General features: G+C 34.2%; 2 protein-coding genes across 2 annotated transcripts; both read left to right on the forward strand.

Moving 5' to 3' along the window:
* The first annotated feature begins 27,622 nt into the window (after positions 1-27,622).
* LOC143231469 (uncharacterized) lies at positions 27,623-36,201 on the forward strand. The gene is made up of 4 exons (XM_076466006.1): positions 27,623-28,599; positions 31,597-31,835; positions 33,175-33,357; positions 35,809-36,201. The coding sequence occupies exons 1-4, from the start codon at positions 27,629-27,631 to the stop codon at positions 36,021-36,023; spliced, it is 1,608 nt and encodes a 535-aa protein (XP_076322121.1). The 5' UTR covers positions 27,623-27,628; the 3' UTR covers positions 36,024-36,201.
* A 7,736-nt stretch (positions 36,202-43,937) lies between these two features.
* LOC143231349 (zinc finger MYM-type protein 1-like) lies at positions 43,938-45,341 on the forward strand. The gene is made up of 3 exons (XM_076465891.1): positions 43,938-44,145; positions 44,551-44,840; positions 44,985-45,341. The coding sequence occupies exons 1-3, from the start codon at positions 43,938-43,940 to the stop codon at positions 45,339-45,341; spliced, it is 855 nt and encodes a 284-aa protein (XP_076322006.1).
* The last annotated feature ends 7,901 nt before the right edge of the window (positions 45,342-53,242 follow it).

Below are 53,242 nucleotides of genomic sequence, written 5' to 3' on the forward strand. Positions count from 1 at the left end.
TTCTAAATAAAGTACATTTTGTTTTATGACGTCAGTCCGCGTATTTTTTCAACAGACCTCGTAAATAAGGTAAAATTTAGTTTTCATGTTTGTGACTTGGAAGATAATTTCCTTTAAATGAATTCACCCAACTCATGTTAAAACACCATTTTCCAGGTTAAATCGCTCTGATCAGTTTAATATTTCCAAAATATTCCCACTTTGTCTATCGAAAGCTTGAAGTTTTAATAAAATCTCAGCTTTCACGATTATAACTTTTTTACTTAACTTTATAATACTATTTTTGTCATTATTTTACAATAGAGTAACATTTTACGATTGAAAATTCTAGTTTTATTTGTTTTGTCAGTAAGAAAACCAGTAATATAAAGATTTTATTATCCAAATAAAATCGAGACGGTTTAGTCTGCTATGTAATCACCAGATGAATCAAGTGATATGTCCAGTTTTATTCCTATCTTGTTTGGTTCATTTTTTTTAGTACAGTAGTCAGTCATACATAGCTTTTTTTTATTTTACGATACTTATTTTTCTCATTCTTGTTTGTCTAACTATAAAAAGTTTTTTTGTTTTGTTTTTTAATTTCGTGCAAAGCTACGCGAGAGCTATCTGCGCTAGCTGTACCTAATTTAGCAGTGTAAGACTAGAGGAAAGATAACTAGTCATCGCCACCCACCACCAACCCTTGGGCTACTCTTTTACCAACGAACAGTTGGAGTGGCCGTCACATTATAACGCCCGCACGGCTGAAAGGGCGAACATGTGTGGTGCGACGGGGACTCGAACCCGCGACCCTCAGATTACGAGTCATCTTTTTATAAGATGGCGTGTGTGAATTACCAGAGAAAACACAGTATTCTAAATATTTGTAAATTTTGTATTGAGTAATAATAAACTAAATAATCAAACGTCGTGAAGATCGTTTTGCTCTATCAGATGAAGGTAAAGTTATAGTTACTGGTAGAATAAGGTAGACGCAGAAAGATTATAATAATCGAAAATAAAAAATTTTGGTTTTGGCTATTCGACTTTGGGACGCTCTGGATAGCTGAAAAGTGGTGTATACATTGGAGATAAAACGAATATGCCAGGTAGCTCTTCATATCTAGATTATGATGGCATATAGAGAAAAAAATCCAAATGATTTTTCTATTGCTTTAATACAAGTGTCCACGATATTATTACATAGAGAATGCTAGCACGCTTTCTGTTTATTTGACTATCAAATGTAAAATGAGTCAGCATAAATTCACAAAATTTAAGTTGTATGTATAATTCAAGGAAGTATGAGAAAGGCCCGGCATGCCCAAGTGGTTAGAACGCTGAGCTCGCAATCTGAGGGTCGTGGGTCCCTCTTTTCGTTGGTAAAAGAGTATCCCAGCATTCAGCGGTGTCTAGTGATGACTAGTTACCTTCCTTCTACTCATTCATTTTTAAATTAGGATCGGCTGGCGCAGAAAGCCCTCACGTAGTTTTGCGCAAAATTTAAACTCAGGAACTAAAAATTGAAGTCGTTCATTTCCAGCTTAGAAATAGAACGTGGTTTAAAAACGTGCTAAGCCTTAAGCAGCTCCTTGCAACATTTCACAATTACAATATAAACAGACCTCAACTTTTCGTTGAAATAAAATAAGGTACGTTAGAAACGTTAAATAAGATTATATAATGAGTTACAAAACGATACAATCAATTTTTAATCATTTTCAATTTTATCTACTCCGACAAATACAAACAAAAAATACGTAAAATATTGAAACTTATTACACTGCTAAGCTACTGGAAGACCAGTTAAAAAGTTTCTTAATACAAGTTTCAAAACTAACATCAGTATTGCCTTTAATAACTTGTCGTGGTCACAAGAAAACACATATGAACTGTTTGTTACGAGTTCATTCAACTTGGGAAAACTTGACAAACTTTCTCGACAGAGTGCGAATAATAATAAATTATTATACGGTATCCAACTGCATCAGGAAAAATAAAATCACTTTGTCTGAAGCAACCTTCATTTGTTTCTGTTCCATTGTATTTGATTACTGCGACTCCTTGAAAGGCACCAGTGATATCTAATTAAAGATAATAAAAAATAAATACAATGGCACGTTTAAATATAAACATTTTTCTAGTTTATCTTCTGCGACGTATCAAGAAGACGCTCCTCATCATACAGCAAAAACTGCCTGATGAAAGACGCCTGCTAGAAACGTCGCAGAAAATAAACTATAAAAATTTGTAATTTAGACTCGGTGATGTATTATGTTTTATCAAAGTTGTTCTTTCTACGGTTTTGGGAATAAAATTCATTGAGTGATATTTGATTGTTTTCCTCGATTTTGATCTCATACAAACACTTATTGAAATTACTGTTCATGGGGTCCCCCAGTGGCTCAGCGGTTTGTCTGCGGACTTACAACGCTAAAAACCGGGTTTCGATACCCGTGGTAAGCAGAGCACAGATAGCCCATTGTGTAGCTTTGTGCTTCATTCAAAACAACAATAACTGTTCATGGGCAGTTTCGTGTTGATTTGTTCAAGTGGTGTTCATTTACAACACTAGCTAACTAACAACTTGCTTCAGTTGAGTTAAATCAGAGGTGTTTAAGAAATTGGTTGAAAGAACGTCTGATTTTATAAGCGTATTACTGGTGTTTATAGTCCGTCAAGGAGAAATACAGATGAAAGAAAAAAGTTCTGATTAAGTTTTTCATTGTAGACGAAAAGAGAAATTTTTCGTGTATTTGTTTTAAGAAATCTGTTTTCTTTAGTTGATGTTTGAAAGGATGACGTATTCGTTTTATAACAAAGCCATGGCAATCAAATCGCAGCATTTTTGCTTTGCAAGTCAGTAAACAGAATTAATTGTAGCTGTCCCACCAGGTGGACTAAACCTTAAGGAACCTGACAGTACTCGAACGGGAAAGGTATGTTTTTGTTGTTGTTGTTGTAGTTATTATTCTAAGAAATTAAAAGATCTCCGATGTAGTCAGTATTGTTTTTGTTTTAAAAAGAAGAGAAAAATGAAAATATCTTTTGACTAATTAATGAGAGGAAATGATTTCATAATTTATAAATTGATACTTTAAACTCATTTTTAAAAGATTACCCTAATAAACATTTATGTTAAAAAAGACTTACTTTTTATGCTTAGAAAATTATTTAGGTGTATAAAAATCATAATTCTTCCCAAATTTTCAGATTTTTTTTCAAATATCGCAATTTTGTATGAATTTTTTTTAAAACAATATCAATATTTTTGAAGAACCAATGAGCAGTGCACTGTTCATTGAGGTATGCTAAATATTATGATATTTTACCACTACACAATTAAGAGATGGAAAAAAATATTTCCTTATGAAATAAAATTTCAAGAACAAATGCAAAGATTACATTGCTTTATCTAAAGTAATCCGAGGATCGCGGGTTCGAATCCTCGTCACACCAAACATGCTTGCCCTTTCAGCCGTAGGGGCGTTATAAGGTTTCGGTCAATCCAACTATTCGTTGGTAAAAGAGTAGCCCAAGAGTTGGCGGTGGGTGGTGATGACTAGCTGCCTTTCCTCTAGTCTAACACTGCTAAATTAGGGACGGCTAGCGCAGATAACCCTCTTGTAGGTTTGCGCTAAATTCAAACCGAATATTAAAATATCAGCTAAAATCGTAACCCAGCTTTTCTAAATATTTAACCAATTACATGCTTAATAAAATATTTAAAACTGTCCTTTTGTGGTGTTTGACGAAATTCCTTTATAAGTAGCAAAAGGCTGAGGTATTGCGACAGTTGATTCATTTCGACCTTTCAAGTGACTTTCAGCCAGGCCTGGCATGGCCTAGCGCGTTAAGGCGTGCACTTCGTAATGTGAGGGTCGCGGGTTCGCGCCCGAGTCGCGCCAAACATGCTCGCCCTTCCAGCCGTTGGGGCGTTATAATGTGACGGTCAATCCCACTATTCGTTGGTAAAAGAGTAGCCCAAGAGTTGGCGGTGGGTGGTGATGACTAGCTGCCTTCCCTCTGGTCTTACACTGCTAAATTGGGACGGTTAGCACAGATAGCCCTCGAGTAGCTTTGTGCGAAATTACAAAACAATACAAACCAACAAACAGACTTTTAGTCCTGAAATCGAGGAATGAAAATTACCTTACACGTCGAGACAAATAAAATGTCTCCAGTACCGGGTGATTACACGTGTTTTGATAGCTATTTTCTGCTGGCAAATCTAATTTACTACACACGTTCCGGTATTTTTAGGGAAATCTGGAGATAAGGCAATAACTGCTATTACTGTAAGGAAACATATTTATTTATCAAATGTATTAGAAAATTTCAGTAATCATGCATATATATTTCGTAGAACTCAATTACTAAAAGTGCGAAAGCGTTGTCTGAATGGTGTTATCTATCCAGAGCTAATTGTTACAATAATCTAGAGGCAAGAATGATGACATAAAGTAGTTACTGTAAGTACATGAGATTAAAAGTTTTGCTCTGAGGAAAACGAAGTTCGGCAAGCTATTAAATCAGGTAGAAGATACACATGTAACGGGGAATTACACACATATGTATGCCATCATTAATCATTTTAGTTTGAATAGTAATGAAATGGGTTTATTCCCAGCGTGATATTGCAATTTTCAAGTTGCAAAATGTAATTTATCGTCGAGTGTAATCAAAGCAGAAATGCCGCTATTCTAAACACACTAATTTATACGATATTCAACGTGTCATTCTAAATAGCTCACGACTTTTAATTTGGACATTTGGACAAGAAAACAAAGAGTTTTGTATTATTTTCTATCCAGGTTTTCACCTTGTATTCTTTGATGTGTGCCATAATATTAAATGTTCGCCATAAAATTGAATCTGCCAATTACATTTATAACACCTAATTTACAGCAATTTCTATTGTTATATTTTTCTCAGTTTTTTTCCCTTTTGTTTGTTTTGAATTTCGCGCAAAGCTACTCGAGGGCTATCTGCGCTAGCCGTCCCTAATTTTGCAGTGTAAAACTAAAGGGAAGGTAGCTAGTCATCACCACCCATCGCCAACTCTTGGACTACCCTTTTACTAACGAATACTGGGATTCACTGAAACATTGTAACGCCCGCACGGCGGAAAGGGCGAGCATGTTTGGTGCGACTGGGATTTGAACCCGCGACCCTCAGATTACGAGTCGAACGCCTTAAACCACCTGGCCATGCCGGGCTTGTACCTAATTAAACTCACTGCTTAAAGGAAAGTTTGGCCTTAAACATTTCACACGGATAACTTTCAATACACATACTTACTTTGTTATACTTAAGGATAATCACTTGAAATAAAGCCGGATCTCATAGAAACATTATTATAAGATCATTGCTAAGAACCAGAGAAGGCAGATTGCCTAAAATACAGATACAGTCTTCGACACTGGTGTGTCAAACTTAATAACAATTCCCAAAGAGCATAAGTGACTATCATTCAGTAACTTTCAGTACACATACTTACCTTGTTATACTAAAGGATGGTCAATTATACTATTTGGGAATTCTTATTAAGTTTGACACACCAGTGTTGAAGACTGTATCTATTTTTCAGGTAATCTGATTTCTCTGGTTCTTAGCAATTATCTTGTAATGATGTTTTTATGAGACCCAGGTTCTTCAAATTACAGCAAGGTCAATGTTGTTCCACTTCTTTCTACAGTTTTTTTTTTTGGAAACCGATCTCTAAGCGCATCTTTAAGCAGACAAGAGGCACAAATGTCTATTGGAGTTGCATCAGATGATGAAACGGGAGATATTACTATATCTACAGTTTATTTGTGAAAACTGAATCTGATTTCCAGGTTTGGCTCTAAAATCTTCATTCACTTTAAATTGTTATTTGTTAGTATTTTGTTACTTTTAACATGATATATTCACAGCTTTATCGTAGTGGTGTCATGGGTCTCTCGTGCAACTAAAGCTTTCATTCTGCGAATGAAAAAGTTGGTCTTGATTGGTTTGGAGTTATTTTGATTAGCCGCTGTCTTTAACGCTGCACTAAGTAAGTTTTTACGTTTCCATGGAGAATATTAAAAGTTCCCTATATCGAAATGCTGTGTTTCTTGTTTTAGATCGTTCATAAGTCTTGACGTATGATTATTTGTTTCAGAAAAATGCAATCATGTACTCACTCCTTCAGCCACCTATAAAGATGGTTTTATTACATGACTGTACTTTTAAAAACATCTCAACATCAAAGAAACAATAACTGATTTTATGTATTTTCATAATTTATAAATTCCTTCCTGTTTAACAACATCTGTATAAAAACCAAGTTTACTGTGGAAGTAGTTTAGTTTTATTACGTTCTTTATTTCTTAAGTTTCCTTTAAGACATTTTCTTTTTGAAAGGAACGAATTATGTTTGATTTGTAATATAGTCTACGCAAGAAGAATCATACTCATTGCGAAAATGTGAAAACAACATTATAACTGTATAGTTTCTGGTTTCTTTCTTTGATAACAAACTATGTATTTCTCTATTGATATTAGCTCAGATAGCCCTCGTGTAGCTTTGCTCGAAATTCAAACCAAACCGAACCAAACGCTATTGATATTAACACTCCTACGAAAAGTGGGGCCTAATAGGCCCCAGAGCAACTTGAAAGGTTATTAATATTAGGCTAATAATTTTGTATTTAAATAAAATTGCCATTTAAATCCATTAATGAATGGATTAACGAGATTCCCACTGTCCCTATCTACTATCTAGCGAAACCACAGCCAGGGGAACGGGCTTGGAGAAATCAGGACTAGAAACGTCTTTTCGTAGGAGTGTTAATTTGATAGTTTATTCCAGAGTTTAAGTCACTGACGTATAGTAAAGGTGATACTTTTCCTATCATTATATACCTGAAGGTATTTGAATACTCACGGGGTCTACTCACCCTTTGTCCATAAGTCGAATGAAGATTTCGTGTTCAACCTTTTCCACAGAATACTTCTTCCACAGAAGAAAAGTTTGGACTTAAGCGTTCCAGACAAGAGACCACTTCTGCTACGTATTCGATGTATTCGTCTATATAATATAATATTAATCTTACTTAGGGCTTTCCAGCCCTAAGAATAAACATATGTTCACTGTAAGTCATCAGTAGCCATTTTGTTAATATGTTGCTTGAGAAATGATAATTTCTGCAGCTTTCAACCACACATATACGAAGTCTTTCTTAAGTAGTACTTATTGGTGTATCTGTTAAGCATTAATCTGGTTGGACTTTGAGAGCTGTTTCTGTATTTCATAATATTACAAGGACTGTATAATTACCTCTCTTTGTTTTCTGGTATATGAATTTATGACATTAAAATCTTCTATCCACTGCATTATAAAGGTTTTGTTTTGTTGATTATGCCCTCTAGTGGCACAGCAGCATGTCTACGGACTTACAATGCTAAAATATGGGTTTCGATACTCGATAACCCATTGTGTACCTTTCTGTCAAATTTCGAGTATGAAACAAACAAACTTGATCATTGATTACTTTACGATTTTAATCATGGTCTGTAGAGCTCACTTTTGACCAGCACTTGTTATTAATGTAGCACACTTTACAAAAAAAAAGCACTATTATGTTATAGTTATTTATAGTGTCCTAGATATAGTGATATTCCAAAAACTTATATAAGTTGAACTAATGGGTTTCTTTCTTTATCGAACGTTTTCTGGACAGAGATTAATGGCAGGTGTGTTTAAATCGAAAGTTTCTTACTCTAATAATTCAGGATTCTAGCTCTCTGCCGCAAAAACACGATCTATATTTAGGTGGGGTAGCGATGGATGCGTTAAAAGAGTGACAATCATACATCCAAGAGTGGCAAGAGTGGCATAAAAATTGGTGATTGGTGTTGTTGACTATCTGACTTTCTTCTATCAGTTCAAAATCAGGGACAGACAAGCGAGTGAGTCACTTTTCTTTTCGTTCCTCAAAAGAACATACAAATTCCTATAAGTACATAACGTCCCAAAATGATATTGTTTTTGTTTTTTAATATTATTATTAATAAGCAGAGTCTGGGAAAAACACTTTAATAATAAGTATTTACTTCTTATATTAATAAAATATATGATTTATTTCTCTCGCAGGTCCCACAGTGGTTCAACGGTAAGTCTGCAGACTTAAGACGCTAAAAATCGGGTTTTAATACCCATGGTGAACAGGCCACCGTTAGCCCGTTGTATAGTTTTCGCTTAAGGCCAGCAATAACAACCAACCAGTTCTATGGTAAATTTGAATTGTCAGATGGATATCTGTGGCATTCTCAAAGGATGCATAATTGTCTGTAAACACTTATAATAGAAGAGTCTCGGAAATATTAAAGACGACTAAAACTTCTTCGATAGTACGTCAAATGAAATTGCTGTCAAACACAAAACTTGTAGTAATACAACAAACTGTAAGAAACATAGCACAATAATGTTCCTGTTGTCCAATTTGAAAATAGTAGAATTACAAGAAACGTACGTAACCATTAGTAACAAGATAAAGAAGATAACATGCAAATTGCACTCCGGCCCGGCATGACAGGGTGGTTAAGGCACTCGACTCACAATCTGAGGGTCGGGGGTTCGAATCCCCGTCACGCCAAACATGCTTGCCTTTTCAGCTGTGAGGGGGTTATAATATGACGGTCAATCCCACTGTTCTTTGGTAAAAGAGTAGCCGAAAAGTTAGCTGTAGGTGGTGGTGACTAGCTGCCTTTCCTCTAGTCTTATACTACTAAATTAGGAACGGCTAGCGCAAATAGCCCTCGAGTAGCTTTGCGCGAAATTCAAAATAAAACAAACTAAATTATACTCAGTAGTGCACTAAATATTAACTCAAATTATTTAAAATTCTGTAATTTAATTGAAAGATACCACTTCCAGTCACACAGGCGAAGTATTGTGTTTGTTGGGCAAATTTGTATTTCGAATTGATCACAACAAGACTTTCAGTGAAAGTTTTCACCTGGTCGTATTTATGTTCAGGAGGTGAGATGACGCAACACATGGCACTATGACGTATTACTTGACACGAAATGTTTCTGTGGGCGGTGCAGGAATTAAACCAAATAAATCATTCCAAAATATTTCATTAAAAGCTTTCTGAGTTCACGTTAACACATTTTATATTACTTTCGTGATAGTAAATTAAAATGAAGTAAGTTTATATTTTCCACAAGTTTTATGTGTACATTACGTAGGAAGAATGTTCAAATGAAAAATTCAATTGAATTACGTTTCTGACTAAATGGTTATATAAAACATTATCTGGTCCGATATGGCCAAGTGTGTTAAGGCGTTCGACTCATAATCCGAGGGTCGCAGGTTCGAATCCCGCTCGCAACAAACATGCTCGCCCTTTCAGATGTGGGAGCGTTATAATGTGACGGTCAATCCCACTATTCGTTGGTAAAATAGTAGTTCAAGAGTTGGCGGTGAGTGGTGATGACTAGCTGCCTTCCCTCTAGTCGTACACTGCTAAATTAGGGACGGCTAGCGCATATAGCTCTCGTGCATCTTTGCGCGAAATTCAAAAACAAATTCTTACAACGAAACATTATCAAGCTTGATAGAATAGTTGTGTTTTACTTCGAGTTTTTATTAAATATACAAAACTCTTGATTAAGAAAATTATAGCTTGTACATTTGTAACATTATGGAAGGAATACTGCTACTAAATCAAAGAACTGAATCTTTAGCACAGAACACGTAAAACGATTCATTGTGCTGCTTCAAAAATAAATTAAATTAAATCTATTAAATAAAAGACGAATTAAATAGAAGTTTTATTCACTTTAAAACATTCGTTATGGTAGAAAGTTGAATATTATCGAACAGAAATTAGAAAAAAAAAGATAACAAAATAAAACTTATTTGTAAATAATTATCGTAAGGAAAATTGATTATTTATTCTGCTCTTTGAAATAATTATAAGAGTACTTTACAAAATTCAACTGTTCATTTTTGTTTCTTATTGACTCACTTAAATAACATTTGTTTAAATAACATAAAATCAAAACTCAAGTTGTAGTTTTTCACCAGTGTTTATTGTTTAACATCACTTTAAATCCATTTCATCGATTCCCTACAAATTTTTAAGATGCTGGATAATACAGCATTATTATAAAGAAAATCCCACGTTTGAAATGGGTATATCTTTGAAATAAAACTCACGGTTCTCAGCATATCTCTAGGTAAATTGTTCTTACCCTAAGACAAGTAGTTTTTAAGATACGGTCATTTTTATTATGCGATTTCTTTCATATTCATTTGATGTACATCACATGACAGGTAATTAATTTCTAAATTTCTGCTACTGGGTTTCAGAAAAAAAAATCCGACTTTTGTTTTGTATAGGTGTTGTACAAAGCTAGAAAATATTAAGTTCCTACTAATTTTCTGTCAAAAAATATGCTAGAAAACCAATGTATATGATGATGCTAAAAACATATTTTACCAACATAAGTTAGGTGTGTGTGTTTGTTTTTCTTATTTGCTATGCCACATTAGGCTATCTGCGAGCCCACTGAGTGGAATCGTACCCCTGAGTTTAGCGTTGTAAATCTATAAACATACCTCTGTACTGGCGGTGGGCCATAATTGAGGTATATATATATATGTGTGTGTGCTTGACGTAGAATGGAGAAATGTGCTGTAATTAAAAGCCACTTTGTTGTAATTTTCATCACGTGCTCTAACATTAATAAAACCAGTATTACTCGTCATAAAGCAATACTTTTTTGAGGGGAATTTATTAACGAGACAAAGGTGGACATGAATTCGAGATAAACAAAAATTGTCAACACAAGACTTTCTGCCCGTATGGCCATTGATGATTTGAAAAATGGTCTACATCCTTCGGATAACGCACCAGAAAGCTGGATATAACTGTACAATATTCAACATAGCTACAAGTTACTGGATGGCCCAATTGACTGTTGGCTATAGTTATACTTAAAGTTAGTTGTATATCTTGTAGTTTGTGCTATGATGACGGCCTGTACAAATACCATCGCATAAACGGTTACCATAGAGACTTATAGCGCTCTCTAACGACAGTTTTTGTAGCTTTGCATTTGTGTTCCCCTTAGTGTCATTGGTATATCTAACAAAAAGTATTACTCTTTAATAAATAGTATATTTATCCAAGTGATGTTTCTACACGCCACGAAACATATGATATTCTATTTCTTTTAAAAACAAAAGGCTATAATTTCTCCCAAGATTTTCTTTCTCTATCCCCCAGAATTATCTGAATTTGAAAATAAAAAACTGTACACGGGAGACTCGAGTCTGCCTACGTCAGTGAATCACGACGACATTTAACACTCTCACCTACTGCCACAAAGTATTACTGCATGGTCTCTCCCTACACCACAAAAACGATAGTTTTTACATAGCTCCAGAGACTCCACGATATCGACTTTCCTGTCTTTCACTTTCTAGAACAGGAGCAACCAACTTTTAACCCTTTGGGCCATTACCTTACACAGACTCTAGTTTGAGGGACGAACCTATATGATAGGGTAAGTACGTTCAGAATATTTGGATAGTTTATATTTTAATTCCTTCTGTGTACTACAGATCCTCGGTTAATTATACGGTTTTGAATAAAGAGACGAGTTAACACTTGAAAAAAGTTATCAGAGCCGTCAAGGGACAAGTTTGCTTAGTCACGGTTTCGTTCTGTCAGATTGACAAAATAAAATAAAAAATAAGTTGTCGGATTCACTATATCCACTGTAGTATTGCCTTTTGTTATAGACATCTGAATATATTTGAATTGGAAGTATCTTAATGGCTATTTAATTCAAAGTTGGAACAGCTTCGTTCCCTGATAATTATACACAATTCTCTATCTCAATTCAAATGAGCACTTTGCTACCGGGTCAAAACTCGGGTCCACGTATCCCCAGTGCTCTCCCTCCTCAGTTATACTGCTGTCTATATCTTTATTTGATTTGTAGAGCATTAAGTGTTCAAGTCATGCTCTCTCTAACAGTTGAATATGTATGATTAAAGCAAATTCAGTGTTAGAACTCATCAATTTTTAAAATGAGGCATTACCATTAATCGCATAATTAATTTATATATAAAACACAAAACAGCAAGTGTGCACAATCGCAAGTTAGTTGAAGTATAGTGAGCGTAGAAATCAGTTGTTATTTACACCATCTTAGACCTTTAAGCATATCAATTTACGTAAGAAATGTTGCAGCTTTACACATTGTGATAAAAATTAACCTTGTGCATTTTTTAAATTTACTTTTGTTATCCTATCAGCTAACAGTTTCACCCTTTTGGTCGTGGGGCGTTATAATGTCATAGCCAATCGCATTATTTGATTAGAATGGCCCCTGAATTGGTAGTGTTGTTTGGCTAGTTGCTTATCCTTTAACTGTCATTTCTGAATTAGGAACTATTGTAGTAGGTAGTCTAGTCTACCTGTAGCTTTGTGAGAAATTAAACAAGAATACAAGCCGTAATTCATCAGCATTACTTTTGTTTTCCATATACGAGTTTATTTATAACAATCACTCCATTTTAAAGTATTATAATGGCCGGTGGTCCAAAACTCAACAGTTTAAAGTAGCAAATTCAAGAAACCTGCTAGATCTTTTAAAACTGGTGAGTTGTTTTCCACCAAATATTAATATTAACTTTAAATTAAACTGTTTCTTCTTTTTGGACTGACCTATCACTTTGAGCTTCCTCTTTAGGCAAAGACATGACATTTTCCATCAAATAATAGTTTACGTATATGAACGTTTGGCCAAACCCTTTGTTAATTTGGTCCATGAGAGATCTCAGATAACTTATTAGACTGTCACACGAAAAATTTGTTTTCAATATGAGGTAATTTCATGATCCTGAGATTAGTCGTGAGGGCGTTATAATATGTCAGTCCCACTATTCGTTGGTAAGAGTTGAATGTGGGTGATACTGACTAGCTGCCTTTTCTATTGTCTTACACTGTTAAATTAGAGACGGCTAGCGTAAATAGCCCTCATGTAGGTTTGCGCGAAATTCAAAACAAACAAGCTTTACAATGCTATACAATGTTTCCTTTTATAACAATATCTATGTAATGACTGAGTTATAAATTCAGGGAATCCGTATAAATATCATAGCAAAATGTTCGAATGTCTTGTTATTTTACTTCTATTTTTTATTACATAATGAATCAAAAACCTAAACGAAAATTTTAACCAACTTTATTGAAGTGGTATAGCTTCAAACGGAATATCCGCTTTTATAAGTATTATTAATTGTAGTAATTCAAAAAAAATTATTATTCCAGTGTAAATGACATTATCATTACTCCTATAAGTTAGCTTTCTTGTATAAATTTGTTGTTCCTTTAAAAGGCTTCTGTACTGGGTGTAACAGAAATTGTGTGTCTTTGTGTCTCCTCATAGTAAAGCCACAACGGGCTATCTGCTGTGTTCCCAAAGAAGAATCGAACCCCCTATCAGTGATGACGAGAAACCCACTTGTTGAGAAATTTATACGCAAAAACGGCTCGTTTGGGCTGAGAAAACACTTTACATAGAAGAGCGAACAACGTTTCGACCTTCTTCGGTCATCGTCAGGTTCACATTTTACATAGAAGAGCGAACAACGTTTCGACTTCTATGTAAAGTGTTTTCTCAGCCCAAACGAGCCGTTTTTGCGTATAAATCGAACCCCCTGATTTTAGCGTTGTAAATCCGAAGACTTACCGCTGTCCCAGCGGTGGACGAAGAAGAAATTACCAGCCAATAATATATACGCAATAAGTAATATGTTTGTAACCTCATTACATTTAGAACTTAGTTGTAAGTACAATATTTACATGTCTATTGAAACACTAAATTAACAAACAAATAAACAAAATAAAAACTTTTTCAAAAATGAAGTAAATGTAGGGATGAATAACATCAATCTATTAAAAACAATTCCAACCAAAGTGTGGACTGAAAATTGTTTTAAAATCTGTCCAACTGGTATTACTTTACTTGTTTCTGTACTACTCATTGCAGCATATATTTTGTTTTGGATACTTATCACAGTAATTCTACAAATAACCAACGATACCTGCTTGGCATGGCCAAGCGTGTTAAGGAGTGCGACTCGTAATCTGAGGGTGGTGGGTTCGCATCCACGTCGCGCCAAACATGCTCGCCCTTTCAGCCGTGGAGACGTTATTATGTGACCGTCAATCCCACTATGTGTTGGTAAAAAAGTAGCCCAAGAGTTGGCGATGAGTGATGATGACTAGCTGCCTTCCCTCTAATCTTATACTGCTAAATTAGGAACGGCTAGCACAGGTAGTCCTCGAGTAGCTTCGTGCGAAATTCAAAAATAAACTTTTTTCCTATTTAGTTATTCAGGTTTTATCTGTCCATAGAATGGATACAACATCTATAAACTTTCAATATACCCATATCCCAGATATCTATAACTTTAAATAATTAAAACCATGATCACAAATTTATAAATGTGATCTATACTTTAGCCTAAAGATAAGTGATTTGGAGTTAATTCTTGTTTCATCACATTCTGTAGCAGGATCCATACTTCATTATAAAATTCACAACTTTAATACTTTTGTTTGTTCACATTTTATGCTATACCTTATACAGTATATACTTAGCCTTCAGAAACTATTGCGTGTCTATTCATCGATATGTAGCGCCATCTGTTAGTTTGAAAAGATATTTAAGTACCTGCATAATATGATTATATTATACCTGTATATATATATATAGGAATATTTACCGGAGTACCAAAAGCAGATACCCATAAACCAGTCAAGTAAGCTGGAGAAATTTTGTAGCGATAGTTCAAGCCGTCTAGGCGCTAGCCCCACTGACGTGATCGGGTGGGTAGGTATTTGATAAAAACGTTGCTATTTTAGAAACTTTTAATTATTATACAGAAAATGTTAGCGACCTTTTAGTTTATTATTAGGATATATATGCATAGTATATCATAATCAGTATTCTGAATGATCGCATTTTCGTTTAAGAATTCGATAGGGTAGTATTTCGGACCGTGAATTATTTGGAATCCTTGTAGATCCCCACAATGTATTAAATACTACCGTATTTAAAATAAGCCACATACACACATCAACCTTTAGAACGTTTTTTCTAAACTAATTCTGCTTAAACTGTTTGGGTACTTTGGTTAAAGGGTCCCTAATAAAATAATAGACATACACACAGAAATGCAGAGCTCTCTCAAACTGTCACTAGCAAACTCTGCCATTTTCCCTAGGCCCGGCATGGCCAGGTGGATTAAGGCGTTCGACTCGTATTCTGAGGGTCGCCAGTTCGAATCTCCGTCGCATCAAACATGTTCGCCCTTTCAGCCGTGGGGGCGTTATAATGTGATGGTTAATCCCGTTGCAGTGGCGGCGCCCAGGGAGGCTTGGGGTGGCTTTAGCTCCCCCAATGAGCCAATCCCCCATCAATCCCCCAATGTTGTTACCTACATATGTTCATAAAATATGGAAAACACAATCGTTGTTGTTGCTTAACAATTAACATCAAAGAGACATAGATCTGTAGAACTCAACGTATTCATTAAGACAGAAGTATGTGTCATGTGTCCCATAGCAACGTACTGAATGCACTGAAACTCATGCACTGTATTGCCGCTCCCTGTGTAATGCCATTCTCTCTTGAGCTTTGACGAAGATTAGACAACCACGTTGATTTCAAGTTACAACAGATCATCAGGGATTTTACTTGATAAATCAAAGATTTCACAGGTATTTACCCATTAATTTCATTTATCTTTTATTGAAAAGTAAAACATGGCATGCATGTATAAATGTATTGTGTAAGATGTCGTCATATCCAAGATCCAGTACATCACTTTACGGGTAGTGGAAATATAACATCTGAAGATATTTCAGTAGACTTCTAGATTTCTGGAAAAGTTTACGACGCAGTATTTTAATAATTTCCTTCACAACGTTAGCTACTAAAGAATGATAGACAAGAATCGTTTCCAGTGCATTTTGAATACATCCAAAGGAAGATAAATGAAGAAAGCAGAAAACATTTCATAGCGCTTTCATTACGTGTAACTTAAAGTACTGTTCAACACGGAAAGAAAATTATATATACAGGGTAATTAATGCAAGCTCTTGTTAAATTATAGCAATGCTGTTTTTGTCAAGGTGTTTAAAATAATAAAGGATTTTTATTGTAAATTAAAAACATAAACACAGAAAATAAACTTCAAAATTTATCATTTGCAACAAATCACTAGAATAGTAAAAAAGGAATAGAAGATAAGTGAGTAAAAAACAAACTATCATAAAATGACATCGTAAGAGATTAAGCCACGTGTTAGAATCGAACTATTGAACTGCAGAATGACACTGTGAAAACAATAAAAACTAAAGATAAATGAATAAGCCACAGAATAAACTTGTAGAACGTCCTTTATAATGAAGTTGTGTAATGAAAATGTACAAATGTGATGAAGAGAAAGATTTCTGGCGAGAATTGATTGTGACATAAGCTTGTAAAAATGTCGTACATTTGTAATAGTTTATTTCACTACCAATTCAAGCCATCTCCAAATTTCATGATGATATATAAACAAACTTACGATCTGGCATGGCCTGGTGCTTAAGGCACTCGACTCATAAACAGAGGGTCGCGGGTTCGCGTCCCCGTCGCATCAAATATGCTCGCCCTTTCAGCTGTGGAAGCGTTACAATGTGACCATCAATCGCACTATTCGTAGGTAAAAGAGTAGCCTAAAAGTTGGCGGTTAATGGTGATGACTACTTACCTTCCTTCTAGTCTTACACTGTTAAATTAAAGACGGCTAGCGCAGATAGCCCTCGTGTAGCTTTGAGCAAATTAAAAAAAAACAAAGAAAATTAAAGGGTACAGTGAATCCGTAAAATGAATCTCTGTGTTAGAGCTGTGGAATGAATTTTAGAATGATGCTGTAGAATTAACTTGTAATAAAAAATTTAGAATGAAGTTGTAGAGTGACGTAGTATAATGAAATTCCTTTCCTAACATTTGTTGTGAAACGCGTTCTACTTATGAAACTTTCTTTTGCTTATTATTTATTCTTTGGATTGAAACTAGTTTGACGGATTAATATGGAAAGTAAATCATCTTCATAACCTATACATTATTCTTATCGTATCTACTATAAAACAAGAGGGAAACCCTCAATAGCCGCGGCACTTCTTATCGGTAGTATTAAAGACTTTTTTTTTCCTCCAATTTTATTAGTTGTATTTTTGATCACCAGCAATACAAAGCGTGCAGCGCGCTTATACCCGTTTCGCTTTTATTGCTCATCAGGATCTCTACAAGTTTACTCTCAAATTGAAATTATTTTATGCAAGATTAGAGTAAATTCATCTCTGAAATTTTGGACGTGGTCAAATATATCAATGAAAATGACCGCCAGAATCCAAAATTGTAATTGTACCTCCAACCGGTCAAAATATGGCAGAGCTACGAGCCAAAAGTTTGTGCTGTAAATATAACACAAAAAAAAAATTAGAGCCGTTCTGCGCTGCTATACGGTGACCAAAAATATGAAGCTTCGCCTTTAATATAAATACCAAACAGTTATTTATTTTTTACTTTTATATAAAAGCTAATTCTGTAAAATTGATGACGTCTTAAAGCTGGTTGTAGGTAGGATAACCTTCATTTTGATTTCTTACGTTTAAGATAAAAACATATTAGATTTTTTTTATAAGAGCAATAAACAAATATATATATTTGGACAGAATATAAGCTTCAGCTGGATTTATTTCTTATGCATATGAAGTCTAATATGAAATTAATCTCTAAGTTTCAAAGGCCCGGTGTTAAAGCGTTCGACTTGTAATCCGAAGGTTGCGGGTTCGAATCGCGGTCGCACCAAACATACTCGTCCTTTCAGCCATGGGGGCGTTATAATGTGACGGTCAATCCCACTTTTCGGTGGTAAAAGAGTAGCCCAAGAGTTGGCGGTGGGTGATGATGACTAATTGCCTTCCCTCTAGTCTTACACTGCTAAATTAGGGACGGCTAGCACAGATAGCCCTCGAGTAGCTTTGTGCGAAATTTAAAAAAAAACTGTTTTTGGCAGTGTTTTTTTAAATAATCGATACGTTTCATTTTCTCTCTCTTATATATATCATTTTAGTATTAACAGAAAGTTAAAATGAGCCAGCGCGTTTTAGTAACTATGCATTCCAACAATAGTCTATACGTCATGTTGCCTAGCAATTATGATTAAATTAATATTGTTGTTAAGAAAGACGCTGAGAGTATCGAATTAAAACTTGAACTGTGAAGTTGAACTAATGTTTGCTGTTTTCTACTTCAGAGATTACGTTAATTAAAGAGGTTTGTTTTTCATTCTTTGTTTTCATTTTTTAAGTTTAAAATTGATGGACAAGTCAGATTGAAGGTAACCTTTATAAACGTATCACATTCCATGAAAGAACAAGTGTATAGATTATACTTTTATGCGTAAATGTGTTCAGTATACAGCGTCATAGTTATCAACCTAAAATCCGCGCGAAACCTACATAACAATGTATATACTGGATAGCCACGCGTTTTAGTAACTATGCATTCCAACAATAGTCTATACGTCATGTTGCCTAGCAATTATGAATAACTTAATATTGTTGTTAAGGAAGACGCTGAGAGTATAGAATTAAAACTTGATTTACGAAGTTCAACAAATGTTTGCTGTTTCGTACTACAGAGATTACGTTAATTAAAGAGGATTGTTTTTAATTCTTTGTTTTCATTTTTTAAGTTTAAAATTGATGGACAAGTCAGAGTGAAGGTAACCTTTATAAACGTATCACATCTCATGAAAGAACAAGTGTATAGATTATATTTTTATGCTAAAATGTGTTCAGTATACAGCGTCATAGTTATCAACCTAATAATCCGCGCGAAACCTTATACTAATATTAAAATATTAGGGACGGCTAGCGCAGATAGCCCTCGTGTAGCTTTAAATAAAAGGCGTTGCATTTTATTTAATATAAAATACTTTTATGTTAAAATTTGTTTAGTCTACAGCGTCATAGTTATCAACCTAATAATCCGCGCGAAGCCTAATGTGTGTGGGTTTTCGTATAGCAAAGCCACAAAGGGCCATCTGCTCAGCCCACCGAGGGGAATCGAACCGCTGATTTTACCGTTGTAAATCCGGAGACATACCGCTGTACTAGCGGGGGCGCGAAGCCTAATCCTTTCCGCTAGTAAACGTACGAGAACTTTGGCACCAAAGTGTAAAGACCAAATTTTTCTGTTGGATGTCGGTTTTTTTTCTACTCTGGTTACTGTCCACAACTATTAAATGTTGTTTTTTTTCACGTAGCATTTCACTATAAGTTTACAATGTTAGTAAATACTTCCTCTACAGTCACGCAGATAGCCTAGTTGCTCTCCGCCCTAGAATACCAAATCAATCTCTTAAGAGTCTACCAGAGAAGTAGCTGTGTTATTATAAACCATATTTACAATATATTTATCGAAACTGAATGAAAAAGTATTAGTGCCTCAATTTTGTCGTATAAAGAGAAAGAGAGTTGTTTCCTCCAATATATAAATTACAAGATCTCTCATATAAAGATGAAGTTTCCAACATTACACAAATGTATATGTTGTGTTGTGTATATATATATATAAATATAAAGAACGAAAACGAAGGTTGGAATACAGCCGATATTTTTAGTGTTAACAGAAAGTTTCTGTCTTTTTACTCTTCACACAGTGTAACACTGATTCTCTTATTATCTCTATCACTTCAATGAGGTGCATGTTAGTGGTATCTTGAACATTGTCGCTAGCAAGGTGCTACCTTATCTGTAAACTACCTGCTGCCAGTTTCAAAACGCTCAACTGAGTGCTGAAGTACACTTGATTAGCAAAATCTGGGTTTCGAGCATTGGATCCATAAACCTAGCAGATGAAATAAACAAAAACAACCTTACAAAAAACACCTATGCTTGCATCATGTTCTGTAATAACACTTTGACTTACCTGGAGATGGTACTGAGAATGTGAATCTCATCTGAAGCTTATATCTAATAGACAGCGAAAACTTTGTATCAGTTTAATAAGTGATTTAACTGACAGCTTCTCAAAAATCCCAACAACGAGAACAGTACATACAAAGACATCAAGTATATTTGGCCAAATGCTCATGTGTCAAATCTGCTGCCTTAATGTTTAAGCTGTTCAAGCTTTTGTATGCTTTCAAACTGTCAAATACACATGACATGCGAATTACCAGTTTAATGGTTGAGAAATAGTATTCACATCTCAAGTGTAGCTTTCTTTTTATCATTGTGTATTTGGGTATCAATGTCAGGATGGCAAATGATTTGGTTTAATTGATGTGTTTGAGCATTTACTTTCAAACAGGCATCTGACACTTCATTGTTTGACTAATCTCGTGCTGTCTTCCTGGAATGTTAAGAACTAGATTTTCCACACTGTCATAGTTGTTGCCATAGAAAGTGGTTGAAAAAACTGTTCATTTCATCAAATTAGGTTTTTATTTGTCTTTGACTTGGACATGCATTGGCCAAATACCCAGACAAATATATGCACTAGGGCAACTGGTGCTGTTTCCCACTTAACGGACAAGAAGTTTTCAGTTAACACCTGACCTCTTGATATCATGACGCTAAAGCCAATGCCTTTATTAGGATTATCATGTTCATATCTATATTGTAATGGTGCCTGACTTTGGTGGACGGGTCTTTTATAATGTTATTAATCATATGTTATTACAACCGGTTTCAGTTATACTTGGGTACACTTTATTTTGTAACTTCTCATCTACAGTATTTAACTTGGGCCTAGTAGGTGGCCTTGTATTCATTACAGTTCCTTGGTAGGATTAATATTTTTCTAAGTGCCATACCTGTCGAGGCCCCGCATGGCCATGTGGGTTAAGGCGTGCGACTCGTAATCTGAGGGTCGCGGGTTCGCAACCCCGTCGCGCCAAACATGCTCGCTCTTTCAATCGTGGGGGCGTTTAATGTGACCGTCAATCCCACTATTCGTTGTTAAAGAGTAGCCCAAGAGTTGGCGGTGGGTGGTGATGACTAGTTGCCTTCCCTCTAGTCTTACACTGCTAAATTATGGACGGCTAGCGCAAATAGCCCTCGAGTAGCTTTGTGCGAAATTCAAAAACAAACAATTATACCTGTCAACCTTGTGTTGCGGACTAAACGTGAGGTCGCGCTACTTATTCGTTTCTTACGTTTTTCTGTTTCATCCCATCCAACTCATCATGTCTGCTGGAAGCTGAAAAGTGTAGTGTTTCATAAAGCCAGTAAAGCCCAGCTGAGAATTGTCAATGTAAATGATCTACCTATCAATGCCATTTGACACAGCAGTGTTATCTCAATACTTTAACTGCTTTTCGCATAAAAATGGAAAGGACAGCTGTTGTTGTTTTTTTCTAACAGCTATTGGTTTTACATATATAGTTAAGCCTTGCAGAAAGTACTGCTTTGTGAAGAACACTTCATATCAATCATAGCACCAAATGTAGTACTTTTCTGTACTGAAGTTTCAACAGACTAGCTACTATAGCAGTAACTAGCGGATTAAACTGTTAGCTTACCAGTGAGTAAATGGTAATTAAAAATCAATGTATTTAATTGTCATTGAACTTAGTATTCAAGATGTAAATTTATGATAAGTGCGATTTTCTTTTACAGAAACACATAAAAAATGCCACACTTATAAAGACAAGCATGATTGTCACACTAATAATAGGCCTTTCTTGTTCCCATCTATCTCTGTCTCTAATTCTGGACAAACACATAAATTTTCGCTAGAACAAAACTATCCAAGTCTAGAGCTTAAAACTTAAAAAAAACACACAATGAAAACGAAAAGTATAAGTAAAAGTATAAGATATTAAAGAAAAACAAATTTTCTAAGTTTCACTCAACCCTTACTTCGTGCTCCTTATAAACATTCGGTCCAACAATTCTAGAATGTCACTTTATGAATACCTCTAGCCAAACTCTACCTGATTCTTTGATAGATTGTTTAGGCAGAGTATTCATGATGAAATTTTGTAGAATAGACAGCAACTGCCGTCAAAAGTACAACTGAATAGTTTGCAGTAAAGTATTAATTGACTACCCAGTTTTTATGAAGTTTTGAAATCATATAAATGACCCTATAAATATGGAAGGTTTTAAATGAAGATTTAAAATATTAATACTAAACACAAACTATTAAGGAAATTTATTACTTTTTAAGAATATTAGTGTAGCTTGTCCATGTTGTTATAGAATATTGGTATAGCTTGTCTATGTTGTTATAGAATATTGATATAGCTTGTCTGTTGTTATATAATATTGGTATATCTTGTCTATGTTGTTTTAGAATACTGGTATAGCTTGTCTATGTTATAGGATATTGGTATAGCTTGTCTATGTTATAGAATATTGGTATAGCTTGTCTATGTTGTTATAGAATATTGATATAGCTTGTCTATGTTGTAATAGAATATTGGTATAGCTTGTCTGTGTTATAGAATATTGGTATAGCTTGTCTATGTTATAGAATATTGGTATAGCTTGTCTATGTTATAGAATATTGGTATAGCTTGTCTATGTTGTTATAGAATATTGATATAGCTTGTCTATGTTGTAATAGAATATTGGTATAGCTTGTCTGTGTTATAGAATATTGGTATAGCATGTCTATGTTATAGAATATTGGTATAGCTTGTCTATGTTGTTATAGAATATTGGTATAGCTTGTCTGTTGTTATAGAATATTGGTATATCTTGTCTATGTTGTTATAGAATACTGGTATAGCTTGTCTATGTTATAGAATATTGGTATAGCTTGTCTATGTTATAGAATATTGGTATAGCTTGTCTATGTTGTTATAGAATATTGATATAGCTTGTCTATGTTGTAATAGAATATTGGTATAGCTTGTCTATGTTGTTATAGAATATTGATATAGCTTGTCTATGTTGTTATAGAATATTGATATAGCTTGTCTATGTTGTAATAGAATATTGGTATAGCTTGTCTGTGTTATAGAATATTGGTATAGCTTGTCTATGTTGTTATAGAATATTGGTATAGCTTGTTTATGTTATAGAATATTGGTATAGCTTATCTATGTTATAGAATATTGGTATAGCTTGTCTATGTTATAGAATATTGGTATAGCTTGTCTATGTTGTAATAGAATATTGGTATAGCTTGTCTATGTTATAGAATATTGGTATAGCTTGCTTATGTTATAGAATATTGGTATATCTTGTCTATGTTGTTATAGAATATTGGTATATCTTGTCTATGCTGTTATAGAATATTGGTATAGCTTGTCTATGTTGATATAGAATATTGGTATAGCTTATCTATGTTATAGAATATTGGTATAGCTTGTCTATGTTGTTATAGAATATTGGTATAGCTTGTCTATGCTGTTATAGAATATTGGTATAGCTTGTCTATGTTGTTATAGAATATTGGTATAGCTTGTCTATGTTGTAATAGAATATTGGTATAGCTTGTCTATGTTGTAATAGAATATTGGTATAGCTTGTCTATGTTGTTATAGAATATTGGTATAGCTTGTCTATGTTGTTATAGAATATTGGTATAGCTTGTCTATGTTGATATAGAATATTGGTATAGCTTGTCTATGTTGTTATAGAATATTGGTATAGCTTGTCTATGTTGTTATAGAATATTGGTATAGCTTATCTATGTTATAGAATATTGGTATAGCTTGTCTATGTTGATATAGAATATTGGTATAGCTTGTCTATGTTGTTATAGAATATTGGTATAGCTTGTCTATGTTGTTATAGAATATTGGTATAGCTTATCTATGTTATAGAATATTGGTATAGCTTGTCTATGTTGTTATAGAATATTGGTATAGCTTGTCTATGTTGTTATAGAATATTGGTATAGCTTGTCTATGTTGTTATAGAATATTGGTATAGCTTATCTATGTTATAGAATATTGGTATAGCTTGTCTATGTTATAGAATATTGGTATAGCTTGTCTATGTTGTTATAGAATATTGGTATAGCTTGTCTATGTTGTAATAGAATATTGGTATAGCTTGTCTATGTTGTTATAGAATATTGGTATAGCTTGTCTATGTTGTTATAGAATATTGGTATAGCTTGTCTATGTTGTTATAGAATATTGGTATAGCTTGTCTATGTTGTTATAGAATATTGGTATAGCTTGTCTATGTTGTAATAGAATATTGGTATAGCTTGTCTATGTTGTAATAGAATATTGGTATAGCTTGTCTATGTTGTAATAGAATATTGGTATAGCTTGTCTATGTTGAAATAGAATATTGGTATAGCTTGTCTATGTTGATATAGAATATTGGTATAGCTTGTCTATGTTGTTATAGAATATTGGTATAGCTTGTCTATGTTGTTATAGAATATTGGTATAGCTTATCTATGTTATAGAATATTGGTATAGCTTGTCTATGTTGTTATAGAATATTGGTATAGCTTGTCTATGTTGTTATAGAATATTGGTATAGCTTGTCTATGTTGTTATAGAATATAGCTTGGTATAGAATATTGGTCTTGTCTATGTTGTTATAGAATATTGGTATAGCTTGTCTATGTTGTTATAGAATTGTTGTCTATGTTGTTATAGAATATTGGTATATATTGGTATAGCTTGTCTATGTTGTTATAGAATATTGGTATAGCTTGTCTATGTTGTTATAGAATATTGGTATAGCTTGTCTATGTATGTGTTGTTATAGAATATTGGTATAGCTTGTCTATGTTGTTATAGAATATTGGTATAGCTTGTCTATGTTGTTATAGAATAGAATATTGGTATAGCTTGTCTATGTTGTTATAGAATATTGGTATATGTTGTTATAGAATATTGGTATAGCTTGTCTATGTTGTTATAGAATATTGGTATAGCTTGTCTATGTTGTTATAGAATATTGGTATAGCTTGTCTATGTTGTTATAGAATATTGGTATAGCTTGTCTATGTTGTTATAGAATATTGGTATAGCTTGTCTATGTTGTTATAGAATATTGGTATAGCTTGTCTATGTTGTAATAGAATATTGGTATAGCTTGTCTATGTTGTTATAGACTATTGGTATAGCTTGTCTATGTTGTTATAGAATATTGGTATAGCTTGTCTATGTTGTTATAGAATATTGGTATAGCTTGTCTATGTTGTTATAGAATATTGGTATAGCTTGTCTATGTTGTTATAGAATATTGGTATAGCTTGTCTATGTTGTTATAGAATATTGGTATAGCTTGTCTATGTTGTTATAGAATATTGGTATAGCTTGTCTATGTTGTTATAGAATATTGGTATAGCTTGTCTATGTTGTAATAGAATATTGGTATAGCTTGTCTATGTTGTTATAATTTGAACGCTTATTTTCACGCTCCTCAGTTGCACAGCAGTATTTTACAGCTTCGCACTGCTAAAAACGGCATTTCGATACCCGTAGTGGGCAGAGCACCTATAGTCCGCTGTGAAGCTTTGTGCGTAATTCAAACACATCATTTTAATAAAAATAAAGTCCCACTGCTCTATATCTTGGTGTTATAATAAATATAAATTATATAAATTATAATAACTCCAGTTTTGAAAATTTTTACCCACTTATGAAGATTTAAGGAGTTATTTTCTCTAATTAATTTTGCATTCCTAGATAATTATGTATATATTTTTTGTATCTTTCCGTACCCTAGTTATCAGTCACATTCAGAGCTACTTACTTCATTTTACAAAATTTGTTCACCTGAGTGAAAAAAAAATGCAGCTTTATAATGAGATAAATATGAGTTACAACACAGATGTATAAGCTTTGTATTATTCATCGTTCTAAAGGAATTTGAGAGTTCAAGTTCATATGACGAGATTATTTCGGCACCGTTACGCTGCAGCAACAAAACCACAAGCACTGTGAAGTGCCTCATTTAAGTTGCTCTGTGCTTTAATTCTGCTTTCAGTAAAAGGTATGCCTCCATTCAATTATTATTCAATGTTTATCGCCTGTGCTTTCTCTTTCAATCTGATTAATTGGTTTACAGTTTATTTGTTTTTATCTCCTCTGCATTTTCAGTGAAATATTGAATCCTAAGAAATCTGTTTAGCCTTTTTTTCTCTCTGTTAATTACAAATTACGAATTCTCCTTGTGCCTGACTTTTGTCAGTTGCTGCTCTTGATGGCTTCTGATTACAGAGATTTTTAAATAGCCTATGGAATCAGTATATGAGAAAAACCTCCCGTGAGGCTGACAGTCGCTGTCATTTTTTTTTAAAGTATCTAACAAATATATTTGAATGGAAGGAAGGATACTAACAAATACATTATTTTGTGTATTCATTATATATACATTTATAGCATTTTTCATGTTTTTTCAATTTCAGTTTTGTTTTGAACTTCGTGTAATTCATTAACTGAATAAGTTTATGTGCTAGAAGAATATTTTAAATCGACATCACAGCAAATACAGAAACAGTAAAGTACTTAGACTCGTAACTTCATAGTTAAAATATTAAACATTTATATGTACTCTGAAAGAATAGATAAGGTGTTTCATAAAATTTTGAAAACTCTTATATTTCTATAGACCTACAATTGAATTAAATTACTTGTTACATCGTATAAGTTAAGCACATTTATCAATTTTGAACTCACGACAAAGATAGATGTATAGAAAATATGTTACTCAAGTCTTTAAAAATAAATATTAACATTTGATCTTTTGTAACAAAACTGTTGATCTGTATGACCTAAGTCACAAATAAAATCGACAAAAATCAATACAGTGTAAAAACCAAATATATTTGTTACAAAATTGCTTTAGGTTTTTTTGCTTATTGATTCTCTTGGAGTGCTGCTAAAAGGTTGTCTGCAACAGCTGTCTCTGATTTTAAAGTGTATTTGCTACATCCACCGAAGTGGATCGAACTGCAGATTTTAGTGTTGTAAGTCCTAAGACTTACCGATGCTCCACCAGACGACAGTTTCTGGTTTTTTTCAAGTGATGGCTTACAAGGCGAGCAACCAGTCAACACCGTTGTATTATTTTTTACTAACGAATAATGGTATTTACTCTTAATATAATTCCACTACGGCTGGAAAAAGCGAGTATATTTGATGACAAGTTTGATTATCGACTTGAAAACTGAAACACTCTAATTAGATGTTTTTACTTATGCACAAATATTAAGTGAATATTAAATACATGCTTGTAAAGCTTGAGAGAAGGCTTAATGCAGAAAGTTAACTACGCGTGTTTTCTCCTATTTTTTGCGAAATCTTATCTAAAAACATTGCAACCTGTATTGGTATGCGTGTTTAGTATCTGGTAAGACTTAATATTTTATAAATGTTTAGTAGTATATTTCTTCATATTTATTTATTTCATTATACACTCAAGTTTTAAAGGTTCGTGTTATATTGTAAAATACAAAAAACCCTCAAACAATATTATTGTTGTATTACACTCATCATTCTACTTTTATTAAATCTTTTATTTTTATTATGAAAAGAAAGGTGATTATCATTCACTAATATTTATCTATTTGTTCACTTTATTTTCAGAATTACAAACACATGTTTTGGCTGCATATTCTTAGATTTGCTTTCCTGGTTCTGGTTGCCGCAGTAGTGGGAGGACCAAATATATCTTACAATTTTTATCTTGACAAGTTTTCTTCCATTCATAATAAATTGTTTAGTTACAATAACGACACATGGCAGTTCGGCAAAAAAATTCAGCTGCCATTTTATAAATACAACACAAAAGGTCGAGCACAACAACAACATAACTGGTGGGAAAACAGTAATCCGACATGGAATGAAAACAGTGACTTGCTAAAAACTCGTAAAAATAAAGAATTATTTAATTTCCAAACTCATAATAAACGTTACAAAAAGTTTAATAACGAAGACGCCGACAAAGAAGAATACACTAAAAACAATTTGAGTTATAATGGAACAATCCAGAAACTTTTTTCTAATAAAAACGAACCACTGAAAATACCAAATCAAGGGTACATAATACAGAACGACATCCCTGCAGTAACGCATGGAAATAAACAAATGTATCAATATTTAGGCAACTGGATAATGAATACTTTAAAACAATATCTTGATTTCTTTGGATCTGATCATATTAATCCTGAAAAGTATAACTACGATTACAGACTAGATCAGCGGCCATCCGACAGAAGTAGTTCTGAATTAAGGAAAATTGATGTACCTGTGAAATATCAGAGTATATACAAACATAATAACAACAACGAGAACAGCAACGAAACCGAAATAGAAATTGAAACACGAAGTCATTTGGTAAAACACAAAAACTGGACAACCTTAGAAAATGAAGAAAATGCTTTTGTCGTTTTGAATAGACTGAGACGTTCACTATTTTCCTTTCACTCAAGAAAGAAATCTATGAATGAAAGGTTTCATGATTTTATAAAAAGTGTAATTAATGAAATGGCTAAAGAACGAAGCATTACTAGTATCACATATACAAGAAGCACACCAACCGAGATTTCTACTACTGTTACACCTTTGAAGTAAGTATAATTTTCTGCCGGCCCGGCATAGCCAAGTGTGTTAAGGCGTTCGATTAGTAATCCGAGGGTCGCGGGTTCGAATCCCGATCGCATCAAACATGCCCTTTCAGCCGTGGGGACGTTATAATGTGACGGGCAATCCCACTATTCGTTAGTAAAAGAGTAGCCCAAGAGTTGGCGGTGGGTGGTGATGACTAGCTGCATTCCCTCTTGTCTTTCATTGCTAAATTAGGGACGGCTAGCGCAGATAGCCCTTGAGTAGCTTTGCGCGAAATTCAAACAAACAATAATTTTCTGCCCAGTGTACGTGTATGTTAAATGTTTAGCTTGCATGATAAGTTCAAAATTTTAGACAGCTACTTTGTAGACGTATGATATATACTGTGTCAATTTTTGGTCTTTAATGGAGTAATGTTAAACACATTAATAATAATTTACTCCTCGATGTATTATAATTTTTAAAAATTCAATGTTCTTTATTTAATACTAACAATATAAATCTACTTGTGAAGCCAACCATTTTGTTAGCCTCACAGTGACTGAAACCAGCCTTCCGCAGCTGCTATAGACAACAGCTGTACCAACCTTACTAGGAGTGCCTGTCGTATATTGTTAAACAGAAGGGATATGCCACGAAAGATTTACGTCTTCTTCATAAATTTTCTTCAACGCTGTATTTAGCTCATGCAAAAACAGATCACTAAGACACTGTGACTGCCAGCTATCTTCTATAATGAATATCCGTTCTTTACAACATCAAAGGTACGAAGGTCAAGACAGGCTTGGACTAGTTCATGCCACTTCGGCCACCTTAACTCTTGTCCATACTTTCCAACTGTGTTATTACCTGTCTTTCTTTTCCTCATCATTTGCCATTATTGAACTTTAGGAAGGTCTTCTTTGTCTTCCCTGAGGTGTGGTGAAGGTTTTCAGTAAGGTCGCGTCACGGTTTGTATGCGGTCCTGCACAGCGGCGACCAGTCCAACCCACCTGCAAATACTTCTCTTTATTGTCACTTCATTTTCGCTTACTCTGTCCAAACGATTTATAACAGGCACGCGCGTCATGTCTAACCCACATAATTAGTTGTGAGCACAAAGAAAATTCTCTGGTTTAGGTTTACGATTGCACGCGTGCTTCTAAAAGATGGCATGTGTGTTTGTAAGAGGATGGGGCTCAGAAGCGTGTTGAACACTGATCCTCAGTCTTCCATCTGTTTGGGGTTTTGTTCATTTATGTTAAGGGTATGAAAGAGATGCACGTGGCAACAATTTAATCCTGCTTTTCTATGCATGTTCAGTCCAGTGTTACCTTTCACAAGCGGAACAGATAGAGACGACATTCTTGCTATAACTTTATCACAGAAACGGACTTACAGAATATTGTTGAAAACTGTTGGATGGGCAGTATAACATTCTGCTTGTTGAGTTACACAACTGTGTGTCTATTCGTGTTTTCAAACTCAAAGAAAGTGAGACGTGTCCAAGCTGTCATGCTTTCTAACCTATGTAAGTCGATTCACAATTTATTGTCGTTTTAGAACTTGTACACGTGGGTTATAAATGACCAACCTATGTAACTGACAATTAGTAAATTATATATCTTTATGAATGGCCAGGTGTGTACAATCACAAATATTAATGTTATGACATTTTAAAAAAATGTTTGTAGATTATTTTATTAAAATGTAAAGAAACAAAATGTCGCAGTTTTTGCGAAGTATTCAGGCTTGACTATGCTCTTAATTAATTCGATGACCGTATCCTAGTGTTCTGTGAAGAAAGGTTTTGTTTGTTTCAAAGTTCGAGCAAAGCTACTTGAGGGCTATCTGCGCTAGTCGTTCCTAATTTTGCAGTGTAATACTAGAGGAAAGGCAGCTAGTCATCACCACCCACCGCCAACTCTTGGGATACTCTTTTACCAACGAATAGTTGGATTGACCGTTACATTATAACGCCCCCACGGTTGAAAGGGCAAGCATGTTTGGTGTGATGGGGATTCAAACCCGCGACCCCTGGATAACGATTTGAGTGCCCTAACAACCTGGCCATGCCGGGCTGTGAAGAAAGGTACCATTTAAAACTGTGGCGCCATTTTGTGCAGAATATACGCTACACACATTGTAATGAATATCAGCCAATGATCAGTAGATGTCTTAATTGGAAAATAGCTGGTATTTTATTATATTTGTTTATTTGATATATTTAGTTGTTGTATTTTGAAACTAGACTATACTGTAGTGTATATGTATGTATAAGAGAATGCAAGATGCATAAAAACTGAGTTTGATAATATCGCTATCCATTAAATCATTGTAATGAAAAAACCACTTTTAAAACAAATTTAAGACGGTTTTACTGAGTAACGGAAAAACCTTATTATAATGGACGACATATCGGCAAGATTTTGTCATCTTCAGATACATTTATAACAATGTGATTCATTACCCTGTAAGGCCGTCTCAAAACTTTGATGTCGTTATGAACAGGGAGGAAAAATCAGATGACTCGAAAGAATTGTGTAGACAAGATGTGAAAAAAAATTGGGCAGTACACAACGAGAATTTTTTAACTTTTAGTTTGACTTCAGTGGAATTAGACATATGATAGACAAATAATCTATTTATGTTGTCGGTGTACATATATATGTGTGTGTGTATAATGTGGCAAAGTATACACAAATTTACTTTCTTACCTATATGGATTAATGTGTTTTACATTATTACCTAGACGTATGTTAAGAGTATATGATCACGTGGTTTCGACAGACATTGTGTTATTTCACATCCATTTGATTTTTTAAACACTTGGGAAACTGTGGATGGCTAGTTCTGTAAAATTACGAGGATGTAACTTATACTTTTAATATAACATTTATCCATGGCGTATTTATTATTTAAAAAAAAAATGTTTTGTACGAAATAGTTTACTTGTAATTATCCTATTGTTAGTGTAAATTAAGAACGTTTAATAGTAAATCTAAGTATATTCTTCTCAGAAAAACGCCTCCGAAGATTGATGTGCATTCGATGTTTCCCTGCGACTGCGCAATCAGTTGTAGCGATACACAAACTAGTGGGTTTAATAGACAAACTGAAAACTCATTGATCTTTCCTTTGGAAGTAATAAATGAAAATGGTGTTCCGTTTCAAAATTACGACACTTTAGAAGACAGATTAGAAACACTGTTTAAAGACCTCCAAAAACCGAACGGATTTGAAATCAACATCACATCAGGTATGTGGTTGTTTATTCTGCTATAATTTTATATATAGAATGTTTCAGTAAATCTCCACATCAAATCAATTGTTACAGGATCTTTCAACAATTATAACATCATGTTTTCTTCAATAACATCAGAATAAGGTTATATCACTATTGAGTTTGAGGCTATTCTTCAGGCAGTCTGGTATAAACGTTTATTAATCCGACTATATACCTGGCAACCATATATTAATAGAGTTTAGCTAGTTGTCCGTGACAGTGTATTGATTAAGCTTTTGGCTATTTGCAGAGGAAATTCAATAATTTTAATATTTATTGTTTTCGAGTTAGTTTGAGTCTGTCGTTGATAAAAAATTGGCAAAATTCCAGTCTCGTTAAAAAGGAGACTTTCCTTATGTCATAACATCTGCTGGATAACAAAACCCATTATTTATTTGTTTTTGAATTTCGCACAAAGCTACTCGAGGACTATCAGCGTTAGCCATCCCTTGTTTAGTAGTGTAAGACTAGAGGGAAGGCAGCTAGTCATCACCGCCCACCTCCAACTTTTGGGTAAATCTTTTACCAATGAATAGTGGGATTGACAGTCACATTATAACGCCCCCATGGCTGAAAGAGCGAGCATGTTTGATGTGATGGGGACTCGAACCCGCGACCCTCAGATTACGAATGCCTTAACCACCTGGTCATGCCGGGCCAAACCCATTCATAAAAGTCAAATAAAAAACATACTTCTATATTCTAAATAGGGGAATGAAATTAATCAATGGTGGTATTTATTTTAAAATGATTTTATTTCACAAGTTAGATTACCAAACAGATTAATGTCGTAAGGACTAACTAGCTGGGCCGATATACAGATCACACGACTACCTACCGGAACTTAGTAAAAGACAGTCGAGCGAATAGTTCAACTTTCTTTTCCTAGGAGCAGTTTAAAAATATAAATAAAAAGGAGCTTATCTATTAAGTTGTTGTTTTTTTCGTTCACTGCTCTTTAATGTGTATTACATACAGATAACTATTTCATGAACTTGCTTACGGTAAAAGCGTATGTAACTTACCTTCTAGCTTCAAATGTGTAAATTATATTTTACATAATTAACAATGTACGTTTGAACGTTTTTGATTACAATGGAACAAAAATACTGAATGAAGTACGACAACGAAACATTAAGAGAAACAAACAAATAATATTTTGAATATTTTAAGATATAATGTTCTTTTGTTTTGTTTTTGTTATGTAATTAAAACTTGTTTTAGGCTTATTTTTCTAATTTGATCAAAAATTGAGTAACTATGTTTATTACCCTTCATTATAACAATTGTATTTTATTCGTTCTGACGATAGATGAATCACCAGAGAATATCGAAAGTGGAGACAGGGAATTACAGATAAGTCCTATAACTGACATGGATGTAGAATTAAATAGTTTCAAAGTGTCTGTACTCGAACCTGTTACCCGAAACACCGACAACCCGACTCGTGTGAAAGTTGGAAGTATAATATATCGGATCGATCTTTCTCCCATAGGTTAGTTTACATCCTACTACGATAAAATTCAAATCTCTAAACGTTAAAATATACAGACGTGAAACAAACGTTTTTTTAGCTGCTTCACGAAAACATCGAGACATGAGTGAACCGACTTTACTAACATTTTCAGTACAAAACGTGTTCATCATATGTAACCAAAACATGGGTTTCTTGTGTCCTAAGAAATACATGTCACTTCCAAACGGTGTGAAGTCTATAGAAATACATGTCGTGGGAATTTTAGAAACCAGTATAAGTGCAGATTGAGTACGTCATATTACAATGTGTTTAGAACCTCACCCATCGTTACATTTCCTGTTGCCACGTACAGTCACCCTCTATCTGATGTCCACACATCTATTCTCAGTAGCCAAATAGCACAACTCCTCTATGTGGGCTTTTCATAATCCTTATTGTTCACGAGAACGATAGTTTCTTTGCGCACGTTTCGACAGTGCGATCACACACAACTACACAGACACTGCATGGTCCACTTCGCCGTTTTGATTTTGTATAGAAGAGACTAAATTCGCGTTTCATTCTGCAGATGCTTGAGGTATGCAAGGTTAAATAGACATGTGGTACAAGTACCTTGTTCACACGTAACTTGTGTAGCTTTCCAGATGAGATTTTTTGATAATGTTGTGTACTGTTCTCTGGGGCAGATGGATAGCTTTTGCTCTTGGCTTTACTGTCCGTAGATTTTCATCTCTTATAAAACACCACATTTTGCTTACAACGGCTTGGATGCGATTTGTTGAAGGTTTCTTTCTAGATGGTCCTGGGCCCCAAAGTAATCCATATTTCTTTGTTTTCCAAAGTAGTTGAGGAAAATGCACACTTTTATCATGTAAATTTTAAATCATTAGTCTGAGCGTGTTTTTAAATGGAGTGTCCGAATAATTTGCTTCTTAAACGTTTGTTACATGTCCCTTTTAAAAAGTAACAACGTTTCGGAAGCACCATACTACGCACGTAAAACCAAAATGTAGTTATGACGCATACCATTTCACCGCTACCTTATATTTGCTGTTTTTGTCTCGTGATTTATTGATTTGCGTATTCAAAATAATTTTAATATAAGGTACTTAACCTTCAGTATTCCACTAACGTTTCTACAACATAATAGGAAAACATTTCCAAAAAGTGTTTGCCTCTAATATTTTAGCATGTAGTTTTCAAACTCCCAAACATAAATACTATGTTATTCAAAAAATAAAACACTTTAAAAATGTATTTTTAAAGTAAAGGTCTGCTAAAATTTGATAAAGTGTAGTGTACATGCATGAGTAGAAACGCTAAACAGTAGTATTTTTTAACTATCTACAACGCTGAACACCAGTCAAAAGCAAGAGGTAACACGATGGAAATGAACTCATTGTACACTTGAAGCAATCCAAATGTAATGAATGAGTGTTTTGCTTTTAATTTCGCACAAAGCTATATGAGGGCTATCTACACTTACTGTTCCTAATTTAGTTGTGTAAGACTAGAGGGAAGGCAGATAGTCATGACCGCCAACTCGCGGGCTGCTCTTTTAACAACGAATAGTGAGATTGAAAATCACATTAAAATGCCTCCAGGGCTGAAAGTGTGAGCATGTTTGATACGACGAAGATTTGAACCGCGACCCTCAGATTACGATTCGAGTTTCTTAACCTCCTGGCCATGCTGGGCTGGAAGGGTGGAATGATTGACTTTTCTATAGCGTATGTGTGCGAATATAAATATACTTGACTTTATAAATATTGAAACGCATGCGCTCACATATATTTTCATTATGTATACACACACACGACCTTTCTACCATTATTTAATTATTTAATATTTATCATCATTCACTTTTATATTTAATTTTTAGATTGTACGTTACTATTTATCTTTCACACTTTAGAAGCATAGCATCATTGTCTCCCAAAATTTGATGTATTTTAAAGTTTTTTCACCCCACCTTCCCCCAGCTAGTTCAGCAGTAAAGAGCTTAAAGTATAAAATCAGTTTCACTCAGTTTCTTTTTATCTGTTGTAGAAACACTCTTCTAACATTTCAGGTTTGATAATCTTGTGTTACATCAAAGTTTAATCCAGTATAATGGATTTTATTGAATTATTACGTTTATTATGGTCTAACATAATTCAATTGGAGCAAAACCTTCAATAATCAAAATACAACAATAAAACAATAAATTCATTTTTGTTTCAAAGAATCACATATTTATTTACCACAGCGCCATTATGTTTTAAATATTGTTATTGTTTCGTGTTTATAATAATTGTAATAATGATACCGGATTAGGTACATCTATAATAATCATTATTTTAGTGTATTTACCTCTTCAGTGAAAGTGTAAACAAAAATATGAAACTTAAAACCTGAAACTGTCTTTATAAGAATATACTCTTTTAATACTGCATATGACTCAAGATATAAATATATACGTTGATATAGATGACGAAGAGACTTTTACAGAGACTCCCACTGACGAAGAGAAAACTTTAACTTCTACTTTTCAGCAAGAGTCAAGATTCCTATTATTTAACAAGGGTCGAATGATCAATAGGTGCAACATTATGCAAAGGTGTAATCACTATGACATGTGCGTCATCCAATCACACACAGATAACTATTTATTCTGTGTAGACATTGTGAACAACTATATTTAGGTTATCAAAACTATATAATAACCCTTACACCAAGTTGATATTTATGTAACAAAATTGTAATTTCGTAATGTAGAACAAAAAATTTGACCGTATTTTGAAAAATGTAAATAGTTCATATATATCTTTATTGTTTGTAATAATGAACAACAGATTTGACTGTCCTTCGAAAATTGAAATTGTTTATATGTATGTTTGTTATTTCTAATAAGGAAAAACAAATTTGATTTTACTTTAAAAAATTGTATTAAATTTTAAAACTTTGAAGCATTTGTAAGGATGTAAATTTTACGATAATAAAAGCAATTATAAAATATCTGATTTTGGTTTATGTGTGTTTTTATTTCAAATTAAAATGGCCATTTTAATTTGTTGCCACTAGATGTCATACTTTATCAAATGGTCGAAATGAAATTTTAATCTGTGAGAAGTTATTTATGAATCTTCAGCTATCAAAAACAAGGATAACTTTCATTTAGAAATGTTTAATTTGTACCACCAATCAGTTTTTCTTTCTACGCACTGCTATTTCTATAGTCAGTTAATTTCTTTTATATATATTTTAAAGTTTCCATCACTGAAGCAGTTTAAGGCTTAAGAATTGCTTTTCATAACATGAAGTTTATAAAACAATACATCTAATATTCTTACGCTTGAATTTTCTTCTACTCATTTAGAGATTAGGCAGAGTATTTATCGCGAATGATATTTTTAAGGAACATGAATAATACCTAATTACATTGAATATGAGTTGCTTCTGCACAAAAAATTAATGTTTTAATATTCTGTTAGTTTTAAAATAATATGTGAATATTTGTACGGGAATAATGATTAAAATATCAATAATTTTTAAGGTCTAAGGTGATATGAAGTTACACTAAAAAATTAAAGAAAATTATAAATAACATTTACCGGTGTCTTCATTTCTAGCAGTTACATCTATTTTATTTTTTATCACGAGGCAAAATAATAAATTATAAAATGAAAAAAATAAAACCTAGAGCCCTAACATCAACATCGTGTTGATCATGATGGCAGGCTAAGAATGATAACGGATAATATAAACTTTGAAACTGTGCAACAACATTGTATTCAGAAATCTTAGCTGTGAGGATGATAAAACAATACAGTTACGTGATATTTTATATTAAGAACCTAACTCGTAGAGCATAGTAGTCCAAGAAAAAACAAAATATATCTTTTACGTCGAATTAGATATTAAACTGTTCTAGAAGCATTTTAGTTTAGCGTTGTTAATGATTTTGCAAAATCATACTCGAACTTAACATTTTATAAATTAACAAATTTAATTTTTACGTAATCTGTAAAACATCCGAAATGAATTTCCAACTTTTTTTCGACAAAGCTTCAGATATTATCTGCGATATTAACTTTCCTAATTTATATCAGTTATTTTTAATCAAGAGTGTATATGAAAGGAAAAGCCAAAAACTGTGCCTTTTAAGATTAAATGAAGATATTGCTAAAAGATGCTTTATGGGTTTTACTGTATAACCAAATTTTCCTCCAGGTCCACGGGCAGCTTCCTCCATTGCTTCCATGTCGGCGCGTCTGCTGACATGCAATTACAAACGCGGAATAATAGTTTTGCATCAGAAAGTCCTCGACAACTTTAAATAACTAATCTATTAACTAAAGTTATTGCAAAACAACGTGTTTCGAGTTCTACTGTTTCATAGTTTTGATAGAAGAGAATATTAGCCCCACAGTCGCTCAGCGGTATGTCTGCGGACTCACAACGCTAAAATCCGGGTTTCGATACCTGTGGTGGGCAGAGCACATTTAGCCCATTGTGTAGCTTTGTATTCATTTCAAAAACAAGAAAATATTAAGTTTTTCTTTCTGAAATATTGTAGATTGTGCTCAAAACTACAAGTTATTGCAATGCATTTCTATTGTTTGTATGTTATCAAAGACCACGGAGTTGGTCAGGAATCAGGTAAGAGGATATATACATTGTTACAACTCCCGTGAGTTTTCAGAATCAATCTCACCCTCACCATTGAACCTATAGCTATAGACATGCGTGTAAATTATCCGTTCAGTTTCTGAATGCCACGTCATTTTACAGATAATTAGTGTCTTCCTGTCAACAGGAAATTTGGCATATTGCAGCCTTGTAAAATGAACAACAAAGTATTCTATTAGGTTGAGGAAAAATTCGTGAGCGTTTCTAAATAATTTCATTCAAGCATTACATGTAAGACTATACAATACTTCAATGCATGAACACATTACATCCAAAACATTTATTATGATACTTTATTTCATGTAATACCTAGGTATATAGTATGCATTGTTTTAAACGAAATTGCAAGAAATTAAATGCGAAAAGCAGATGGTGTCGAAAATGCTCGATTTTGTCCACTTGACATTCCATTTAATGAGCTGAAAATGAAAGCAAAAATTAAAGACATATGAAAATCAAACACACCATCTATTAGAGCAAAATTATCTACCAAATGACATGAAATATTTTGCGAAAGCGTTTCATTTATGAATATATATTTTTAACTTGAAAAAACGCTCACGAATTATTCCTCAACCCAATAGTTGTATGAACGTTGTATGCAAATTACTCTATAATTACATATGCAATTAAATGGTAGTCAGACGACATTATGTAAAACTTTTAAATTATAAAGCCTGTTAAATTAGTTTGAAATCCCATTATGCGACGAATATAACTTTTCAAAATGGTAAACGTGATAAACAATAAATAATTTCACGCATAAATACAATCTGTACAGAAAGAAGCATTAGTGTACTTGCTACATAAAAAACTTAAGAATGCATCTTAAAAACTAGAATATTACAAAAGTGAATGTTCATAACCTAAGCCAACAAATCTAAGTATATAAGTACAAACATGCCCAACACCTAGGCCTATCAAATTCTATGTACGCTACTATATTACAGAATGCAAGATACAGAGCAAACGCAGTAAATAACGAAGTATATTGTAATTCAAATTATAACAATTATAAACCAAATTGCCAAAGATGTAGGCGATAACAAATTAGCGAAACATACGCGAAAAGTACGCCAAAATAACAAAACAACTAAAAAATAATATACTTATAAAAACATTATTATAATCACCAAAAGTAGAATTGCTCAAAAAACAAAACAAAAAGAACTATTGCAAAAGTAATACTATTTACAAAAAGGGTAACATAATATAAAATTGTTTGTTTTGTAATTAAGCACAGAGCTATACAAAAGGCTATCTGTACACTTCCTGCCACTAGTATCAAAATCTGATTTTTAGGGTTGTAAGACTGAAGGTCTAACACAATTAATAACTAAATGCGTATATAGTGAAGAGGAATACTATTATTCTTTGTTATCAAACACAATATTTCTTATTCAAAGTACAGATCAAATTAAATTCCTCCATCGCAAATTGAATACAACTACCTCCAAAAAAATTCAACCACAACAGTTTTAAATAAAGCTGTCAAACTAAAACAACAACAAAAATGTATCATATCTCTCAAAAACGATTAGCATAAATATATAATGTAGGAGCTAAAAGTTAAGACAATAATAAAAACTCGTATTTCGGAAACCAAAATAAAACATAAACAAAAAAAGATAACAATAATGAATTAACAAATTAAATAATATAAAAGTAATACTTAAAAAGTTATAGCTGAAAATAACTCACTAATTAATATCATCAGTGTAACACTAGAGGGAAGACAGCTAGTCATCACCACCCACCGTCAACTCTTGGTCTACTCTTTTCCAACCAAATAGTAAGATTGACCTTAACATTATAACGCTCCCACGGCTGAAAGGGCGAACATGTTTTGGTATGACAGTGATTCGAACCATTACGAGCTTTAACCACCTGGCCATGCCGGACCGGGTACACTTTGCAAAATCAGTATCGATTATCAGTATTGGTATTGATGTCCAAATAAATTGTCAAACACTTCTAGTCCTGGAAGAATATATTGAGAAACAAATTACAGTAGCATTTAGTCTGGAGAGCATACTAAAAACCAAAATATTTACCATGTTTAATGGAATGAATTATTTAGAAATGTGAAAAACATTAGAATGCCATAGAGGAAAAGGATTATTTTGAACTCTGATGGGATTACGAAGTAGTTAAACTGTACATCTATAATGACCAGTAAGATACAATATACTAATAGATTGAAATAATTTGCAAAATTAGGAAAATTTACATCACAATTATTATTGTGAAATGTTGAGCATATTATAACTTTCATTTTAAAATAAATAGCCTTCTAATTGACAAAAATACAAAGGTTTTCAACTTGAACTTCATGGTTTTAATTCAAGCGTTTTGAAGAGCTCCGGCATCGGGTGAAGCAAATATTTTAAGGTTGTGTTATAATAGTTAAGAGCGAATTATTAACAGTTGTTTTAAAGCATACTGAGATGTTTTGGCAGATTTATATATGCAAAAATGGCTCGTTTGGGTTGAGAAAGTAGATTTGTTCCCTTTCAATCTGTCTAAGCACCTTTGGAATGAACTTAAAAGCCACATTATAGAGTGCACTTCTATGACCTTATTTGTGAACTAATTTCAAACGATATTCCTTGATGAATGGATCACAGTTAAATAAGACAGCTTCTGATAGTTGGTTTCTGGTCCTAATAAAATGCCCATTTAATGTGAAAAAAATACTTTTCATAATTATGTGTTATTAGCTATAGGACTGGAAGATATACACAAAAGTTCTGTGTAAGCAGTATATATATACTGTAACATGAATATCAGTCTAACTTTTGACACTTCTACTTTTCTCAAAACTTTAAGATTCATAGTATAACCTACAAACATTTGTTGACAAATCACCTACTCACGTAATATCAAGTTGAAATCACCCAAGTGTAAAATTAAAAGAGGTAATAGTTTGACCGATGAGCATACTTGATTTATAATAAACATTCATATGTATGTCAAAATATCTAAATCAAAAATCTTGTATACCAAATTGATCAATCAACACAAGATGTGTAGAGAAACTTGTGTATACCGAGTTGATTGACCACATATAAAGCAAATGTGTGATTACTTTTGTTGTGAGTACCTATAAACAGAAACTAATTTTTTTAAATTGTAAATAAAATGATTGTTTGTTTATGTGTTTTGTTCAGTTTCGCGCAAAGCTGTTTTAGGGCTATATGTGCTAACCTTCTCCAGTTTCGGAGTAGCAGCTTGTAAACGTCACCCACTACCAACTCACTGCTTGTCCTTTCCAACGAAAAGTAGGGTTGATTGTCACTTAATATGTCCCCATGGCTGAATGGACCAGCCTTTTTTCTGTGGTGGGATTCAAATCCCAATATAAATATAGATGTACTTCTGCAGGGTACCCGAAAGTGTTCTGTTTCAAGAGTAAATAAAACGATAATTAAAAATAATAAAAATTGTATTTCATGTTTTAGAAGTTCATATTTCATGCTATGTTGCAGCCTACAGAGTGCATAATTCTTTTCGTGATTCATGGCACGCGCACATTTTTCTGGTATCATAACAGAACGGATGATGTGACATCATTTTAGTGTCTACTGACCGACTGACTGGTTAAAATTTCTTATAAAATTACAAAGTAGGTTAATATATTTGTAAGACGTTTCATGGTGTCTGAAACTTCTATACTAAGGTGGATTCCGTATAATTTACCAAAATGACCTGGGCACAACCAACTACATGTTTGTACGAATGACAGCTAATACAGCACATCATCCACAATGTCTTTTCGATCATATAGGTTCTAGGTGTTGTTTATTGTTTTTATAAAATGTGGTCTAAAGTGGCTGCTTCTCATTTAACAAATATGTCCAGTAGATATCCGAGACTTTCAGGTTTGTGATGTACTTTTTTAGTGTCATGATGCGGCATACTCATGACCTATATTTATATGAAATGAATAAACTACTTTTGTTGACGAAGTTTCAGCAACATAAACACTAACTCAATGTGGTGCATGGTAAACCTTTGAGTTATTTATTATTAATTGTTCCCTTATTTCTGCATAAGTTTTAACACTTCCAACACCTTGTCTGTGTTTTCTTAAATAATCGATATGTTTCAGTTTCTCTCTCTTATTTGTATCATTATAGTATTAACAGAAAGTTAAAACGAGCCAGCGCGTTTTAGTAACAATGCGTTCCAACAATAGTCTATACGTCATGTTGCCTAGAAATAATGATTAACCTCAGTGGCGGTGCTACGCGGGGCTTGAGCCCCCCTCCCCAAATGAGCCAAGCCCCCTCAGCCCCTCCCCAATATTGTTACGTACATATATTCATAAAATTTGGAAAACATAATCGTCGTTGTTGCTTAACAATTAACATCAAAGAGACATAGATCTATAGCACTCAACGTCTTTATTAAGACGGAAGTATGTGTCATGCGTCCCATAGCAACGTACTGAATGCACTGAAACTCATGCACTGTATTGCCGCTCCCTGTGTAATGCCATTCTATCTTGAGCTTTGACGAAGATTAGACAACCACGTTGATTTCAAGTTACAACAGATCATCAGGGATTTTACTTGATAAATCAAAGGTTTCACAGGTATTTACCCATTAATTTAATTTATCTTTTATTGAAAAGTAAAACATAGCATGCATGTATAAGTGCATTGTGTATAGGTCAAAACTATGAAGCATTTAGCCGGGGTTGTGTCCTCTGTGAGATCATTTTGCATTGTGTATCAGCCATCCAAAATTGTACTGATGATTGTGGCATACACTTAAAATTGTGACTTACAATCCAATTAATGTTATACTTATGATTAGATAATAACCTTACATGTTAACTGACCAAATAATATTTCTAAACAATTCTAGAATGAATTTTGAAATTGTCATTGGGCTATTTAGAAGTGCCTAATTTAATGTATTATAGTAGTTACATTATTGTAACAGGTGCTTGTCACACTTATGATAATAAGAGCAATATCACAATCACAGTTTGGTCTGTATGAATAATTTGAACTTATGAGGAAACCAGCCTTTCTGTGAAGGTCAACTGCAATTTAGACATTTTGTTTTGGTGCCACAATGACCATTCAATATCCAGGCCGCGGGTTTGCTTTGTTCGAGCGCGCGATTCCCGCCTCGAACGCCTTAAGCGTATGATCACCGAGCCGCTGACCATAGTGTACGCTCTGCGTACGGCTAACGATTGGCTCAGCCCGATCGAGATCCTGATGCCAGCCTCACACCACACACACACCCCCGCTCACTCCCATTAGCTGCCCACAGTTTTACAACATGTCTAATCAAAGCTGTGTTTGTGTTCCATAATTAGCCCTGTAATTTTGCATTGTCACTATTCTCTAATTAAATACTTATGCTATATGGTTGAAGATAAACACTTCCTCTAACAGTATTTCACGGATATGTTCTGGATTTTCATATGGTATTGATATAATTTGGTGATTTCAATGTGGCAGAGCAGTTGTTCGTAATGTTAAACAATGTTTAGTTGTTATTTGTTCCTTATTCATGAAATGTATAAGAATAGCATGTATGTTATATCTTTTTCCTTAGATTTCGATGTTTAAAATGAATATCCTTTGTAAGCCCTTATGCCAATATAAAGAGAGAAATTCCCATTCGTTTCATATAAACTAACAAAGTTAAAAGTAAGAAGTGGTACTAGCAGTCAGCCGGGATCACTTTGACATTTGCGTGCTCTGTATAAAAGGAGTTATGTTTGTTTCCATGGCTCTCGCTCTCTCTGGTACTCAGCCTCACACTGGAACACACACTCAGTTTGGATTAATAAAAGGAAATCAAAATAAGCGACTCGTTTTCAAACAAGGACACCAACACACAAGACAAGAGTCAGACATCACCCACCAAAACATAAACTGGTCATACTACACATAGGGTTGATTATGCAACACTATCTGCTAACCAAGAAGAGGCAGCGAGTAAATGGTCCTACAAACACATGTGGTGCAAGTGAGGAGAACAGTGGTGATCGTGATGGTGAGAATGCGGACACAACTAGTGCGGGACCCCAGCCGCAAGAGGGCACCACTCGCACCCAGGGTGAAAAACTACCACTAGGACCCAAGGACCTGAGCCAGCTTCCAGATAGTGGTACTACTTATCCAGACTTGAAGAGATACCCGACCACAGAATAAAGCGACCAGTCAAGGTCATTCAACAAGAATTGGCGTGATTAGCACTCGTGGTTGGAGTATTCTGTGACCCAAGTTGCTGCATTCTGCTTTGCATGTTGTCTTTTCAGTAACACACACTTCAGTAAAACTGAGAAGTCCTTCACTCATGAAGGCTTCCGGAACTGGAAGAAGGCGACCACATCACTGAAGTCCCATGATAACTCTGCAGGAAACAAGTTTACCATGCAAGTTTAGGCGAAGTTTAAATTGCAGAAAACAAAGGGTTCAAGGATCCAACATGCTCTCGATGCAAGTCATGCTAAAACTGTGGAGGAAAACCGACATTACATAAGAGCCGTGATAGATGCACTGCTCTACACAGCCTGCCAGAATGAAGCCAAGAGAGGTCACAGAGAAGGTAGTCAGTCAGATAACAGGGGCGATTTCCTGAAACTTCTTAACATGATTTTTAGGTATGATGAAATCGTGAAGAAGCTGAGTGGTTCTGGCAATGCCAAGTACATGCACCATGATATCCAAAACGAACTGCTTGACATCATAGCTGGAATGATCAGGAAGTATATCAGCAAAGAGGTCATGGAAGCTGAGCATTTTGCTCTAATGGTGGATGAAATAAAGAATGTGAGCAAACAAGAACAGCTGTCCATTGTGGTCAGGTACCTCCACTAATAGAACCTTCATGAAGAGTTCCTGGACTTTACAGCTGCTGAGGGTCTGGATGGGGATTCATTGCTCAAGAAAATCATAAAGACTCTGGCTAAATGTGGTATTGACCATAATGCCTGCATTGTCTAGTGCGATGACGGAGCTGCAGTCATGTCAGGGCACATCAGTGTCGTACAGGAGAGGCTCAGGAGAGAGATGTCTCAGGCTGTGTATGTCCACTGCTATGCACACAGGCTCAGCCTTGTACTAGTTGATTGTGTGTACAACGTCCAGGCTGCAGCAGAGTTCTTTGTGACAATTCAGAAGCTTTACAAATTCTTCTCTACATCGGTTGTGCATGAAAAATTTCTGAAGGTACAGAAGGAACCTGAATCCGTGAACCAGCACATAGAGTTGAAGCGACTGTCAGACACAAGATGGGCCTGCCAACATGCTGCATGTTTGGCTGTGAATAGAACCCTCCCTGCCATTGTGACAACCCTATAGCGTCTTGTGGAGGGAGCAATGTCCACAGAGCAACTGAATCAAAGGGCCTGTGCATCCTCCTAGATCAGCAGTTCGTAAGCAGTCTAGTGGCCATAGAAAAACTACTGATGATGACAAAACAGCTATCAGGCCACCTCCAGTCACCTGACCTGCAGCTGGCCTCTGCAGAGGACCTAGTAGAATCTGTCATTTCTGGTCTCTCAGAAATGAGAACTGAAGCAGCATGGAAAGACTTGGAAGAGTCTGCTGAGGATATATGTAAGAAAGTGGGAATACGCACTGAGACGATGCATCAAGATGGACATAAATCTGCCCCCAGACACCTGGACGAATTCATAATCACATATAGTACTGGCCAAAGAGATGAACTAACACCAGATGCCAGGAGACACACCTTCTATGCCATTATAAACAGGATGCTCAATGAGCTGAATAGAATATTCTCCTCTGATATCTGCAGTATTCTGATCAGTGCAACTGCATTGAACTGCAAACACTCCACATTTCTGGACAAGCAAGCACACTTAGGAATGGCAGCAAACTATGGTGTGGCAGAAGATGACCTCGCAGTGGAGGTCCACCAGTTGAGCCAGCCAATTGCCAGGAAAAAAAGACAAGGAGCAGGAAGTATCCACATCATTGGAGCTTGCAACCATGCTGGAGCCATACAAGGATGCCTTCATGGATCTCCACAAACTTGTATGCATCGCTATGACCCTGCCTGTCACTTCAGCTGCCTGTGAGAGAAGTTTCTCATGTCTGAAGCTTCTCAAGACATACTTGCGCAACAGCAGTGGTAACAACTGCACCAGCAACCTTGCTGTCATATCAGTAAACTCCAGGAGAGCAAAACAACCCGATATTTATACTGTTATAAACACATTTCCTGCCAATCACCAGAACAGGCGCATTGTTTTGAAGTAATATTGACTAAACACAACATGATGAAAGATAGTTAGCCTTATAGTGACCTTACTTTTCCTCAGAGTGTATTAACTTCACATGGGATAATTCGTTTATGCTATGTAAACTATGTCTTTATGTTATATTTCTTTTGATTTGTAGCTTTACTCTTAATGGTATATTAAATATTCAATCTAAGCTAATTTTGATTTTCTTTACTATTATGTATTATCTTGGGTGGAACTTAGGTGAGCTTTCTCTTTTACATATACGCATATTTTCATAAACAGATTATTTCTAATTTGTAATAATGAATTATTAATCAGAGTATGAGTTTCCAATGAAAACTGCATTGAAAACGCAGTTCCAAATAGCACACCTTTCAGAAATGTACCTTAGTATTTACATTATTATAATTTACCATCTATACTTCATATTGATGGCATTTTGGGAAGACCCTCCACAATTTACCTCAGCCCCCCCCCAACGAAAATATCCTGGCGCCGCTACTGAGAGGGAAGGCAGCTAGTCATCACCACCCACCGCCAACTCTTAGGCTACTCTTATACCAACGAATAGTGGGATTGACCGTCACATTATAACGCCCCCACGGCTGAAAGGGCGAGCATGTTTTGCGCAACGGGGATACGAACCCACGACTCTCGGATTATGAGTCGCACCCCTTAACACGCTTGGCCAGGCCGGACTATTTTATTGAAGATATCAGTTCTAAAAATATTGATTTCTTACAATTTATTTGGCACTTTTCCAACATGTTAGTAAATTTTCTAATTTCCATAGATTCAATTTAAGATAAAACTCCTAGTCATGTGTGAGACTAATGCACGCGTTATTTATTCTGTACAGGTTTTATTAAAATGTACTAACTGTCTAGTTTTGGAGAAAATTCACAAAGACTGTTTCAGCAGAAAGAGACGGTTTCCGCCATGCCAAAACAGTTTAACTGATCTTATTAACTCCGGAAATTAAAGTAGATAATTTTAAGGAAACCGGAGAAAGTTGATGTGTTGTTTTATCAATACAGTATATATATATGTTTAGTGTATTGTTCAACTTGTCATGCCAATGATCTATCTCAGTAATCGAGTGTTCGTGCGTCAATTGTTATTATCATTAACAAAACTTCGGGTGGTATTAAGAAAGTACTTTAACAAAGTGATTTAACAGAAAAACTTTAAAATGACTATTACAAGTTACGTAGTGTGCATTTAAACAGCTTTGATGCAAAAATGTTTAATGTATTTGCATGGAAAGAAAAATGTATAGTGTTATACACAACGTTGTATTAAGTCAAGCCCACGTGAGTGAGCGTGAATAATGGTGAACTGTAACACCGGTTCTCGTAATATTGCTATAAAGTACTGATCTTGACACTTTAATATCAATTTGTACAGATAACGGTTTCATCTCATACTCTTTTTAATAACCTTCGTAACCAACAACTCAAGAGTCCAAGTTAGGCAGACATGGTGAAAAGTGAAAAGCTCTTGGTTCCAACACTGACACAACCAGGAAGTTACATCTCCCTTGCCTATCTGAGCGTGTAAAGTACAATTCATAAATCACAATTTAAAATTTACTTTCAAACTAATAGTAAACTACTAAGATAATACTAATATAATAACGAAAAACCAAAACAAAGATTAATACAGGGACTCAAACATTAATTTCTATCTGTAGTAAGATAGCTCTGTGAAGTAGGAGCGTCCCCTATACAACATTGTTCTTATGTTATATTCACTTGTTCTGTTTTATGTTCACAAGTTTAAAAATGACCGTAAGTACAATTGGAATTTTTAATATCGTGACATTTTTATTCCTTACACACACATTTCTTTAACATTTCATGTTTTAAAAAATCATTGTAAATTACAGAATACGTTTTTTTATTCAATTTTGAACGATACTATAAGTTTGTTTGTTGTTTTGAATTTCGCGCAATGCTACACGAAGACTAATCTCCGCTAGCCCTCCCTGATTTAGTAACGAAAGACTAGAGGGAAGGCAGCTAATCATTAGCACCCGCCTTTAGGCCACTTTTTTTACGAACAAATAGTGGGATTGTTTGAAACATTATAACGCTCCCACCGCTAAAAGGGCCAACATGTTTAGTGGGAGTGAAATTCGAACCCGTAACCATCAGATTATGAGCGCCCTAACATTCTAACCATACAATAATTTTTTCTCTTCACAAAAATTCGAAATTATTACTTTTTACTTTATAAAAATGAGGCTTTAACACGCAAATAATGTGTCACCAATAATCAAAAGCGATATTCAGTGATGATATTTTCGAAGAGAAGTGAAATAAAATTATTTTGTTGTTGTGTAAATATTGGTAATTTGAGTCACTTTTTCTTGAAAATAGTTTTTCATACAATAATTTAACTTATACTATACAGAATGCTCTCCTAAATGTTTAAACGTGTTTAATTCTAACTATGAAGTCACACAAATTTTAACTTTTGTATAAAATAATTCCAATAATTATTTTAGATTTTGAAAACTACACTCTCGCAAAAACTTCAGTTCGTTTGTAATTTTGCGTATTCTTTCTGATTAAAAATATATGCACAAAATAATACTTCCTTCACTACTTCGTCTGCCAGTTGCCTGATGTCGCTCTCTCTGTATGGGTATTGATGTTTATCTACTCAGGAGAGTCAGGTTTCTTTAATCTCTTCCTCCTTTCTTCAGATTTTTTTTTTTTTTTCAACTGTCAAGTGTATTTATATATGGTACACGAGGGCCAGAGTAATCCGCACTTACTCAGTCCCCTTTCAAGGCAATGTCCAGGCACGATCTATACATGCATTTGGTGCAAATAAAACATTTCTCTTATAGTTCCATAGATTATTTGCACTTTCATCAGTTAGATATTAATTAGAAAACATTTTCATAAAAAACCCTTTTAATGTTTTGTAATTAATCTCTAAACTAATGTGGAGTATAGTTAATAGGTGGCCTTTTATTATTATTTTTATTTATTTATTTATTTTCATTTAGAAAATATATATTCATTGGGGAAAGGTGCTAAGATCTATCATCATCATGTAAACAATACCTGTCAAGTTCGCTCACTAGTTCATTTTTTCTTCAATTTTTATTAAAATAATTTATTGTACTATGTAGAAGTCTATCTACTATTGTTTCGATATGTGCGGTATTTATGCATAAATTCGGAAGATGTTCTTCTAGGTACTTTATAAGCTGTTGTGAGTAATGTATTTTGTATTGTTTGTAGTTTTGTTTGCAGTAGTTTTTTCCTTACATTTATCCATGCAGAAGCTGCATAGTTAATGACGGGTCTAATGTATGTCTTATATATTTTCATAACGTCGTCTGCTGTAGCTCCACTGTTTTTGCTAGTTAGACTCCTAACACAGTTTGTTCTTCGCCAAATTTTTGTTCTAATATTATTTATGTGGTTTATCCACGTAAGTTTTGAGTTAAACGTAAGTCCTAAGAATTTTGCTGATGTAGCAACCTGGAATTGTTCACCATTAATGTAGATCTGTGGTTGTGCTTTTTTATGTTTAGTTAACTTAGTGAATACTACTAGTTGCGTTTATTTTGATTCTGTATTTTTAGCAATATTCACTTATTCTATTTAATTGTGGTTGTATGCTCGTGGCTGCTACTGCTGGTGTATTTTTCCAAATTGCTACATCGTCTGCGAACTGTGATGAGTATCCATTACTTGGATCTTTAAGAGGCATATTATTCACGTTCATGATGAATAGGATAGGGCTAACTACCCCTACTTGAGAGACACCAGCTTCTGGAGTGAAACTCTCAGAGAATGTCCCTTCAACATCTATTCTGCACGATCTGTTTTCCAGAAAGTGTGACAGCCAGCGAAGAGTTCTCTGCGGTAGTCCCATTTCTTGCATTCGGAACCGGAGACCGTTGTGCCATAAAATGTCGAATGCTTTCTCAATATAGAAAGCAAGCGACAATGCATTCTCTTTTATTAAAACTATCTACAATTGTTTCTGTTGATCTGACTAAGTGGTCTGTTATTTGTCTGAATTTTCTGAAACCATTTTGTTCTTCTGGTAATTTGATGTTGTCTCCAGGAATGCGGAGAGTCTATTACTAATTATTCTCTCTAGAATTTTGCCTACACAGCTGGTCAGGCTGATTGGTCTGTAGCTATTTGGGTTATTGGCTTTGCCTGATGTCTTTATGTTTGTTTGTTTGTTTATTTTCAATTTCGCGCAAAGCTACACGAGGGCTACCTGCGCTAGCCGTCCCTAATTTTGCAGTGAAAGACTAGAGGGAAGGCAGCTAGTCATCACGACCCACCGCCAACTCTTGGGTTACTCTTTTACCAACGAATAGTGGGATTGATAGTAACATTATAACGCTCCCACAGCTGAAAGGGCGAGCATGTTTGGTGTGACGGGGATTCCATCCTGCGACCCTCGGTTTGAGAGTCTAGTGCCTCAACCACCTAACGGAATGAAAATTTTGCGCTAGTTACAATAGCACTGCACAACAATTTTTTTGAAAACTTTTGCTTCCTGAAAAGGTTTTGCTGATTGTGACAGGTGCCTGGTGGGTATGCACAAATATAGTTTTGGTTTTGCTTTATCACGTAGGAACTCTGAAAAATAGACAGTTAACTGTTTACCGGCAATAACGTATTTAATTGCGTTTATATTTCTAATACGCTATTAAGTTCAACATAATTAAAAGTGTTTTGCTCCTGATTTTCGTTTGTAATCAATGTCCGGTGCATCACGTTGCAGTGTCCAACAGTAGTCAGCAAGCATTGACGGATTCCAGTTGCCCTGAGATCGTTTTTCCATTGTTGCAATGTCCTGGTGAAACTGAAGATTTCGATGAAACGGTACGTGATGGGTAAATTTGGATGTGATTTTCGTGATCAGCAGCCAAAAATCTATAAGGAACACCCAACAGTGTTCAAGAAGCAAAAGCTTTGTTGTGCAGTGTAGTTATATTAACTCTGACTGAGCTGATTATTATCCAATTATCTTATCTGAGGAATATGTACAGAACAAAGGTATACTCGTTTGTTTTGTTTGGGCGGAGGGAAGAGTTATACTATATTTAAACAAATCTTCGTCAATATGATATACATCATCTATACATATAAAACAAAATTCTTTGCGTCTTTCTGTTTATCCGTTACCTAACACCACCTAGGCTGCTGGGCCAATTAATTAATCAGAGGAAACTAATGTGGAAAATGTGTAACAGAAAGCACCCCTACCGTTATTACTTTTTTCGATACCTATTCCTACAAAGCCACAATGTATGCTATGTTTTAAGTATACGCATATTGAATTATTAAAGCTTATATAAAACATCTGATGAGGTATAATGAATACAGTAATAATATGTTATGAATAAATTGTGTGAAAGTTAGGATTATTGTGTTATTTATCATAGCATCCAGCTCACGTTTATAAAGTTCATACCTGGACAAAGGGTATATGTATGTATGTGTGTTAAAGAAACTTGTCATTTTTCATCGATTAAAGCAAAATAAAACAAATGTTGTCGAGTTATAAGATACATATCCTGGAAGTGTCATACCTTTTAATTTAAAACTGTGTCGTGTACCCTTTATAAATAATTCACTTAATTCTAATTTAATAAAAAGTGACACATGAAAGTATATTAGAAAAAAATGAAGTAACGTTCGAAAACCAAATCCAGAAAATTGTGTTCTAAATATAAATAATATAGTTTGGCAAATACTTGTTTTGCAACGTTCGTTTTGGATCTTTTTTTCCAAACTAGTATTGTACATGAATAATCAAATAAACATTACAGCATATTCAATTGTCGATATGGCCAAGATCATTTACTCTACCATATTATATATAAGGTGGACAAGTATATACAGCACTGTGCAAAAGTGTTAGGGCAAAATGAAAAATTAGATTTCAGGCTGCTTTCACAGAACAATAGAAGTAAATCACAGGTGAAACGTCAAAACGTTTTTAGTCTTTATATTTAGAACAACAAAATATTAGTAAAAGTACTTGAGTTCAGTGAACAGTTAATACACTCCCATAATGTTTCTTTGAAAGCAAATTTGATCTATCAAATTCCAGATCTACTCAACTGGGATGAAATCTAAATCACATTTGGAATACACCTTTGTTTTAACTCAACAGTAACTACAAATTGCTCATTTTACCATGAAATCATGTAGTTTAGATACTGAACAAATACTACAGAAGGGAAAAAGCTGACTAGTATTCAGACCCATGGAATTATTAAAGAAAAAAACAAACTCCTTTTTTGTTTAATTCTTGAAACATGTTAGTCTGTGTCCCTATATGTTTATGATTAAATGGATCATTTAACATGTGACTTTGCACAAATACTCAAAACAAACAATCATTTTCAGTGTTTCAATCTGAAAACAATATGCGTAACATGAAAAGAAATATTACTATGTGTGACCATAATACACATATTAAGTAATGACACAAAACATATGATTAAAGTTTCTAAAATAAATGGCAAATATATTAATTCTTAACTGACTCACCTGAACCTCAGAATCTCTGACAAAGTGCTATTTAAAATGAAAATCTTAAAAATATACTTCATGTTAGCTTAATACAAGATCTTGATATTTCAAAAACACTGCTAGACATAAGTGTAATGGCTTTAATAACCAAATGCGGTTAATGTTTTTGTGTTATTTTTGCATAGCTAACATGTGAATGAACTGTTACATTTAAAACAGGGAGTTAAAAAAAATTAATGTATTTTAAATTCCAAATCATGGAAATATAGAATTTTTTGACAGTTTTTGTTGTTTTTATTTTACTTTGTATTAATTCAAAATGAAAAACGTTTGGTCATTTAAAACAATTTATTGAGGGTTCAATGTGGCTGGAAGATTACCGATAAAACCTACATCTTTTTTACATAACCATATGACTTATGTGATATTGAAACTTTTCAGTTTATCTATTCTTTTTACATTT

Source organism: Tachypleus tridentatus, chromosome 11 (genome assembly GCF_004210375.1).
Source record: "Tachypleus tridentatus isolate NWPU-2018 chromosome 11, ASM421037v1, whole genome shotgun sequence".
In the NCBI taxonomy this organism is placed as follows: domain Eukaryota; kingdom Metazoa; phylum Arthropoda; class Merostomata; order Xiphosura; family Limulidae; genus Tachypleus; species Tachypleus tridentatus.

Coding starts and splice junctions, on each gene's coding strand:
- LOC143231469 (XM_076466006.1), top strand. CDS start 27,629: ATGTTTTGGCTGCATATTCTTAGATTTGCTTTCCTGGTTCTGGTTGCC. Junction 28,600..31,596: donor ACTACTGTTACACCTTTGAA/GTAAGTATAATT, acceptor TATTCTTCTCAG/AAAAACGCCTCCGAAGATTG. Junction 31,836..33,174: donor TGAAATCAACATCACATCAG/GTATGTGGTTGT, acceptor TTCTGACGATAG/ATGAATCACCAGAGAATATC.
- LOC143231349 (XM_076465891.1), top strand. CDS start 43,938: ATGCAACACTATCTGCTAACCAAGAAGAGGCAGCGAGTAAATGGTCCT. Junction 44,146..44,550: donor GAGCCAGCTTCCAGATAGTG/GTACTACTTATC, acceptor TGCTCTACACAG/CCTGCCAGAATGAAGCCAAG. Junction 44,841..44,984: donor AAGAACAGCTGTCCATTGTG/GTCAGGTACCTC, acceptor TGCATTGTCTAG/TGCGATGACGGAGCTGCAGT.